The sequence below is a fragment of the Panthera uncia genome (genome assembly GCF_023721935.1).
Source record: "Panthera uncia isolate 11264 chromosome E2 unlocalized genomic scaffold, Puncia_PCG_1.0 HiC_scaffold_19, whole genome shotgun sequence".
Taxonomy (NCBI): Eukaryota; Metazoa; Chordata; class Mammalia; order Carnivora; family Felidae; genus Panthera; species Panthera uncia.
In genome coordinates, this window is record NW_026057588.1 from 21160337 (window position 1) to 21231179 (window position 70843).

General features: G+C 50.8%; 1 protein-coding gene across 2 annotated transcripts; it reads right to left on the reverse strand.

Moving 5' to 3' along the window:
• Positions 1–17156: 17156 nt before the first annotated feature.
• On the reverse strand, positions 17157–43140 carry VSTM2B (V-set and transmembrane domain containing 2B). Of its 2 annotated transcripts, XM_049621812.1 has the most exons (5): positions 43059–43140; positions 42320–42504; positions 41375–41404; positions 39545–40025; positions 17157–17808 (listed from the first exon to the last, which is right to left on the reverse strand). In XM_049621812.1, exons 1-5 carry the CDS (start codon positions 43138–43140, stop codon positions 17720–17722), a joined length of 867 nt encoding a protein of 288 aa, XP_049477769.1. In that variant the 3' UTR covers positions 17157–17719. The 2 variants fall into 2 exon arrangements, with proteins under 2 accessions (XP_049477769.1, XP_049477770.1); XM_049621813.1 differs by lacking the exon at positions 41375–41404.
• Between the last annotated feature and the right edge of the window lie 27703 nt (positions 43141–70843).

The following is a 70843-nucleotide window of genomic DNA, read 5'->3' on the forward strand; positions in this document are numbered from 1 at the left end:
GACACAAATTACTAAAGCTTACTCAAGAAAAAAGTAGATAATCCAAATAGCCCAATATCTATTAAAGAAATTAATACCTTCCTGGGGCACCTGGGTGGCTCAGTCTGTTAAGTGTCTGACTTCAGCTCAAATCTTGACCTCCCGGTTCATGGGTTCAAGGCCCGTGTTGGGCTCTGTGCTGACAGCTCTGAACCTGGAGCCTGCTTTGGATTCTGTGTCTCTTTCTCTCATTGCCTCTTCCCTGCTCATGTTCTGTCTCTCTCTCTCTTTCTCAAAAATAAAAATAAATAAAAATAAATACCTTCACAAAGGGGCACCAGGTTGGTTCATCAATAGAGCATGTGACTCTGATCTTGGGGTCATGAGTTCAAGCCCCACATTGGGTGGGGAGCATACTAAAACAAAAACAACAACAAAAAACAAACCAGCAAAAAACTTTCCTTAAAGTAAACTCCCCTGGTGGCTTTAGTGTAGAATTTCACCACTCATTTAGAGAAGAAATAATACCAATTCAATCCAAACCCTTCTAGAAAATTGAAGATGAGGGAACACTTCCTAATTCATTCTATGAGGCCAGCATTATCTTCAATTTCAAAACCAGAAAAAGACATTACAAGAAAAGAGGACTGAAAATTAAGATTTCTCATGAACATAGATGTGAATATTCTTAACAAAATTTTAGCAGATTGGTTTCAACCAAACATAAAGAATAAATCACAACCAAGTAGAGTTTATCCTAGGAATGCAAGAGTAGTTTAACATTTGAAAATAAATCAGTGTAGTTCATTTTTAACAGACTAAAATGTAATATCATATGATCATCTCAATGGACATAGAAAATGATTTGACAAAATCCAACATTCAAGCATGGTAAAAATTGTTAAAAAATCATAAAACTGGTAAAAATACATGGTGAACAGAAATAGAATACAATTTTGTCAACCTGATAAAGGGTTTCTGTGGAAAATCTGCTAATGGTGCAAGACAAAGTACTTTTCCATAAGATCAATAACAAGACAAGTATGTCCATTCTTAGCTCTTCCATTCACTTGTATGCTGGAGATGGTAGTTAGTGCAATAAGGCATGAAAAGAAAAACAAAGCAAAACAGCATACAATTAGTAAAGGAAGAAGCTAAACCATGTTGTTTTAAAGTGTTTTTTTTTTGAGGTTTATTTATTTTTGAAGGAGAGAGAGGCAGAGCATGAGTGGGGTAAGTGCAGAGAGAGAGGGAGACACAGAATCTGAAGCAGGCTCCAGGCTCTGAGCTGTCAGCACAGAGCCCAATGCGGGGCTCTAACCCACAGACCGTGAGATCATGACCCAAGCTGAAGTCAGATGCCCAACCTACTGAGCCACCCAGGCGCCCCAGAAGCTAAACCATATTAACTTGCTGATAGCATCTACCTATGTAGAAAATTATAAGGAATTTACAAAAAACAGCTACAGAAATTATAAGTGAGTTTAGTAAGGTTGCAATAAAAAGATCAATATGAATAAGCACATTGCATTTCTTCATACTAGCAATAATGAGAAATTTAAATTTAAAATAATGCAATTTATGATAGCATTAAGAGTTTGAAATATATACAGATAAATTTGGCAAAATATGTGCAAGTCCTGTAGATTGGAATCGATAAGTCACTGCTGAGAGAAATTAGAGACTCACATAAATGAGGAGACATATACCATTTTCATGGATCACAAGACTCAATATTGTTAAGATGTCAATGCTCTTCAACTTTATTTATAAATTTAACATAATCCCAGTCAAAATCCCAGAAGTTTTTTGTAGAGACTGACATGCTAATTAAAAAATTTATATGTAGGGACACCTGGGTGGCTCAGTTAGTTAAGAATCTGACTCTTGATTTCAGCTCAGGTCATGATCTCATGATTCATGGGATCGAGCTCCACATTGGACTCTGCAGTGATAGCACATTGGGAATCTCTCTCTCCTTCTCTCTCTGCTTCTCCCCAACTCATGTGCATGCTCCCTCTTTCTCTCAAAATAAATAAACATTAAAAAATTTATATATAAGTGCAAAGGTCCTAGGTTAGCTAAAATAATTTTGAAAAAAAAAAAAAGAACAAAGTTGGAAGACTTGCATTAACTGGACAGGGAGCAGGTAGGTGGCCAATTGTACTTGGGGTTTTATGGCCAGGCCTGATTTGGCAAATCTTACACTCACATCTCATTGCCAAGGTTGAGTCACTTTGTGTTACAGACTGGATGTTGGCCCACCCTGATCCTCTTGGGTCGCTTTCATTCATCACATGCACCTCTCCCCAAGCATCTGTGGGCTTTTGACTAATAAACCATACTTGCAGCCTTCTGAGGGATGTTCTTGAGCACCAGAGCCTCCTCTGAGCAGCCCGTAAACATGACTGTCTGCTGTTAGGGAAGAAATGCCCAGAATCCTTGCTTTGAGGCAGGTCAGACTCTGAGGTGTAATTTATGTTTCAGAGCTTCCCAAGGGATCAGGTTGAATCTGGAACTTCACTGAGAATCACACTCCTGATTGCCTTTTCCCTTCTCTGTCTTGCTTCCCCCCTACTCCCTTACTAGCTTCTTCAGCAGCACTTTTTCAACAAATCAATAGCACCCAAGAGAAGCAAGTGCTGGTGAGCATCTAGCTAGTTTCACAGGTCCTTATTGGCCCAACTTTCTCTTTTAGACACTTGGGTCTAGGCTTTCTTCTATGAAGAAAGCTCCCCCTTTTGTCTCCACCAATGAGTGGCTTTGTTGACATGTCTGCTTCCCTTCACTAGACTGGCTCTCCTGTGGTCAGAAGCTAAGCCATGTTCATCTGTGCATCCCCGGTGCTCATGCAGCCTGATGGCAGGCATACAGCAACTGCTGGATGATGTACTCTTCCTGAACTTCATGCTTCATGAGCTTCAGCTGCAAGGGTAGCATGAGGTATCATCCAAGGGTCTTTTTTCTCTGCTGTCTCCCTGATGTGAAGAGTTGAGATATCCAAGAAGGTAGCTAGAGAGGGAAGTTGGACCCTGGCTGCTATTCTCAGTCCAGTTTTCTGAACTCCGGGCTTTGCACAAAAGTTTAAATCATCGCTGCCCCCCTACCCCCCAGGCATTACAGCTCCCAAATTACACACTCTATTGCTCTGAAATTAAGCAATAATGCAATTAGAACTAATGCAGCAAAGATGATGATCTGTGGGGCTCGTTCATAAAAATGCTTCATTTAAATATTGAGCTCATTGCAGAGAAAGAATAAACAGACATATTTCTTCTCTTCTTTTTCTTCTTTTTTACATAAAAAGGAATTGGTCTCAAAACAATTGTGGATTTTATTAGTCATCATGTCTGTTCAGCCTGTAGCTTTCTGCCTTGAGATTCATCAGAGGGGTCTCTCCCTTGTGGTATCCACTTTGCTCATCTCTGCCATGCAGTGGGGGTGGCTCCGCAGACAGATCACGTCCTTGCAACTTGTGCGCCCCTCTGATGCTTTGCCATGTTGTTTCCTGGGGACCTGATGAGATGACAGTCACCTCTTACCTTCCACTCTTCCCTCTCCTGGGTCAGTGTGCAGTGTGGAGTGCAATGGAAGCAGGCCACTAAAGCAGAGCTCTATCCTTGGAGCACAGGATTTCCATGGCAGTGGTCCCAGGATGGGCTTCCCTGACATTTCTTTGCAATATGGGGACCGTCAGCCCTTGGAAACTCCAGAGTGACCTGGCTTCCTGGCTCCCTAAGCAGGTGCAGTGATCATAATACAGACAGCACAGTAAATGCTTCACAAAGCACAATGTCTCACATGGTGAGATGGTGACCTTCCCACCTTTTTGATTAAAAGAGTCTTTCCTATTTGAGATGGTAATAATAATGGTTTTCCTGATATTCTTGCTCACTAGAATTAGGTTCCCAAATTATTGTATTAGGTTGAACCACATGAAATTGAGAATATTCAGTTTTGATCTCTTTGACCTATAAAAATGGCACATTTTCTGTAATTTGATCATTTTAACCAATAAAAATGGCCATTTCAGATGGCTTAATCTAATAATTTTACTAATGCACAAGGAACCAACCATCTGGGACCCAGTGGTATGGTGGAAAGACCTTCATGCTAGAGTCTAGAGTTGAGGTTGGTTTCTACCTTTTCCAGCAACCTTGGTACTTGATCTCACCTAGATGAAGTTCAGCCCATCTGCAGAGTGGATCTTATAGTCAATGTCCTCCTGGTCTCCAGAGTCATGTGGAATTATGGGTATTAAATTCCCTCTTAAAGGGGTAAAGTGCCCTGCATGTGTCAGGTTAATGGCCTGCAGTTGGGATGATTCTTAAGTATAATGATCAAACCTTTGGCTTGGGCTTTCTGGGAACAAACTGTTCCTTCTAGGGACCAGCTCTGGAGACTGGAAAAGGTAATTTGTGAGATACTAAATGCTGTATGTGCCATAGTGGCACCTCATCAACAGAACAATTGGGTTAAAAGTGCAAAAATCAGTCTGTCAGTTACTTTGTCTCCAGGAGGTTATGCAACCAGTTTGGATCTTTTAAAAAAAAGAAAATGACTTTAAGAAAAAAAACCTTGAAACTCAGTTTTCTTTTCTCAGTGTGGCTTAGAGACCATGTTATATTATCAAATGTTTTGAAATTCTGAGTAAGAATAATATCAAAAAGGAAAAAAGTATCATTCTTCAAGAAGACATTTCTAACTTTTAAATCTCTTAAAGTGATTTTATTTAATATTCTACCTACAAAAATCTCTACTAACCATATTCTTGTAAAGGACTTGATACAGTAGTAAATGATATTCCTATTGTAGACCTAGAGGAATCACAAGATTCTCAAATGACCCTGGGACCTCCAAGACCATGTGGTTCAGTCCTAGTCACTCTTTGGAAATTGTGGATGTTGTTGGCTCTCTACCTATATCTGGTCACCCTTCTTACCTTAGTGTATTCCAGCTCCACTTCCAGCAGCCAGTACCTGCATCTCTCTGCCTCAGGACTCCTTTGCCACTGGTTACAGCAAGCCAAAAGCTCCTGGGAACCATCAGGCAGAGTTGGTGTATAAATGTCCCAACTTCCTCACCCCTGGTTGGGATGGCTCAGGTGTGACTTGCCATCTCCCAGAGTTCCCTGATGGGATGGTTTTCAATTACTTATGGTGGTAATGAGCCTGACAACATACACTTTATGAGCTATCTCACTCTCCCCTTCCCCTATAGATATCTCATGATCTCCCAAACAAACTACTTTTGCTCAAATCTTCATCTCAGGATCTGCATCTGGGGCAATCCATGACATTCAGTGATCTGGGTATGATCTTTAGTGATCTCATCATGTTAACCTGAAGTATAGGCTTATCCAGAACATGCTACTCCTTGGGCATATTGAATAAGTGGTTGGTGTGATATTATATATAATAATTGAAATTATAAGACCTTACACATGGTCCCCAGAGATTTAGTTGTTTTAGACAAATTGAAATTTGCTTCTTCTCTTAGCAACCCTCAACTTCCCCTTGGAAAGCAAGGTTGTCCCATCCTCAGTTTTTAGCTCGAGGGAGAGGTTATGACTCATACCCAGCCAATGAGAGTGCCACACCTGGCCACCGTGACTGGGTCTCAGGTTGGCACATAACCTAAGACAGACCACCGATAGGCAACCCCAGGACCTTTATGGAGAGAGGTAGTCTCCTTCCACTGGTTGCTGAACTAGAGGACGTAAACCAAGAGCCATGGGAGTCACCACGGAGAGAGGGGCCTGTCCAGGACCCACATCAGCCAGAAGGAAAGCAGATTTGGGAGATGGAGAGAGTTGATACCTGGTAATGATGTTTGCACACTTGATCCAGCCATGCTTGCACTTTTCATCACATGAGCTATTTTTCCTATTACTTGTTACAGTTGTGACCACACTGCTGAACTGGGGAGGAGGTTTCTTTGGAGGTGTACACAGTTTCCTTCCCAGAAATTGCTTTCCAAATGGGGACTGTGGGCTTTTCTCAAGTGTGGGAATTGACAAGAGAACTCCTGGTTCCAGGGTCAGGCACACGAGTAAGGGTAAACTCCATCAGGTCTGCAAGATCATTGTGGGTCCCAATTCTGGGTTTGGCTGTATTGGGAAACTGCCCTGAGTGGCCCTTTCCAGAAGAGAGGTGTGCAGGGTTTGGACAGAAAGGCAGGGGATCACGGTGATATGAGATACTGAGTAACAGGTGTTAAGGCTGTGCTGCCCCTGCGGTGCCATCCCTGAATCACAGTGCCATGTGACTCTCCCTGGTCATTTTGGAGCCTCACAGCATCCAGTTGGTAGGGTCTCCACTGAGGTTTAGTTGCTGCCCCAGGTGGACATGGCCCCACACCTCATGGTGTTTCTGCCTGAGACCGTGGTGATCTCCTGACTGGCTAGTAAGAAGTTGGGGCTATGAAGGACAACATGGCCACAACCATGAAAAGCGGTTGAAATAGAAGTGTCTGCTACTGGTGGCTGCTAAGTCCATGGACAGGGAAGGGTAGAACAGACACAGATGGAGACTAGAGGTTGGGAGTGGGAGCATAAGGCACAAGTGTGGTACTCTGTGGGCTGGGAGCCCTTCCAAGTGAGGGAAGAAGACACTGTAGCTGTAGGGAAATGAAATTTACAAGAGGAAGGGCACCCAGGAACACTCCAGGGACTGAGTAAAGGGGGCAGAAGAAGCAGACCACTTTGACTTAGCCAGTTGATGCCTCTGTGTCAAAATTGCTGTGATGAAATGTACAATCACTGTTTTTAATTAATCAGTGATGTCCCCATCACAATCACTGACAGATGATGGGAGGGTGAGGCTCAGGGCTGGGGTCTGATTTGATCTGATTTGATCATTACTTGGTGAAAGTAATTACTTGGCTGAAAGTTTAATGGCTTGGTTTGTAGGCTGTGCTAAATGTCCCTGTGTAAAAAAAAAGCCCATCAAAATGTCATTGACAACTCACTCCTTATCATATCCCAACCAGCAAGAAAGCTTCCTTGTAATCTTTGCTGTGTAGCAAAGTGGTTTCTCTTGTTGGTTGTGGGGAGGGATGGGCACTTAGTGAGACTGAAGAGGGTCCTCCTTTGTTGATACTGTAGTATCTGCTCCTCAAAGTATGGAGTGTGCACAGCAATGTCAACACCGCCTTGTTAGAAATACAGACTATCGGGCTTTACCCCGGATATGCACTTTAACAAGATCCTCCAGGGATTTGTATGCACAGAGAAGTGTGAGCAGCACTGATATCATGGACATCCATTATAGTATCTTCCCAGATCACAATGGCACCCTCTTCCCTTACCAGCAGGAGGAGGTGGTGCTGGAAGCTATATTGGATAACATAACCCCAGCTCCTTGTCACATTTGATTGGATTAGGGCTAATCATCTGACCCAAGCTGGGCCAATCACAGCCTTTCCCTGGGAATTTGGATTAGGACTAGTTTGTGTGTGTGTGTGTGTGTGTGTGTGTGTGTGTGTGTGAGAGAGAGAGAGAGAGAGAGAGACAGAGAGACAGAGAGACACTGAGACAGAGAGATACACACGGTCTCCCTGGGCAGCCATGTGTATAACTATATACTTGAGAGTGGGTCATCTTTTACCAGCTGCAGGGCCCTGAGCAAGGGGATGTGTTAGGCAATGGATAGCGATGGCTTTTATAGTCTTGTTTCAGCCTCATTCTGAAGCACAAGCTCAAATTCCACCCTTGGGTTCCATGAGGCTACATCCTGATAAATTCCCCTGGTCAGCCTAGCCTGGCTTGAGTTGGCTAACCATGTCAGCTGGGATTTATGGTGGCAGCAATGGAACCCTGACTCTGGCTATTTTCCATTGGAGAGAATCTCTTGGTTGTTGAAGGCTGTCAGGAGCTCATTGGAGGCTGGTGGTAACAAAGGAACTGGGTGGGTGGGTAGCAGAAGACACAGTCAAGGCTATGCAGCAAAGACAGTCCAGTAAACATAAGCAACTGTCACCAGGGAATGGCCTCAAGCTGTTCTCACCCTATGTGTCTCCCTCCAGGGGGCTCAGTGGCCCTCAGGCTGCCATGGGGGTGGGAAAGGGGCAGATTTGGCTGCTTTGGCTCTCTCATGGGTCTCTCATGGATCCACCTCCCACAGATCTGCACACACCCAGAGCATGGTAATTCCCCAAGGAAACACCCAGTTTATGCCCTTATAAAGGAAGAATGGTTGCTGGACAGCCCCACACTGCAAATCTCTGAGTCATAATCAAAGCCTGGGACAAGGACTTGAGTGGAGGCAATTTATTTGGGAGTGAGTCCAGAAAGAGAAATGGAGGGATCAGAAAATGAGCCTGGAAGAAGGAAAAGACAATAAAGGATGGAATAAAGGTCACTTCCATGGTCAATGGGGGCTAGGCTGTACACTACTAAGAAGCAGGCAGAATGCCTTTGAGAACCATCCACCAGAGAATGGAGAGGAGGGTATTCACCCATGGGATCCTTTGGGCACCACCCAACCCCACTGTGCTTCTACTGTGCCTGCTCCAGACTGAACAGTGGCTTAGTGGAAGCCCTGGGTGGAAAAGCAGAGGCCTCAGAGGGATCCTCGGCCAGCATCTGGAAGCATCCATCACAGCTGGCTAAAGTCAGAGAAGGGTGAGGGAAGGTCCTGCCTGGCATAAAAAGCATCTGCTCCAGTCACAACACACTGACAGGTCATGTTTAAGATGTGGGGACATACTAGATGCTCCAAAATTAGAATGATGGAATAATTACCTCAAAAAGGCATTTGTCAATGATCTGGTGGAAGTTTCCCTTTCAACCTTGACCAATGGCATGAACTGGGAAGTTGGGAACTTTATAGGCAAGGACAAAATCTCTGATCTTTTTCTCTGGTTTTACGGACTTGTTTCTACGACTTCTATTTTACATAAAATGTACATGGTAGCATGCCAAATGTCATACATCTCTTTAATAAATAAAAACCAATTGCTGAAATATTTCCTGCTTGATAGATCATTTTCTTAGCCCCTGCCTCATAAAATTTAGGGGGAGATGGCAAATTTCTCATTTATTTGACTGATTTCAGTTTTCTACATGGTCAACAAACACATCTTTTTGACCTGGGCCTGCCTATTCATTTGCAAAATCTCCACCGGGCCCATTTTCTGCTGTCCCGGGTAGTCTGTGCTCACGGAAGGCCAGGCTCAGGTGAAGGTAGGAGTGGAAGAGCTGACATTTCTTTAGTTTTATTTGACTGGGGTTTTCCTTGTTATTTTTGATTTGTGGTCTGCCTGGCTTCCCCCCACATCTGTCTCCGTTGTGACAGGTGTCCTCTGATGCATGCAGCACAGCACTGTCTCCCCAGCTGTGCCAGCCTGGAATGGCTCAGAACACACCACTGCCTGCATTTGACTCAACTCTTGGCATGTGCTGAGTGTCACGGCCCTGTCCAGAGATCTATCCATGTTGTGAGTGGGCTCTGGGACTCCCTCATGGGCTGCCTTTGGCTCAGCCGCCCCGAAACCCACTAGTTCTTGTTTCCACATCTCAACACATCTCAAAAAGAGGTGCAGTGAGGCCTCCACTTCTGGTGACAGCCGCTGCAAAGAAGCACTGAGTTTTGCTCAAATGACAGCAGCTTCAGTCATAGGGGAAATCCTGCTGTGTCTGTGTCTAATAGGAGTCTCTGAGCATCAGGGCGAGGGAGGGAGGGCTCTTAAGGCCCAGCTTAAATGCCGCTTCAATTCAATTCCATGAATGTTTGATGAGCCCCTGCTTCCCTTCCCCACACCCTGTCACAATTAATTATTTCTCCCCCTGGGTCCCTTTCTACCCCATTACTGTGCTTATCTTGGTCCAACTGGAATTCCAGTTAACCATGGATGGGTTTCCCCCTCCTGCTGGACCACCAGCTCCTGTAATGAAGTGGGGGAACCCTCCCTTACTCAGCTCTTTCTCCTATGCAGAGCTGTGGATGGAATAAACAACCAATGTGTGTTTGAATGAATAATAGTAGCTGATGTCCAGGCTCTGCAGACCTCATGGGTCCCTGGCCCCCAGGACACCCCATATCCCTAGCTTCCCCTTCCTCTGAGCCCTGATTGCCACGTCTCCTGTGCTTGGACCAAGCAGATTTCTCTTGTGGGGTGGTGGAGTGTGGTAGATCACCCACCTCAGACGAATCTCAAACTCTCACCCACGTGACCTGTTACACGTTCGGCCGCGAGGGAGCCAGATGTGCAAAGCACCATGTTCCCGGGGAGCCTCTTCATAGAGTAAATGTTCTTCTGAAAACCATTGGGAAGTTACATTTTTATACACTGAATCTTCCTTATTGTGTGTGAGAATTGTCTTTAATTAAAAATATTTTATTGCTTTTATTTTATTACAGAAGCAATGTTCATCACAGAAAAGTTGAACCTTATAGTCAGTCATTAAAGTACACACAGTCCCACCTGCCAGGGAGACATAAACTTTTAACACCATGGTGTGTAACCTTCCAAATCTGTGTGTGTGTGTGTGTGTGTGTGTGTGCGTGCACTTCTGTTTTCTGTGTAATAAAATTAGGATTCAAACCTTATTTTAAACATGCTGTAGGAGCTTGCTTTTGAAGGAGTTCTAAAGTAATTCCTTTTGGGAAATGAATAATTCCTCTGGGATTTATTGGTGCTACTGGCTCAGGTAAAGCCTAGAGGTCATAAACTGTTTATGGTTGGGGGTGTGTATGTCTGACAATCTTTGGAAATTTCTATTTCTGTCTTTGCCTCCATATCCATCCATCCATCCATCCATCCATCCGTCCATCCATCATCTATTAGCCTATCATATATTTTTTAATTGAGTGTTGAGAGATTGACATAAAGAGACAGGCAGGGAAGCCAGGGCTGGGTTGATTGAGTGCCCTCCACAGGGAGCCTCACATACTCAGTGCCACATATTTATGGCGTTCCCCAAAGACTGGATTACACCAGGAAAGATTAACATCCTTGCTGCACAAATTAAAAATACTCTATTATTTGCAGCGTGGAGTGGACTAGTTGAAGATCAGCATCTTCTCTTTGAACAACATAATTGAATGTCTCTCAGCCTGAACCCCTTGCTGTATTGATTTGAATTAATTATTTGTGCATTTGTAACCTGGTTTCCCCAGCCCAGGAGTGCACCACATCACAACACTGCATGGCTACCTCCTCCTCAGCTGTCACCGCTAGTCTGGAAGCCTTTGACAGTTCTAAGGACAATTAATCAGTCAAATGGAATCAGTTTTTGCTGATAAAGGAGAGCCCTCCCTGTAAAACTGACATTCCATTTTATGGGAATTAACGTTCTGAAAAGTGACTGTGGTCTGCTTTAGTTAAAAGCACCGGTTCATTAGGACACTGTTTGGAGAAGCTGTGGGAGGTGGTGGTTGGTGGGATCAAATTTTTAGCATTGAGGGGCTTAGAGCTGGGTCATTGGAGAGGAGCTCGAACAATAACAAGCTTTTAGGTATTTAGGGAGCAGGAATATGTTCAGCTGCAAACAGGGCATTAGTCAGTTATGTAGATAAGAGTACGTTAGTAGATTGTGCTATAGACATACTGCAGACCTCCAAAGCAAAATGGAAAATTTTGTATATAATAATTTACTACAAAAAAAAGCACAGAAAAAAATCAACATTTGCAAGGGAAAGAAAACTCAGGTTATCTGCAATCCAATTTAACTTCACTGTGTTCTTAAATCGAAAACTGGATACATGTTACACAAAAACATCAACCTGCTTTGGAAATGGAATTCTGGTTAACCCTAAAACTTCTTTTGCTTCAGCCCCCTTTGGGGATCATTCTGAATGGCTGCAGTCCCTTCTGGCGCTGCAAGGCTAGGAGAGTGAGCACATCTGTCAGAGGCTGCTGAGGGCAGAGGAAGGATGGAGACAGGAACAGGGCCTCCTGAGGGCACCTCATTTGTCCACCATGCTCACAGACCAGGCACCTGCATGAGGCAGGCTGGGTGAGGTGACAGAGAGTGGTAGGGATTGTTGGGAAGTGAGGAGCCTGTGCTCTTTCTCAGGCGACAGCTGCTTGACAATCATCAATTGTCACCACACAGGAATGTGAGCCCCATATTATGATTTTTTTTTTCAAGAGAAGCCAGAAATTCGGATTTTTACATGAGAGTCCCTGATATTGTAAAGTAATAATAAAAATCTTTGTGCAGGCCAAACAAAATATGTCTGTGAGCCAGATTAGCTCATGAGCCTTCAGTCTGCAACCTCTGGGTGGGAGATTGAGTTAGATGTGAATTTGTCTTGAAGGCTGGAGAAAGGGAAAGTTGAATTTTCCTTTTCTGACTTTGATATAAATCCCTGATGGGACTCAGTCTTTTCTTCTTTTGGTTTAAACCTCACCTGCACTGAATTGATTAATCATTGTCCTTGTTTATGGTAAGCACTCATCATTGATTCGAGTATAGCATCATTCATTCATTCATTCAAAATAGTGCAGTAAGTACCTGAACTCACCACTCCGTTTGAAAACTAAGCTCTTGATAATCCCCTACATCCACCTGCCAGCTCCTCCTTTACTCCATCTCTCTCTGCCTCTGACCAAAGTCACCATGGTTCTGTATCCATATTCATCACTCTTTTGCTTTCCTTTTTAGATAGTTTTATCTCATCTATAGGCTTTTTAAAAGAGTCTGTCCATCCATCCATCCTCTATCTATTGGTTTTAGTTGGGTTTTAGCTTTATAAAGAATATTATACTGTACACAATCTTTTGGGACTTAATTATTTCAACTAATTGATGCTAAGATGTAGTTCATTTGTTTTGACTTGTGTAGTATTCCATCCCGAGAATATTCTACAGTATATTCACCCATTCTCCTATCTATATGAACTTGCTTCCAGGTTATGTGAATGGAGGTGCCATTAACTTTTGTTTACATGTTCCCTGGGGCACATAAGCAAGGCTTTTGCCATGTAGGAGTGGAGTTGCTGGGCCACAGGGTATATGCACGTTCAATCTTGGGAGTCAGTGGCAAAGTGTTTCCAATGAAGACGCTCCCACAGTCAGTGCATGAGAAGTCATGTGACCCACATCCTAACACTTGGTATTGTCAGACTTTCAAATTGTTGTTAATTGAGTGGACATATTTATTGTGGACTTGATTTCCATTTCCGTTACCACTATTGAGGCTGAGCACCTTTTATATACTTACTGGCCATATTTTTTTGTGGTTCATGTCTTCTGTCCATTTTCCCATTGTATCATTTGTGCTTTTCTTACTGATTCTGGGAGTTCTTCATACATGCTTGATATTAATCTTTTTTTGGTTGCATTTTGTTAAGTCTCTTTTCACTTTTTTTTTTTTTGAGAGATAGAGAGTGCAAGTAGGGGAGAGGGGCAGAGGGAGAGAGAGAGAGAGAGAGAGAGAGAAGGAGAATCTTAAGCAGACTCCACGCTCAGTGTGGAGCCCGACACTAGGCCTGATCCCATGACCCTGGGATCATGACCTGACCCAAAGGATGGATGCTCAACTGACTGAGCCACCCAGGTGCCCCACTTTTAACTTTATTTACGGTGGCTTAAAATTTTTTTTTAATGTTTATTTACTTTTGAGAGAGAGAGAGAGGTGTGAACAGGCAGAGAGAGGGGGGCACAGAATCCAAAGCAGACTCCGGGATCTGAGCTGTCAGCACAGAGCCTGACACAGGGCTTGAACTCACAGACCTCTGAGATCATGACCTGAGCTGAAGTCAGACACTTAACTGACTGAGCCACCCAGGTGCCCCTATGGTGGCTTTTGATAAACAAGTACTTTTCATTATCCTTGGTCAAAATCATCCATCTGATCTCTATAGTTACCCCTTTATGGGGCTTATTTAAGAAATAACCTCAAAATCTAAAAGATATTATCCATATATTCTAAGACTACCACTTATTGACAACAGTATTACTTATCACTTGCCCTCTAAAAAATCAAGTTCAGGGAACAAATCTGATTTTTGTTGGGTGTCTGTTAGTTGGTAGCAATTTAGGCTTGGAGTGAAGTCATGTTTTCTGACTTGATATATATATTTAAAGATCCATGGCTCCCTGTCGTTTAAAAGGGGTCACTGATGGTGTTGTTTTCAGACTTTGCCTCATGTTGTGTCTGCAGACACAAAAAGGGATAGGTCCTTCATAAGTCATGGGTTTTCCATGTGTTTGAGGGCTCCTGGTAAGGGTTCTTCTTGACTGATGAAGGCAGAGATCTCTAAGGGGCAGCACCAATGAGCGCCCAGGGTGGCTGGAGTTCCCCGAAGTGCTGGGCCACTCCCCCTGCCTCACCACTCACTAGAAAGAAAGCAAAGCTCTTCTGAAGCAGTTGGCTGCTAAACACACTTGTGCACACAGGGGAGAGATGCACCAGGCCTCTTGCCACTTGTTATCTAGTAACAGCAGGGGGTGCACCCTCCCAGCCACTGGCAACATGGATGCTTGGTGTCATCCAACTGGGGGGTGAGCTTGCATGGGGGAAGCGGTGCAGAGATGTGCAGGGGTTATACCCTTGCCTGCCCGCGTCATAAGTCCCTTAGCTACGAGCTCAGCTCACACATGGCTCACTTTGTTATATTCCAACCACGGCCCCGTCTTGATCAGTCAGAGCTCTTTTTTTTCTTGGTGAGAGGCGTAGCTAGGCATGTGGGGTTGACCGGGAACTGAACTCAGAATGCCATGGCCTCTGGTCACATCGCCTCCTGTCAGTTCTCTGAGGATTCCTGTCCTTCCCTCAAGGCCTCACCTGGAAGAGCTGCCTGCTGCCTGGAGGAGAAATGTGGGACAGCACCACGAGGCGCTACCAGCGAGGGGCAGCCCTTATCACCACTGCAGAGTGCAGGCCACTCCCCTGGGTCTGGGGGGTGGGTGGCCCAGTCTCTCCAACGGGCCTGTTCCCCTTGCCCCCTCACGGCCCCTCCACCCCCTCACTCAGTCTCCCCCTGGGGTGGAGCTTTGCCTTGCTGTTACTTCCTTCCTCTCCCTTCTTGCCTCCTCACCCTTATTTTGGTGTTATTTGCACTGATGATCCACACTTCTGCAACCCCTTCTAGCCAAGGGGCTGGTCTTCACAGCCTGGGGCCAGAGTTCCTGAATCCCCCACAGTCTCTTCTTCTCAAGTTAAAATATTTGTCTTTGTCTTCATACCCGAGCCCCTGTCTGCCGTGGACTGGGACTGAAATCCTGAGGAAAAGGTGGTTTGGGTGGTGAGTCCACTGTCTCAGTGTCCGTTTTTTGTGGGAGCTGTTCCTCCTGGCTTGTAGATATCCCCTAAAACTCAGTGCAGCCTGCCCATTCTTTGTCCCGTGTTGGGACATGACATGAAGGACCTCAGAGGGCATGTGCAAGTGTCCCCCATCTATCTGCTTTGTGGGTGCACAGGTGCACACTCCACTTCTCCTTGCTTTGAGTCCAGGGCACCGAGCCAGCTGGGATATGGTCCAAGGGAGTCCACTGTCAGAGTGATTTGCTTTCGCCCCTCATGGACCCCAGTTCCTCCTTGGCTTTGGTGTGACTTCCACGCCTCTGTTGGGGGGTGTTAAGCCCAGCCTCACCTGTGACTTCCTTCCTGGAAATCGTCGGTCCTGAGGAGGAGACATAAGGGCTTGTTTCTCTGAGTGTGAGCTGCTGCCTCTCTGTGCAGGGTCAGGGTGGCCCAGTTCCCCAAAGCACCTCTGTTCCTCTTTCCCATATGTCTCACACCAGGGCCAGTTGCTTCCGGGCAGAAACCTGGCTGCTGGCATCTGTGCTTGCAGAGGGTCTGGTTCTGGGGATGGGAGATGGCTCCCATCTGCTGGTCCCCGGAGTGATCTGGCACAATGTTAGCCGGTCACTGACACACCGTTTCCATTCAACCTGGCGTCCGGCAGGTGCCTGTTTCTTTGCAAGCACACGGGGCCTGTATTTAACATGACATTAGCCTGCTGCAGTATTGAGTTAACTATAAAAGAGATGATCCTCTGGACAGAATCACTATCCACCAGACAAAATGATTACATTTACAGCTCAATTGGTGCCGATCAATATAAATGAAATGTGAACAACTTAATGTATCCACCAGAAACAGCAGGCCTGAGGTGGTCTCCTCACGTGCATTGCGCTCCACACTGGGCGGTGGGGGGTGGGGGAGTGTCTCTGCACTCGAGTGGTCATCCAAAGCACTTTTGTTTTCTCTCACCCCTCAAGTAAGCAGGCAGTACTTTGCCGAATCAGTCGAGGTAGGCTGGATGATGCTGCACTAATGAGCCAAAGCTCAGGGGTTTGAAACAGCACAGGTTGGTTCGCCTTCGTGCTGCATTTCCAGTGCTGGCCAGCAGAGGGAGCTCTGTCTACTACAGAAGCTCAGGACCTAGGCTGGTATTTTCGTCTTGAAAATTGCAGATGGTCCTATCAGAGGGAGAGAGGGCTTTGAAGGGTCTTGCACTAGCAGTCAGATGCCTGGGTCTGGAAGTCAGGCACATCCCTTCTGCTCATCACTCACTGGCCAGAGCTGGGTACACGGCTCCACCTGCCACAGAATGTGGGAAGATGAGCAACATCAAGGACAAACACACTTGTGTAAAAACTGGCTGGATGAACAAATCCAATGGGTCCTGGCAGTTTAATGCGATCCTATCATGGAAGGAATAACAGCCCCCGAGTCACGTCTATTTCTTTAAGATCTGTGTCGCCTGCCCATACACATGTATTTCAGAGGTTCAAAGCCATCTCTTCATGCATGAAGAGAGGGTGTGAGCTGTTTCACCTCCCCAAATTTCCTCCTCAAACTAGCAGTGAATCCAGTAACCGTGAGTATACCTGGCTGTGTCATTGTCATCTCCACGTGGGCAAATGCATTGCACAATTACTTTAAACCAAGAGGGAAAAAGTGGTTCTTGATTTATATCACACCCCTTCCCAGCGACCTTCTTTCCTTCCAAACCCAGGCTGGAGGTTCCTCTGACTTCTGGCTTCATGAGGTCCCCTGTCCCTAGTGGAGGCTGGGAAAGCATTCCCGTCTGCTCTGTGCGGCCTTGGCCAGGTGCCCGGGGCTGTCCTCCAGCCTGGGCTGTATCCAGCCAAGGGTGCAGCTGGCGTCAAAGAACAGGAGGTCATGGCATCCGGGCTTAACATTCATACATGCCTGCAGAGAGGTTATTTCAAAGTTGTTTTTTATTCAACTGTTATTCAGCAATATACAATACAGTTTATAAACAAGTGTCTGACCTTGTTTCCAATCTTTATTTAAAAATAAATATTATTGACAGTGAATTTTAATTATGATAAGATGTATCCTTTTTTAATCAAAATGTCTCAAAAGAAATAATTTACTTTAATAAAAAAAAGGAAAGCCCCTAAAGAAAAAAGTAAATAAAAAAATCCCTAAACACAATAATCTACTAAAAATATTTTGCTTTGTCAGAAAGGCTTTGACCCAACATTTTTACATAGTATCCTAAAGATAACTGCTCAACAGTTCGTGCAAAATGAACACTTGGAGGAAAAGTTTAGAAAAGAAAAATACATTGAAGTAGCGAAATCACTGATCCCATGCATACCGCATGGTCCAAATTCCATCTTATTTGGAAACTAGATGCATTATTTTAGGTGTTCTACATTTGTGTAACTTCCCCAAAAATAGGATTTATTTATTTTCCACATGGACTTGGTCATGCTTCTCAGTCTCTCTGTGTCCATCTGGTGACGCGAGCCTCACGCCGGGTCTGGGCAGGCCGTGTGGGCGGGCTGAGGTGCGGGGGGATGGCTGTGCGTGTCAGTGCCCCACCAGCAGGCGAAGGAGCTTATGCAGAGCCAGCAGGAGCAGGGACAAGAGTGGGTCTGTGGCGGAGCTACGGCCAGTGCCTGCAGGGGGCGAGAAAATGGGCACGGTCAATGCCGGATTCACGAGAACCTAGTGGCCATGGGCAAACCCGGGAGAATGAGACTTCCTCCAACTTGGACATCTTGACCTCAGTACTCAGCTGGTGCCTAGTGGCACTTCTGCACAACGATGAAGCATTTTGCTGTTTGTTATTTACAGACCACACGTTTTAGGAGCCTACTGTGGTCAGACACCAGGTACCCCTAGCCTAAAGCCGTGTGTGCTAGATCACAATTGCAATTCTAAAGTCCCAGTTGTTATTTGAGCTGAATAAGAAGGCAATATGCCAATCACCACCCCCCTACTCTCCCCAGAACTATACTGGAAAGTGCCTTCCGCATCAAAGGCCCAGCTTCCCCTCTCCTCCAAGGATACTCCGTGATTGCACACAACTCCAAACCTTCCAACCCCTGCCTGAACTACACAGCTTAGTATTCACAGATGCCGTCTTAGGCATCCTGATATTTCTGTGAGTCTTGTTTTCATGCCCTGTTGGTCTATCCTACCTTAGGGTCAAAGTGGGGAACTCAGAAATCATTGGTTGATGGAGGTGAGGGGTTCCTGGTTCCTAGGTTTCTGGAGGAGTGACCCTTGCACTGTTCTAGTGAGGTCACTTCCATTTGCTTAACTTGGGCCCCTGGCCCACCACTGGAACTGTAACGTGTGCCTTCATCCTGCCTCCCCTGGGCTGCCTGCCTGGTTTCTTGCCCATCTGTCATTGGGGTCTGCGTCTAGTGGAAGACCTTCGGTGCAACTGGAGGAAAGCCTACCCGTGAATCACAGGCTTTTCCCTGGAAGGTGGGATGCTCCAGGGGTCCTGAGAGGAGCCAGGGAAGAAGTGTTACCCAAACCGTGGGGATGACGTCACTGCCACTGCCACCCTGCTTAGGGTCAGACTGCATTAACGTAAACAGTTTCTAGCCTTACCCTGCTCACTTGTACCATCTGGAGGCCTCTCTCCTCCCTTCACTTCAGCCAGCCAGCTGGGCTGGAGCTCTGTGCCTGGATGGAGAGAGGCAGGAGGCCCTTCCGTGTGTCAAGCAGATGGTACAGAGGCCGTGGCCACCTCTGCTTATCTGCCCACGGGCGCTGCAGCCAGGCAGGCCGGGTTTCTGGCTTTCCTGACCAGGCTGGGCCTGAACCCATGACCTCCCCCTCTCTCCAGTTGGAAGAGCCATTAATCTTCTATCTAAGGTGTTTCCCCCAATCCCAAATCCATCTTGTTCTGGCAATAACTGTGTCCTGGGCCTTAGTGTCCCTTTGTGAAAGGACAGGGTAGGATAATGATCCAGGGGCCATTCCTGCTGGAGACTCCGAGATTCTATGTGCCCATTTTGGGAAACACAGGCTGGGTTCAAACATCTGAATGAAAAGGGGGTGGGAGCTATCTGCAGTGCACATCTCGCCCACCATTACTTGTTTCCATGCATGATCTGAGACCCTGTGGAGAAGCACAAGGACAGGACAAATCCAGGTGTGCTAACCTTCCTCTTCAGACACTAATTTTTTACACAGTTGTCCCTCCTGGCCCTGCTTGCAGCCTGGCAGGAACTGACATTCTGCCCCTTGCCATCCATCCGTGGAAAGGACCAGGGTGTGGTCATCACTCCCAAGACTCGGGTCCTCCTCCTCTGCTGCTTTCACTGCCACACATCACTGGGAAGAATGAGGGTGGACGTGGTGACGGGTGTGTTGATGGATGGCCAGGTGCCTGGGCTCAGGTACACGGAAACCAGCAGTGCTGCTGGCAGAACGCTGCCTCCTGGCCACACAGGGCTTGTGTGCCCAGACTGGGCCCATTGGCCTTCAGATCTCCTGGCTCAGAACTTCACGCTCCTGCAAACCCAACACGCAGGCAGGTGCAGGCAGGATAGAAACAGCCACACGAGGCCCTGGAAAGCAGATGTCTGTGTGCAGTAAAACACGGAGCCTCAAGACACGCGGGGGCAGGACGAACGGCAATTGGGCTCTCGAGCTGGGCAAGGGAAGTGTTGCCTGTGGAACTGGGGACAGAGGAGATGTGAGGAGACATTTTAATTTGCCTCCAGAGACTGCTGACTGGCCTTTCCCGCTGTCACAATATCACCTACTCACATTGAAAAGTTTTAAAATTGCACAAGACTTTCCAAAGACCCCGGGTTAAAACAAGCAGCCTGCCACTCTGTTTTGGGCCAGAGTGGGAGCAGCAGGGGCCAGCGGCTGAAGTGGTGGCTCCTGGAGACCAGAGCCTGTGGAGGGCAGACACCAGAGTCTGTGGTGTCTCTGCTGGTGGATGCCTGTGGGGGCTCAGCCAGGGTTTGGCTCCTGGGTGGCACCTCATCTACTCCCTGGCCCAGTGTCACCACAAAGGGGGCCAAGGGAGGTGGTCAGGGGCAGCAGGCTGGCACCTGGGAGAGAGGCTTTCAAGCAAGCCAGCTGTGTGACCTGGGGCAACACCCTTTACCTCTCTAGGCATTGTGCCACCCACTCTATAGAATGGGGATGCGCATATGCATGGCTCTGTAAAATTAACATGTGCTTGGCATGTCTTTCCAGGTTGGGGTCCAGATCAAGCAAGATCACAGTGGTAGATTGCAAAAATGGCCACAATCTCCTTCCCCCCTCACCTCTTAGATCCCAGCATCCACACCCTGTGATAGTGCGTCCCCCCCACCCCTCTGAGATGCTGGGCTTGGTCACATGACTTGCTTTGGCCAGTGAATATTATCAAATGTGAAGTAAGCAAAGCCTTAAAAAAGTGCTTGTCTAGGGGTGCCTGGGTGGCTTAGTCGGTGAGCGTCTGACTTTGCTCAGGTCATGATCTCACAGTTGGTGAGTTCAAGCCCTGCGATGGGCTCTGTGCTGACAGCTCGGAGCCTGGAGCCCCCTTCGGATTCTGTGTCTCCCTCTCTCTGCCCCTTCCCCACTTATGCTCTGTCTCTGTCTCTCAGAAATGAATAAACGTTAAAAAAAAATTTTTTTTAAGTGCTTGTCCACTGAGGCTTGCCCTTCCTCTGTGCCTCTTGTAACCCACTGCCTATGAACAAGACTGGGCCAGCCTGCTGCAGGATAAAAGCCATGACACGTCCCAGCTGGACTCCCTCTAGCCCAATCAGTCCTCAGCTGAAAGGGCAGCTGTCCACGTGAGCAGGAATGAGTCCACAAGAGACTGGCAGAGGAGTTTCCCGACTGATCCACAGGATCATGAGCTAAATAAATTGTTCTCGTGTCATACCAAAGCCACCGAATTTGAGCGTCTTCTGTTACACAATTACGTAAACAGAGTCAGCTGCTCTGAAAATAGATACAATTGAGAAGGGTAACATAACTACCTCTCTGAAAAGCGTTGGAGAAAATATAATATGGGGGGTTGTCCTTCCCTCAAGAGGAAAGTTTTCCAAGATCGACAACTGTTTAGGACATGGCTGCCGGTCTCCCTTCACCGCCCCCAGCGTCTGCTGCCTCAGTCCCTGTCTTTGCTTTCCTGGAGTGGAGTGAGGCAGGACTTCCCGCTATTGTCTGGGGCTCACCTGGACCCTCCAGGGCCAGGAGGATGCCTTTGGCTCAGCTGAGGTAGGAGCTCCTATCTTGGCCTCTGCAGTGTGGGGATGGCTCTGTTCCTATGAGGCTGCTGTGTCTGGATGCTAACAGTCTCTGTATCTATTTCCTCCCTTCCTAAGAGCACCAGGAATAGCACTGGAACATGCAGAAGTTTATTTGTCATGATTAAGCTGGAAAATCAGGCTGCTTGAAATCAGGCTGGAAAATCAGAGGTGAGGGAAGCCCTCTGATGGAATAGTGGCTGATTCATTCTTTGATTTAACAAGGATCATCATTTTGCTAATCATTCTTAAAGAAATCAAAGCTGCTTTGGCTCTGCGAATATTAGCTTTTATCATTGAAATGGTGAACAGGATAAGACACCTGCTGGAGCCATTTAAGAGGCTCCCAAAGAAAACAGTGGGGGCACTCAGCCCTCATGGGCACCGCAAAGGCACCAGCCAAGCTGCTTCTGACTGGGAAATCCCACTTTTCCATTTACACGGCAATGGCAGAATGCCAAAAGCCCTGTCAGAGAACAACACAGAAGCTTTGAGGCCTGGTGATAAAAGTGAAGGAGGAGGTTTTGCTTGGGTCATCCTCTGGGACCCTTGCCTGCACTGGCTGGAGGCTAAGCCCATGAGTCAGGTTCCTGGTGGGGCAGTGCCTGCAGGGGAAGCAGCTGCCCACTCCCACTCTGTCTCAGACTCCCACAGGCGTGGGTGCACTGAGGGGACCGCCCCTGCTCCGTGGGCATCAGGAGCATGGTGAGCTGCTCCCCAGCTGACCAGTGGGGACACTAGCCAGGGAAGCCACTGTCTTTCCTCCATGTGCCCTGCTTGTCCTTCCCAGGGTCACAGATGGTTCCCTGGCTTCGGGGGTGACGTCTGCCCTGCTGTGGTCTGTAGCCCCTGTCATGCTGGCTGCGGGCAGGAGGGAGCTAGGGGCCTGCTGACGATCTGCTTGCTGTACTGGAGGGGTTGCCTGGGTCAGAGCTTTGCAAACAGTGCCCCTCGGAGTCCAGGGTTGTTCAGGGGCTGTTTTTGTGTTTGTTTATGCTATAGCTTGAAAACTAAAATTTGGTTCAAGTTTGTAAAGAGTAAATAAAATTCAGATACATTGGAGGCCTAGCTCTACCTACAGAAACAGATCCTGGGCTAAGTTGGAGGTTCACTCTGGCCACAGCGTGATGCCTGGCCTTTCCCCGTCCAGAATTGCACTAGAACATTCAGAAGCTGACTACAGCAGCCAGAGAACTAGTCCAGTCTCTGTGGACAGAGCCATCCCACCAGTAAGCATGGGTATCCTGACATAAAGACTGTGATGGGGATCTTGGGGACAGTCCCCTCCATGTCACACAGAGCAAGGCCACATGAATATTCTGCATTTCATGCTGTCACAACACATCTCTTAAATATAGGCTTCTAGGCTAGAAAAGGTAGGAAGTCAAGTGAGTGCCCTGGACAAGACCCCTGTCAAGGCCAATGCTCAGTGCTGGGCCTTTGCCCTTTTGCTCTGCCTCAAAGTGAGAGAAGACGGCTGGCCCCCAAGAGGCAGCAACCTTCATGGGCTGGCCTCGGACATGCGCTTAGACATGGGATGGAGGCCTGTCTGGACTGGTCCTCGCTCCCATTCCCATCAGTGCCCTGCCCATCCTGGACCCACAGCAGAGGGCCAGCCCCCAGTCGAAGGAGAGGACACCCTCTTAGAGCAACCCAGTGCCAGGGTGCAAGAGGCTTCTCTCTGGGTTTAGAGGGGTTTGTGGAGTCAAGCAGAGAGGGCATGTAGGAGTCACCCTGGCCATGGTGGAGATGCCCGTGATCTGGAAGCACCAGGCCAGAGCTGAGGGCAGGGTCGGGGGCACTTCTGGGGGCTGGCCTCTCCCTCTTCTTCACCCTACCCCCTTCTCCAGCCCTGCCTCACTGGCTACAAATCACCATCTCCTGCAGAGCCCAGGGGCAACAGCAAGGAAAAGGGGAGGAAAGGAAAATGGCCACTGGAGGCTCAGTCTTGTCTGCAGAGGGGTCTGACTTGGTACACACAGTTTCAAACATTACAAATTGGGGCGCTTGGGTGGCTCAATCGGTTAAGCGTCGGACTTCGGCTCAGATCATGATCTCATGGGCTCAGATCTCCCTTCATGGGCTCAAGCCCTGCATTGGGTTCTGTGCTGACAGCTCGGAGCCTGGAGCCTGCTTTGGATTCTGTCTCCATCTCTCTCTGCCCCTCCCCTGCTCACGCTCTGTCTCTCTCTCTTTCAAAAATAATAAACATTAAAAATTTTTTTAAATAAAAATTATGAATTATAGGGGCACATGGGTGGCTCAGTGGGTTAAGTGTCCGACTCTTGATTTCAGCTCAGGTCATGATCTCACGGTTTGTGAGTTTGATCCCCGCATCAGGCTCTGCGCTGACAGTGTGGAGCCTGCTTGGGATTCTCTCTCTCCCTATCTTTCTGCCCCTAGCCTCTTTCTCTCTCTCTCAAAATAAATAAACAAAAACTTAAAAAATTATAAATTATAATCCAACATGTAAAACTCAGAGACTTTTACCTGAAAGCACAGATTCAGGTAACCCTGGGCACGGTTTCCTCCAAGATACATGACCAGTAGCGGGCTCCTCTTCTGGCAGGAATCTGCTGCTCCTTGCTTGCTCCTGACCCCCAAATGGGCCCAGGGTGGCTGCTAGTTCCCTTCTTGGCCCTCAAACAGTTGGGGCTTCCTTTGTCCAGCCAGTCTCATTCCTCTCCACCACCCTGCCTGGCGCTCGGTGGGGCCTGAGTTTGCAGCCTCTGAGCCTCTGCTGTAGCATCCAGGAGGCCTGGCCAGGGTCCCGTCTTGGTTCGTACAGCACTGTGTGAAGCTGGCTCTCCCTGCTCTGACGCTCCTGGCTTCCCCATGGCCGCTGCGCCCACCTCCCCATGGCTCTCTACCTCCCCTGGATGCCGTGGCGAGCAGGCCAGGCAGCCCGGCCACAGCTGAGCGGGAAGATGCTGCCTTGCAAGGAGGCTGCTTCCCTTGTTGACGTTTTAATTAAAGCCTCTTCATGGATATTTATTCAAAGGGAGTCAGCAAGGAATAACCGGGCACTAACAGAATTGGACAGAATTAATTTCTGCCATAAAATTAATGTGTGCTGGTAACTAGGGCAAAAACTAGGCGCAACCAGTGCCGTTGGGCTTTAAAGGAAACAGAGACGTTTGGAAGGAGAGCTGAGTGTGGATGAAGAGATGTAGGAGAGCAGATGGGACGTGGGTCCGTTGGTTCCGTGTTGATCCACCCTGCTGTCCTGGCCTGCCCAGGTCCTGGGTTCGAACACAAGCTGTCCTCCGGTAGCCTCAGTGTCTAGGCAGTGGGGGGAGCCTAGGCACTCCCTGGGGTGAAGGGGGGCAGGGGCAGGTGTGGGACACTCATTTTAGCCTTGCTTGCTGTGCCTTCTCTTCCTTGCCATGGCCCGAGTGACCTCCTAAAGCATCTTCTTGTCTCCACAACACCCACTGCTCACCCCCCCTCCTTCAGACACACCCGAGAACTCTCCCTGAGGTGCATAACCCCGATGCGGCCCCTCTACCCACAGGAGAAAGAGCCTCCGGCTCAGTGCCACAGCTAGGACTTCTCTGTGACACTCCCAAACAACCTCGCCTTTGCTGTGCCCGGCCAGCTGACCTGCACTCCAGTCCACTGTTCCTGGTGAGTGCCTACAGCAGACTCTGGGCTCACCTGCAGAACCTCCTTGTCCTTTGTCTAGTTCTGACCTCTGCCTCAAGCCTGGAACAAGCACTACCTCCTCCAGGAAGCCCTCCCTGAGCACCTAGGCACAGAGGGCTTGGGACAAATGTCTGTGCTATTCATGTGGCCCTTTGTCTTCTCCCCTTCTCCCCCCACTCCCATAAATGCCTTTCTTACAACATGTCCTACCCCTCCACCTTTCTGGAAGCCCAAGCACCAGAGGGCTGGCCTCAGACCTCCTCCTCTCCTCTGCCCCCAGCAAGCAGCCCCACCCCCAGCAGGGAATGGATCTGATGCTGGAGCAGATGACCAGCAGTGGGGAGTGCATGGCAGGGGGCAGACCCAGCCAGGCTCAAGCAGATAGAGGTGATCAGCTTCAGGATGACTACAGCGAAGCTGGCTAGCTCTTGTTCACACAGGCACTGTCACAGGTATATTACATCAAATACAATCCTCATAACTGTAGGAGTCACTCTTTTATTCCTACTCTACAGGTGAGGAAACTGAGGTCCAGAGATGTGAAGCAAAATACTCAAGGCCTAGGGTTGCCAGAGAAAATACAGGACACCAGTTCAATTTGAATTTCAGGTAAACCATGGATAATTTTAAGTACATGTATATCTCAAATACTGCACGGGTCCTACTTAACCTAAAATGCTATCTCTTGTTTATCTGAAATGCAAATTGAACTGGGGGTCCTATATTTTTATTTGCTAAACCTGGCCCTACCAAGGCCACACTAAGAGAAATGGCAGAGCCCGGACTTGAACTCAGACAGTGTGTCTGCCGTCCACACACCTACCCACCACATACGCCACCTCTCGGGACCAAAGAGCCAGACCCTTTCCCCGATGCCTTGGCTTGACCCCAGCCCTAGGCTGCTTCCAAGGGAGACCTCATGGGGGATGAGATGTTTTTCTGTATTTTAACCTTCGTAATAGCTTTTTAATGCAGCCAACTTTGTTGTGAATGCCTTTCCAGCTTCTATTTCTTTTGAAATTAGATCTTGCCTCAAATTATCCTTTAATGGTGTTGCTTAATGAAAATGGTAAACAGGTCTTTCTGTGTGGTCAGGAGGCTGGCATTGGTAGGGCTAGGGGTAGCCCAGACCACAGTAAGCATCAGGGTTCTCCCCATGCGGGGGTGGTGGGGGGCCTCTCTCAGTGCTGGGTCCAGGTCTCAGGGGGATCCCCCACTGCCCATCCAGATTCTCTGAGCTCTGAGACTGCAGGATGCTAACAGGCACATGATTCTGGGTTCTCGGTGCCAAGAAAATTCTCTCCCTTCACCCTCTCAGTGGACTTAGGAGGTAGAAACCACTCCCCTCTCACAGGCAAGACCCAGAGAAGTTAAGTGGCTTCCCTAAAGTTGCACAGCTAGTAGGCAGTACAGATACAGAAGTTAATCTGCAGTGACTCCCTGGTACCTGTGAATCGAACCTAGATTCCTTAGCCTGCTCGAGGCTCTTCCTGACCCCAACCCAGGGTCATTTCTGCCTCCCCTGCTTCCACGATGCTTCAGATGCCCTCAGCCCCAGTACACTGGGATGCTGCATGGAAGCCACTCATGCTGTCCACTTCACTAGTCAGCCCTATCCTGTCTCCTCTGGCTGCCCACAGCCAACCCACCCTTCCCTGCCAGCCCAGCCCAGAGCCACTTACAAGGTGGCTTCCAAAACAGTTCTCACTCTGTGCACTTCTCCGCCCTGGCCCACCTTTGCTGGTCCTTTTACCCTCCCTTCACATCAGCTCTCTCATGACAGGGCCACGTTCTTGACCCACATCCACTAGCTCTAAGCAGACAGGTCCCTACCCAGAAAGAGGCCACAGTGCCCTTTGCAAACACAAAAACACATCATGTGTAAACACACGATGCCCCCCAATCCCCCAGGGGCTCCATCCCAGGTTGAAGACTTAACTCCTGGCCCCACCCCAGACCACCTTGCAACTTCACCCCTCCCTTACAGCCCACCATCATCCGTGCTGCTCACCCCGTGTCACCTGTCTGCCTCCTCTGCACCCCCAGGCCTCCCTCAGACACTGCATCCCCCAGACTCCAGCTGGAGGCTCCCTGCATCCTATGGGCTTTACAGCAAGTTCTGATCCTTCCCAGCTGTGTTTGGTGGCCATGGAAGGTCTACCTTTTGACTCCTCTCTCCCACCACGCTGTGCGCGTCCCACACATAAAATATTCATCAAATGAATGAATGGGAGTCCTTCTTAGGTGTCCCCAGCTAGTCTAAGCAGCCACGATGCACCAGACATCCACCAGATGCTTCATGCTTGGAATCTCATTTTTCATCTTCAAATACAAGGTGGTGTTGGAGGCCCATCGCTATCACCCTGATCTGACCTTTCAACTGCCCGAGACTGTGTGCACACATCTCTTTGTCCAACTTTTCCTCAAACTAGTTTCACCATTTCACATTCATTTTCCCTGTATTCCGATTTCTTCATTAAAAAATTTCTGTTCTATTAGGTCACATGCAGCTTTGAAAGCCACTTCAAATTCTTTTCTTAGAAGGTGGCATACACACACACATACACACACACACACACATAAACATATTTGTATACTCTATATAATTTATATACTTACGTATATATATATATATATATGTATATATATATATTTGGACTATATCAGTTGCTTTCAAATCTTCTAAAGCAGTGGAACCTCCATTTTAAGCTAATTGCTGCATGGAAGCCTGATATTTCAAATCATTAGAAAAACAGAACAGCTCTGTTTGAAGCTGGGGGTAGGGCTGGGGCTCAGGGTTCCAAGGAACACTGTTTGGGAACCATTCACCAGAGGCTCAGGTCTGAAACTCACAGACCTGTGGATGCTGGGGTACTAGTGTGCCCATTACACAGATAGGGAATGGGCTTCAAATGAGTGGACCTGCCCCTCTTTGGGGGCATTCTGGCCTTTTTAAATCCCTCATGTCCCCTCCATAGCCTTCATGTCCCTTGACACAGAGTCTGCCTCACATCCCCTGGCTCACGCAAATGTTGGGCACTCACTCAATGCTGGTTCAGTGAAGGCTGTTCAGTGTGTGGGTCCTTGCCTCAGCCTTCTCACCCTGCTCCATGGAGGTGGGCCTGGCCAAGATGAGGAGGAGTGACAGACAGGAGCCCTGAGGGCCAGGGAGGAAGGCCTGGAGGCCCCTGAGTCTGGCACGGCTGGGACACAATAGCAATCCTTTCCTCTAGGCTCTGCCTCCATGGTGCCTAGATATTTCTTTCTGTTTCATGCTGAGGACTTTTCTTTAGAACACGATTTAACTGAAAAGGTTAACACATTTTAATTGCCCAGGGATAGTGCTCTGAAAATTCTAGAACATGTGCTCATTAAATAAAATTAGCACAGAGGAGCTGCCCAGGATATGTCACGCATTAAAATATGACTCTGTAGACTAGCATGCATTATGAATTATTGCCTTGTGTATTTTTTGTTACATTAGTCTTTAATGCGAATACAGTTATTCATCTGCCCACCTGGAGATTTGATTTTTTAGATGCTTGAAAAAATGTATCCACGGTAACTTTTACATGGACAATATTCAGCAAGTCTTGGTCAGGCTGCATTCACCAGAGAAACCAGAGTTCAGCATATGGAAAGGCCCCTGCTCATGTCCTTCACTGGGAGTGATGCTGGTGCCTTGTAAAGGCTGAGGTGTTGGGGGAGCTGGAGCAGGCTGGGGACTAGCTGTGTCTACTCACCCCACCCATCTTACTATGGTCTGGGGACTGCAGAGAGAAGCAAGGGCTGGCATGGAATTCTGGGCCTAGTCAGTTTGTGCCATGCCACCACCTGGGACCTTTCTCCCCGTGGCCTCTATCCTAGAAGATATGGACTGAGTATGCAGTGTAACATGTGGGGAATGCCAACACTGGGCATGTCTGCAGCCCCAAGCCCATTCATCCTGCAATACCCAACTTGTCTCCCACATGGACCCATCTTCCCATTCCTGTTTCAACCACGTATCCACTCTTCCTTCCATCCCCCCACTCACCCATTCACTCACCCATTCACATTCTTCCTTCCACCCATCCACACCTCATTTACCCTTCCATCTACCCATCCACCCACTCATCCACCTACCCATCCATCCACCCACTGATCCCTCCATCCACACCTCCACTCATCCACCCATCCTTCCATCCTTCCATCGACCCACCCATCCACTCATCCTTCCTTCCATCCATCCATCCATCCACCCACCCACCTATCCATTCATCCATCCACTGATCCCTCCATCCACCCACACCTTCACTCATCCTTACATCCAATCTTACATCCGGTCATCCTTCCATCCACCCACCCAAACCTCCACTCATCCTTCCATCCATCCATATATCCACTCATCCTTCTATCCATCCCATCTACTCATTCTTCTATCCATTCTCACATCCATAAATCCTTCTATCCATTCATCCACATGTCCACGTGTCCTTCCCTCCATCCACCCATCCACACGTTCACTCATCCTTCCTTCCACTCATCCCCTACACTCTCATCCATCCATTCACATCTTTCCCTTAACTCAGACACCAGCTACTTGTTTATCTACCTATCCGCCTATCTATCCAAACAGGTAGTCCAAAACCTGTCATCTCTTAGCAGGATCACTGCCTCTACAGTGGTTTCTTCACATCCACTCTGTCCCCACTTCTCTAATCTTCACACTGCAGCCAGAATATCAGTTCCAAAAACATCATGCCCTGCCACCCACTTGTTCCCCATGCTGTTGCCTTAGGACAAAGCCAAAGCTCCCATCTCTATCATAAGGCCTTATGGAGTTTGAGCTCTGAACTACTCTTTACTTAAATTTCCCAACCCTCTTGCACTGTTGGTGGGAATGCAAACTGGTGCAGCCGCTCTGGAAAACAGTGTGGAGGTTTCTCAAAAAAATTAAAAATAGATCTACCCTATGACCCAGCAATAGCACTGCTAAGAATTTACCCAAGGAATACAGAAATGCTGATGCATAGGGGCAGTTGTACCCCAATGTTTATAGCAGCACTTCCAACAATAGCCAAATTATGGAAAGAACCTAAATGTCCATCAACTGATGAATGGATAAAGATGTGGTTTATATATACAATGGAATACTACTTGGCAATGAGAAAGAATGAAATATGGCCTTTTGTAGCAACGTGGATGGAACTGGAGAGTGTTATGCTAAGTGAAATAAGTCAGGCAGAGAAAGACAGATACCATATGTTTTCACTCATATGTGGATCCTGAGAAACCCAACAGAAGACCAGGGGGGAGGGGAAGGGAGAAAAAAAAAGTTACAGAGAGGGAAGGAGGCAAACCACAAGAGACTCTTAAATGCTGAGATTAAACTGAGGGTCAATGGGGGGTGGGGGGAGGGGAAAGTGGGTGATGGGCATTGAGAAGAGCACCTGTTGGGATGAGTACTGGGTGTTGTATGGAAACCAATTTGACAATAAATTTCATATAAAAATAAAATCTTGCTTAAGGCATTAAAAAAATAAATTTCCCTCTGTTCCTTTTCTTGCTTTGCTGCCCCAACCATACTAACTTTTTGTCAGGCCTTTGTACTCCCCTGCTCCCTCCTGCCACAGGATCTTTGCACATGCCACCCCCTCTTCCTGGAAGGCTCTACCCACTCCCTTTACACTCTCTCTTTACTCTTAACCATCTTTCAGATTATGGCTCAAGTGTCACTCCCTCAAGGACCCTTCCCTGAGTCAAGTCCCCCTATTCTTAGCTCCTTAGAGACCCATGGGTCTCTCCTTTAGAGTAACCAGCCATGGGTATAAATTTCCACTTGCCATGTGACTATTTGATCAATGTCTGTTTCTCCTTCTATCAGACTCTGAGGACCTTGTAGGTCTTATTCACATTGTGTCATCCATGCCTAGTTCCTGCACATAAAAGATGCCCAATTTGACATTTGTTGAATGAATGAATGAATGAATGAATGAACTAGTGCCAGGCCCAATGAACATGGAGTAGGGAGGATACAGATATGAGAAGGAACTGGGCCTGTCTCCCCGGGGCATCAGTCTGGATGGGGTAATCAGCTAGGCACTGACTCCATGACAGGGAAGGAAATGTTGGGGGCCCTGAGACAGCAGTGGAGCCCTTCTGGGTACTCAGGGTGGATGAGACCCCTTTGGCTGCAGGGTCAGCAAAGCCTTCCTCCCTTCTGTGAAGTGATCTCCACTGGTGCCACCTTTTCTGAGTCCTTCTTATGCCCCAGCTAAGCCCTGAATTCATTCTCAGAGCACTTCTTGCTTATTCTGACTGCCATGGTGAGACTGTGAGCTTCTTCCTGAGGTGGGGGCTGAGTCTACCTAATGCTCTGGGAAGACCTCTGCCCCTTGGCTCTGGCCATACCAGATATAGTTGGCCAAGAACCCCCACCCTAGCTCAGAATGAGCCATGACAGCTCTCCCTCCCCCGGGTTTATAAAAGATCCTTCATCTGGGCCAAGTGGCATTTGTATGAGAATCAATTGTAATAAAAGTTGCTATAAGGGGACTAATGTTGCAGCTGGGCTTTCCTGGCTTAAGGAAAACTGACATCCTCCTGAGGAGAGCTGATGGCAGGGGGCCAGGGATCAGCAGAGTAAGGGGCTCTCTGTCTCTGGCGACAGCCAGTAAGAGTGAGTGGGCCTCCTTTCTGGTGAACCTGTGTAGGCTCCCTGTGCTGGTGGGAGGCAGGCTCACGTGGGGCAGGCCAGGAGCGGTCCTGGTCTTCTGGCCCTGCAAGCAGCCTGCTATACTCCCAGCACCTCCTTCTGGTGGTCTTTGTCCTACCTTCTCCTCACTGATCCTTGAGTACCCCTTTGTTGGCAGGCAGCAGGCACTGTGAGCCACAGGGAGGGCATTTGGGTAGGGTGTGAATAGGAAAAACAAATGCAAGCCCTCGCATGGAAGAACCCAGGCATGCCCAAGCCTATGACAGTGGCCCCAATCCCCATCACTTCATAGGCCCATCCCTGTGAGGCACTGGGCTTGCCCACAAAACCTCCTCTACCTCTACTGGTAAGAGTCCCAGTGAGGAGGACATGGGGCACCTCCTCTCCAGCCCAGGCCTGCTTTGGAGGCTCTTTGGCTAGCTGACTGCCACTGAGGGAGTTGTTCCTTCTGTTCCCTTCTCCTGTGGAGAGGCTCTCGTCCTGTGCTGCAAACACCAGCCTCTCCTCAGAACTTGGCTTTCTAGCCACTAAAGGGCCCCCCTCTTCCCATCACAATGGCCTCCCTGCTGCCAACAACCTATAGAACAGTGAAGCAAGACCAGGCATAACACAGGTGCACAATGAGGCCTACAGGCAGGTGTGCAAATGTGGTGGTGTAACTTCGGGGCTGGACGTGAGAAGCCATGATGAACCTGTCCTTGCTCACCAAGGAGCTCCGAACTCATGGAAAATAGCCACAGCCAGGCAAGGACGAGGACGTGGCATCCTCCCCATTTCCTACCCTCCCCCCTCAAAGTGGCACAGAGAGAGAAGGACAAAAATAGCAACCTGCTGAGCCATTTGCAATCTGAAGGCACTCTCTGTTCTGAAGCTAGTTCATCAGCTTCCTTCCATCACCTTTAGCTCCATGATGCTCACAGAATGTGCAGAGGGAGAAATGTCTCGGAGTGAGGTCTCAGATAGGAGCACCATGAAATGATCCTGGACAGTCAATTCCATTCTTGCAAATAATGCAGAGAACAAGAAGCAACATCTATTGAGCATTTTCTAGGTGCTAGGTCTCCTGAAGCTCAACTCTTTCTGTGGATTATCTCCTCTGATGCTGTCACTTGTTCTCTGGCATGGGTATGGGTGCCATCCAGATGAGAACAGATACAGAAATCACATGTGGGGTGCGTGGATCAGGATTTGAATGCAAGTGGTTGGACTCATGCAGAGAATGGGAAGCACAGGACTTACAAAGGTTAAGAAGGATAAGGCACATACTTTGATATCTGGGCGGTCAGAGCTCTATAGGGCCCAGAAGTAGGGAGAATGTTATGTCACCCAACCCTGGCTTAATTATGAACCAGGTAGCTGAACAGTGAGGAGCATTTGAAATGTCAGGAGGAAGAAAGAAATGTCTGGAAAAGGTGGTGAGGATAACTTCCTCCTGAATTGTTCTCAACCTCTTTCTGGTTTATACTTTGTCTCTTCCACCATAACCTGTCTCTCAGGTTGCTCCTGAGAGAACTGACCTCACCCAGGCCCCTCCCCTTGGGCTCATCCCTTAATGGGCACTGGGTGTCCAGCAGGTGCACTCAGGAGGTGCCCTGTGTACAGGTGGCCTCCACAGACACTAGTGGTCTGTTCCCCATGGCAGCCCTTCTGGCAAGGTGGTCACTTCTGAGCCGGACAGAACAGAGCCCCCAGGGGTAGCTAAGTGTGGGTGGATTATAAGTGGGGAGAAAGCTTTTGTAATGTCCACTTTGGCTCTATTTTGTATAGACAGAGCTCCCCCCTCCCCTCAACATTCCACTTGAACCATAAACACCAGAAGCCAGTTCAAAGTAGCTTTGATGTTTCAGCCCAGGGGGCTGGTAATGCAGAACAGAACAACCAATAATTTCTAGAAACGGCCTCCCCTGGGATTGCCAACACAGGACTTCACAAGACCTGCATCTCAAGGGCCATCTCATGGAGGGTACAGGTCTCACCGGCTACTGAGGGGCTGCTGCTGAGCCCCTCCAGCGGCCGCTTCCATGACTCACTGCACAATAGCAGCTAGCCTGAGCCCAGAGCAGGACAAATTGGATAAGTTATCTTAGTATTTATAGTACACCTTCCCCAAGAGCACCAAAGCCACTGACAAGCAGGTTAATTTCCCCAGAAGCCCCACCCCAGGGAAGGAGTTTGTCACCCTTTAAGAACAGGTAGGGATCAGCAGTTACAGGCGCTGGGCCTGTTTGCTGGTCGTCTTAAACTTTCCTGCAGCCCTTACATAAGACAAAGGGAAGCTTCTCACGCTTCGGGTATGAGTTTCTGAGAGATGCCTGGTGATAGTCAGCAAAGCATGGGGGAATAGAAAAGATAATACTTTTTTTTCTCCTGTGCTGCAAAGATGTGCTAAAACCAAGCTGCCTTCTCCCATAAAGCTCAGGGGTTTAGACCACAGCCAAGCCCTTGCCTTGGTCCACATGGGGCAGAACTAATCAATATCGTATTACAAAAGCACTTGACCTCATTTATCCCCACAGATGCTTGGGGAATCCTTAATATTCAGAGCTCTAAAAATGTGCGCCTGGCGTATTTAATGAGAAGCTCCGTGGTGGGTTTGGCTCCCAGTGACATTTAGAAAGGCCGGCTCTCGGCTTTTCTCATGGGGGCTGCCACTCCAGCTGGGGAAAGGGTCTGGGCCCTGGGGACAGACTGTGAGATGAAGTGAGGCAGGTGGAGTTATGGAGAATGGCAAAAAGGAGGGAAATCTGTGATATGTGCGTGTGGCACATAATCAGTGCTCAGTAAAAGGTAAGTATTATTTATCACCATTAAATCCACAGTGTAGCCATTTTACCCTCAATTTGGGGTCTCTCTTCTAAGGAGAGAATAGCCACGCAGTGAGCTGGCTAACGACTGGACAAATGACATTCCATTTGGTGTGACTTTCTCTATTTGTGTGGTACAGGACAGGGAGGGAGGTGAGGCCTCCAGAAGCTTCCGCAGGGCTGACCTAAGCAGGAGGACAAAGCCCCACGTGCCCCTTCGAGTCAGAAATCGCACACTGTCTACAGGAAGCCTCCTCTGATTGCCTTAGCTAGAGTAGGGCTAGCCCCTCCTGGGACTCCCACTGACACAGACAGCTTTATCCTGGACATACATGGGCGCCCTTGCCAATCTTGAGCTGGGCCCATGGCTGGCCTTGCCAGTTCCCACTCATGGCAATCACATGACAGGCTGATGAGGGAGTGGACGCCATGCAGCCAATAATCACACACATTTGCTGCTGTCAGGGATGATGCAGGCATCTCTCGCCAGCTGTGAGGCTCAGCCATTTTCTTTGTGAAATCCTTTAATTTTCTCTTTCAGGATACCCAGGGAGCCTCTCCCTCTCTTCTCTGGGACAAATTGTGCCAGATTTATTTTCTCTTTAATTATGATCCTCGTGTCACATCGGAGCTTGAGGGAAGAGTGGATTGTTTATTTAAGCCAATTGTTTTTGGGTCCTCGTGGGTCCAGGGAGATGGGAACACTGGGTGACTGCCGCCTGGCCCTGCTGGCCTAGTTGGAGACTTTCCCAGCTCTGTGGAGATTGTCACAGGTCATGCTGGCACCATTTCCGCCAGCTTTGTCAGCCACGGGGCATGGGTTGAGAGTGAATGCCTTCACCTTGTCCACAGCCCCCTTCAGTCATGGTTTACGGTTGCCATGGAGACACCCAAGGATGCTCCCCTTGATGGCTCCCAGCAGTAAGAGCCTCTTTAAAGCCAGCACACCCATGGCCTTGGCTGTCTTTCTCTCATTAGGAAATGAAATATTGAGAGCCAGTTCTCCGTGTGGGCACCAGGCAGGAGTTTGCCACATCAGCCGGTTCTCTGTAGGGGCCAGGGCACCTCTCCTTGGAGCTGGAGCCTTGAGGCTAATTAGAGGTTCACATACCACAAGATCTGAGCCCCAGGTCCTTGCAGAGGGGATCCTCTTGCGAACATGCAAGCCATTCAGTTGCTAACTGTATTCTTCTGAGGCCACACTTAGCTTCACTGTGGTGCCTTTCCGGATTAGAAGGGTTTGTCTGGAAGGTACTCTGTTTTGTTTTCTCTCTTTCTCTCTCCCTCTCTTTTTTTCTAGAAATGGCAATCAGCAACAAAGTGTTCATATAAAATAGGTCAGTGTTCAGATTAATCAGGAGCCAGATTTATGAGAACGTGGCTAGGAAGGGGCCTGGTCTCCTGTGCCAGCTCTGCTGTGCTAATCCAGCCCATGTTATTTTTAAGCACAAATATCAAAACGTCTCTTGACAAATGAGACGTGAAATGAATGAGTTTTTGCACATAAACTTTTAGTACAAATATGTATTTGGCTGTGTTGGGTGCAAGTGGGGCACAGGAAGGGTTTCCTGGCCTGGCTGTGCAGAAGCTGAAGGGTGAGGGATTCAGGTCAGTACCCACCCCGCCGACCCCACCCCTTCTCTGTCATCACCAAAGTAGCTTGCTTGAATAACAGAGTACCACAGTACTGTCTGGGACTTCTTCTGACTTTCTTCCATGAGTAATCACTTTACTGGTGACCGTCTGGGGAGGTGGATTGGGACCACCACTGAGGCTGCCATTCTGAAACAGCCAGAGTGAGCACTTGACCCGGCCTGGGATGACCTTTGGGTTTGTCTTGGAGCTAGGGTGGAACCTATCTTCCGCTCTCTGAGAGTCAGGTTATTCCCTCTGTTCCTCCCCCCCCCCCCCCCAATCCACCTTTCTCCACTCTGCTCTGAGCCTCTGGGCACTGGTCCGTATAGGCTGCATCAGCCAGCACCCTTGCCTCTGCTTTAGGGGGGTTTGGCCAGTAGGAGGCCCTGACGGGAACTGGAGGGCAGGAGGAAGTTGAGGTCCTTGCTGGGCCATCGTACCAAGGCCACAGCTCCTGTCAGGCAGGTCACTCCATCTGGCGCGCCCCTCTGGGTTATACGAATCACTCCCGCTTTGCCATTAGAGGTGCTAATGGCTCCCACTGCCACTAGCCCTGGGGACTGGCACTCACCCTTCTCTGGCTGCCCTAACCCTGTCCACACCTTCAAACACTACTCTCATCGCCTCTCCCCCGTGACCCTGTTTGAATGTGCCATTTGCTTAGCCAAGCACCCTGACTGATAGACTCTGTCAACAGAGTCTATCACCTTGCTTGTGAACCAGGTGGCAGCGGTCCTGCCTGGTCCCCTGCCCTCTAGGCTGCTAAGAACTGAGCAGGGAAGGCCAAGCCTGAGGTTGCTGTCTCAAGCTCCCTCTCCGGCTCATGCTGCTGGCAGCTCTGGGTGATTGGCTGGCCTGCTGCACCCCAGGGAGGCTCAGCAGGACTACACATGGCTCAACAACACAGCCTTGCAGAAAGGTTATTAATGCCTGCCACCAAAAGGTAGTCTTCAGACTTTGCCCCATCGACAGCCCCAGCCTGGGTGGCTTCGGGTGGTGGGCAGGATGGGACATTTAAGACAGCATGGGTCCCTCCTTGGGATCAAGGTAATTCAGGTATGTTTGTGGGTTAGAAGTCAGCTAACCCATTTCTCCATGCGCATATCTCCAGAGGTGCCCACTGCACCGCGACTCTCCCAAGACCTTCACCTGGAGACAGGAAGATGTAGGCTTTCTGGTCTTTTGGCAGAAGGCCCACCTTCTGGCTTTCTGAATGGGAGTTGGAAAGAAACCTGGGGTTCTTTCTGAGATGTGTCTACATGGTTCCTGGCCTATTCAGGAGCTGGCAACAGTTTTGGGGTGACAGAGACATTAGGGGCCACCATACCCCCAACCTGGTGGCACTTCCCTGCCAGGGCCTGATGGGAGCCTTCCCTGCCTTGATGGGAGCCCAGCTGGCTGTGCTTTTTGGAGGGAAATGCACACTACAAGCCACTCCATGGGAGGGCAGAGGAACCCCAGCCTGGGCTGCTGCCCTGATCTGTGTGGGCATTAAAATACTGCCCTGTGACTGGCAGATGCCCAAGGCCCCACCTGCTGGGAGGTCCTGGACACTGTGCCATCAGAACTGAACTGATGTGAGGACCCCCAGATCTCCCAGAAAGAAGGGTACTTACTATCTGTGCCACCCTCCACAGACAGGTTCCCTGTTGGGATGAGTTGCCCTAGAGCCCCCTTGTGGCCAGCCCAGAGACTGAATATCTGACTAGCAATGCGGGGCATAGTCCGATCAGCCTTGGTTCTGCTCAAGGTGTCAAGGTTCTGGCCAGGCGGACAGGGAGATTCAAGCAGGAATGAGCCCATAGCCTTGGTCTCATTAACACCTTTTGTGAGCACTACCAAGTTTATTCTCAAAGATCTCTTTCATATAATACTTCCTTGACCAAAGCCTTGACCAAAGTCTCTGTTGGATCTGCTGGGCATTCAAGGCCCTCAGCAGCTTGGCCTCCAACTGCCCACCACTCAGCCTTATCTCCCCCATCCCCTCCTCTCTGGCCAGAGCAGGTAATGACCAAGGTGATGACAACAAACATTTACATAGAAATCTCCATACTGAGCTCCCTCTGAGATCAGGGAATACCATTCTATCTTACAGATGAAGAAATATGTTCAGACATGTTAAGCCACTTGCTTAAGTCATACAGCTAGTAAGCCGTGGAAGCACAACTCACATCTGGGCTTCTGCTTTCCAAATCCTTTGCTTTGCCACTCCACTCATGGTCTGTAGAACATCCCATAAGAGTGAAGCAGAGGTGCTTTTTTTTTTTTTTTTAATCATGCAATTAAGCCAATTGTAAGTCAGTAACTACTTTTCCAGCACACCTACTGTGTGCTAAAGAGAGATGGCTAAGTCCCCCCAGGATTTATGCTCTCCTTCTACCCAGAAGAGAGGAGGTCAAAAACAGCTCCTAAGCTAACCTTGCATCTATGGGGCACCAAGTGGCTTAGTTCTGGCCAAAAGGTGAGGGTGAAGGTAATATATACCACTTCTAGTCCTGGGCCTTAAAAACCTGCCTTGCCAGTCTCTACAGCAGATTTTCTCTGAGAGAATTAACCCCTACCAAAGTGATTTCAGTGGCTATTTTCTCAATCTTCCAAGAATGATACACACTCTGCCCCAGAGCTGCCTGCCCTGGCAGTCAGTATGTTTTCCTGCTCTCTGACTCCCCTCTGCCTGCCCACCTTCCATCTCCCCCAGCCCTTTTGGCTCTTGAGGAAAGCAGGCCTTAACATGTGGGTGCTCTCCTAGCAATGACAAAGCTCTATCCTTACTTCCCCATCCCCCAAGAGGGCCCAAAGGGGACTATTTATAGCACAGGTCCTGTGCCTAGAACCATTCTGGACTTAACCAAAGAGAGCAGAGGCTACTCAGCCAGGCCCAACCACACAGCCTTGGACAAATTCTGTCTGTTCCATCAGTCAATCAGCATCCAGACTCACCATGCCTGAGTGGTAACCACCTCCTTCCACTCCTGGATGCTAGTGCCCCACCCTCTAGACTCTAAGGACCCCAGGAGAAAAAGGTCCAGTTCTCCAAACTCATCATGAGAGGGGTCCTCACACTGGAGCCGCTTGCCTACTCTTACCCAGAATTTGGGGCAAGGCCGCCCCTCCCCCCTTCCTAAATACAAGTCTTGAAAGCTTCGAAGCAACCAGCAATAAACAGGAAACAACAAGAAGAGAACCCAAGCCAGGCTGCAGAAAACTTGCCCCAGGCGCACGCACCCACGTGAACTACCACCACTAGGCAAACGCCAAGTGCCAGAGCAGGGCTGCCTCTCTGGCCAGAGCCACTCAGGACCCTGTCCCCGCAGCCCCCGTTCGAGCGCGCCCCCCTCTCTGCACACGCTCTTACCTGAGCCGTGCCTCTGGCGCAGAAGGACCGCCTGGCCCAGTGGCGGTGACGCTGACGAAGCAGCGGCCGCAGCTGCGACAGTGGTGGCGGCTGCGTGGGCCGCGGAGGCAGCGGCCGCCTCTGGGACTCCGGGACCTGGGGCGGCAGGAGGACTCCCCGGAGGCGGGCTTTTGTTGCCGTGGCCGGGGTCGGAGGTGGCTCGGCCTGCGGCGCCGGTGGCACCCAAGTTGTTGGCGTTGGCAGCGCTGGCGGGGCCGTGGCGACGCGGACCGCTGCTCTGAATGTGGGACACGGCCTCGGCGGCCTGCATGTTGGGCGGCGCGAAGCGCGAGAGCACGCGCAGCAGCGCCTGGGCCTTGTGCTCCTGCGTGTCGTCGTCGCTGTAGTCGGACACGCGGCATTCGTACACGCCCTCGTCCTGCCGCCGCACAGCTGACAACCGCAGCCTGTGCGAGATGTCATTGCCCTGGACGCGCACGGTCTGCAAGACAGCAGGGGCTGGGGTCAGAAGGCCGGGATGGACAGGTCCGCGACGCGCTCTCCCTGCCGGCAAAGTGCACCTGCGCCCAGCTCTGCCATTGCGCCCCCATGCCACAGCACCCCAACACCTCTGGACGCAGGTTTGCCTGTCGCGACCCGGTTTTCCTTTCATTCCGTGGCTCCCCAGTGGCCTGGGGCTCCCAATCCTGATTGGATCTTGGATGGTCCTACCCATTGCATCGTGTCCCCATCATCTTAACCGAATTCATCACGTTGCATCCTCCTGCCAAACTATGCTTCTGACCTTCAGAGCTGCAGAACCTACCCGTCCTTCCTCCCTCCTGCATCTTGGAGAAGTCTCAGGCTCGGCCTCCTGTGGCTAACCACCCTCTTTGCTGCATGGCCTTAAGCCCAGCCCTCCACATCTACTCACACCAATGTTCCTTTACTCTGGATTTCGGAGGGCCTGGGTAGTGCCGGAAGGACAGCCACTCTGCTCTCAGTACACATAAAAACTTGCCCCCCCCCCCCAGCCCTTTACAGCTAACTCTCCACCCTCCCAAGGAGGCGACGCTGAGGTTGCTGTTGGGCCCCCAGAGCTTTGCTACTTCGCAGTCTGCTTTTCAGCGCGGCAGCCTGAAGCTCCCGACCAAGCTCTCCTCCCCAGCGTCCTGGAGGAGACATGGGCAAGCAACCGCTCTGGGGCCCTCACCTCGGAACCTAGAGCTCTATGAGGCCCTGGTGGTCTCCAGGCCCCGATACTTCCATGCTCCAGCTGGGGAAGCGTAGACGCGTCTCCTCCCAAGCCCCACGACCCCAGCGCCTCTCAACTTCGCCAACCCCCGCCCCACACCTTCTTCCACAAGGAGCCCACTGCGCCGGGCACGGGACCCGGACCCCAGGCAGAGGAGAGGGCTGGGGCGGAAGGCGCCATCTGGGCGCCGGGTGTGTGTATGTGTGTGGAGGAGGGGTGGGCCCACAGTCGGAGCACAGGTCGCTGCTAGCGCAAGGAGCAGCGCGCTCCAGTTGCTGGGAGACATGCCAGCAGAACAGAGGCAAGCGGATGCGCAGGGGCCTGAACGCGCCGGCCGGCCGAAGGAGAGTTTTACAGGTGAGCGCCGAACGGAGAAAGGAGATTCAGGCCTGGGACCCTTGATTTACACAAAAGCGAACCCGATTCCGCTAGCGGCGACAGATGGCCCCCCGACCTGCCAAGCAGCCGACTGTGCAGGGCTGCGAGTAAGGCCCTACACCACGGCGGCCGCTGAGCCTTTCTAAAAGGGAGGAAGATGTGGGGCGCGAAGCGGCCAGAAGGGGTCTCCCGCGGCCCGCGCTGGGCTCCACACTTACGCTGATTTTAGTTGCATCCTTATTTGTTACCTAAAATGCAAAGAGGGAGAGAGACACATTAGGCTCTCGGCCTTCAGGCTCCGGGGAACTCAGATACGCCTCGGCAAGGGGACTCTCTGCGGGCGGGCTAGGATTCGAAACCGCTCGGGAAGTGGCCGGGGCTGAGGGCACGAAGGACATCAGGATCTCCTGGAGTTTTACCCTGAAGGAAGCATGGTGCCTGACCCAGGAGGGGCTGCCCTAGCACACCTGCTGGCCAAAGAGGAAAGGCTGGATTGCCAGCAGGGTGGGAAGAAAGGCTCATCACCCTCCCTGGAGCATCCTCATTCCCTGCAGTGTTTCCCTAAACCCCGTGGAAAGCTGGATGGAGGGGCCGGTGTATCTGGACGGGACGCAGAGGGAGACGTGAGCAATAACTCTGGGTGGGACCTTGGGTAGAGGGCAGCTGTGTGTATGTGTGTGTGTGTTCGAGTGTACGTAAGAGACTGGTTTAAGAGGCCTACTGACAGTGGGAGCCTTCCCTCCGATCCTGAGGTGCACTGCGGGCCTCTGGAACCCAGCCAAGAGGAGCTTAACTCCTTGGCCCTGTGCCCCGGGGACCTCGGAGTAGCAGAGGGCCGGGAAAGCCTGGCCCTACCAAGTGGTGTTCCTTCAGGACCCAGCACCCATCTGACTCCGGTGCCCGCAGCCAGCAAGCAAGAGCAGTCGAACTGGATGAGGTGTTGCTTTTTAGCGGCAGGCTGCAGTTCGGGAGGTTTTAAGGGAAAGGAGAAGGATTACCAGGATTTGTGGGTAACGATTGCTGCTGTTGAAGATACTGTGGGGATGGGGAAGGTGGGAGATGGGCTGCTCCACCAGTGCGCGCCCTGCCTTTTCTGCCAGGATTACCCCAGCCGCCCCGGCCTGAGCCGAGAGAGCGCCAGCGCCGCGTGGGCGGCGGGTTACCTTGCTCCGGGCGCCGGGCACGCTGAGCGCCAGCTCGTGCAGCAGCTCCCGGGGCGGCTCCTTGAGGTACCACCACTGAATCTCCAGCGAATACGAGGTGGCTCCGCTAGCCCGGAACGCGCAGGGCATTTCGATGTCGTCTCCCTCCCGTACTGTCACATCTTTGGGGACTTCGGTAAATGTAGCTGGGGGCGGGGGAAGAGAGAGGCGTGACCAGCTGTGGGGCGGGGGCCTGGGGCAACCCTAAGCGAGACGGTGCGTCCCCGGCTCGCCGGCCTTGTGCTTGCCACCCCCAAGCCACAAGCGTGGCCCAGGCTCTAGCAAAGTTCGGTCGAGCAGCTGCCGGGCCCTAGCAGAGACCAGCTACCGCTGCAGGCTGCTTCCCTCAGGATCGGGCGGGGCAGCAGGGGCGGCTTACGCTTCTACCCGGCGCCCAGCCGCACTGCCGGAGCCAGGCTGGGGCGCGCCGACTCCCGCTCCCCGCGAGCCGCCTCTCCGCAGCCCGAGCACGGGTCCGGCTCCGAATGACCCCGGCTCGAGCGCCGCAGCTGCGGCGACCCTTCGCCGCTCTCCTCCCCCTGCCCCTCTGGGCCCGGGCTGAACACCGGGATTGTTGGAGACCGTGAAGCCGTCCCCTTCTCTTCTTCCTCCTGCTCCTTGGCGACCGGGACAGGCTGGCTCTGGCGGCCCCAGCAAGGATCCCCTGAGCCCCCCGCGGCAGCAAAGTTCCCGCGCTCACCGTCGGCCACGAAGAGCAGCAGGGCGTGCAGCAGCAGCGGCGGCAGGTATCCGAGGGCGCCGAGCCGGTTCCGCTGTTCCATCTCCCGCGGGGGGCGCGGCGGCGGCGGGGGCCCGGGCGCGGAGAGGCGGCGGTGGTGGCAGCGTGGGCTCGGATCCGGCTCCAGCTCGGGCTAGGACGCCTCCGAGCCTGCCATGGCCCCGCGCGGCGCCCCCTCCCCCGGCCGCCGGCGGCCGCCAATCAGCCCAGCTCCCTCGCCGGCTTGCCCGGCGCGGCTCCGGCGGGGGGCGCTGCGCGGGGGGCTCAGGACGCGAGGTCCCGCCGGGAGGCTACTGGTGATCTGTCCGTGCCTCCTTCTACCCCGCTGTCCACAGGACGATGGGGAACCGCAATTCAGTCTCTGCCCGGCGGGCCGGACAGAGGCTGGGCCGCCCCGGGACCCATCCCTTGCCAAGGGAGTGCGCGCCTCAGAGCTGCGAGCTTCTGCTTCCCAGTCTCCTTATGGTTTGGCTCCCGACTGCCACCTCCTCTGGCTCCCGCCGAGCTCTCCCGCCGCCGCCCCCGCTGGTCCCTCCGCGGCTCTTTCCGCAAGGCGAGTGGGCGCTCAGCCGCGGCGCGCAGACCTGGCGTCCGACCCAGTGCAGCGCGGGGAGAGCGGGTCCGGCGTGGCGGACCCAGAGCCGAAGAGAGGCGGGGAGAGGGGGAAGGGAAGGGGAAAGGGAGGAGGCGGTCAGTGGCTGGGCGCGGAGCCGCCTCCACCGCTGCATCACCCCCGCTCTTCTCTCCCCTTCCACAGCCGGCACCGCCCCCGGACCAGAGCGCGCCCCCCCTCCAGGGGGTCGCTTGGAGGGCCCACAGTCTCTGTGGTTGGAGCGCAGCCCCGCCCAGCACCCGCTTTGGCTGGGGGTCCTCCCACCCAAACTCTCCCTGGCTTCTTCCCAATCTCCCTCTCCCGAGACGGCCGCTTATCCTGCGTGCCCCGCGGCCCTCTCCGCAGACCCCCGCCCTCAACTGCTTACCCCAGTTTGGGCAAAGAGCTGCACCGCTCTTTGTCCCAGGCCCAGGCCATGGCTGGTGGGTGGGCGCCAGGGGCCGGGGAGAAGGGCGGAGCGCTGTGCTGGGCTGGGGACGAGGCCGGGTGACGGAGGCGACGCCAGGAGTCTGCAGTGTGCGAGCGAGAAGTGAGCGCAGAGCGCCCGGCGAGCAGGTGCCTGTGGCGCGGAGAGCGCACGAGCAAGCCAGCGAGCAGCGGCCGTGAGTGACGGCAGAGGCGGCGGGGGTGGGGTGGGGTGGGGAGCGCCCAGCACGACTCAGGGCCCCGGAGGTTTCCAAGCGGGGGTGGGGTTCCTGCACCTCAGTCGTTGGCCCCTGCGTCCCCACTCGTTCCTCGCCGGTCGCAGCTCTCGCTTTACCGGGTGCAAGGAGGGGGGGATCCCCAGGCAGCTAGAGGCAAAGGTCGGGTCCATCGCTGCTTTCCGGAACCCATCCCCCGCCCCTGCGTCCCTGGCATCCCTGTACTTCTCCGGGCCCTCACCAGGAGCCTGCCCCTCCCCAGCTCTCTGCGGGAGTGCAGTCTGGCCCCTAAAGGGAAACGTGGGGCGGGCTTGTGGCTCTGATGGGCACACAGTTGTAGGGGCAAGTTCCACAGCTCGGCTCAGGTCTCTCTTGCTTCCTGTCTCATGGGAAACCCAAATGGTCGATTTCAGTGTATCTCCCTACCCTCCTGGCCCTAACCTCTCAGCTCTGTCCTGCTGTTGGGGTGAGAGAGCACCCCCGCGCCCCTGCCGTTCAGGCGTCTGCTTTCCCTGCTCACTGGCTTCCTGGAGGCACCACCAGAGGGTTCTCCCAGAGCCAGGGAGAAGGAAACCCAGAGAGCAGACACATCACAGCATCAGAGCTGGTCCATGCTGCCCAGGGGCACGCCCTCAGTAGAGAAGTAGCTTTAGGCCCTTCCTGAGCTTTGCTCTTACCTGTACGATGCCCTGGAGAGCGTCCCTTTGCCCTTCCTGGGCCTGTGTGTCAGTATCCTCATCTGTGACCAAGGAGTCATTTCCACATCCTCAGGCTACTGCTGCTCAGCTATGGAGCCCTTGTTTGCCAAGGTCTGTGGCTGGGAAGGGAAGAATGTCTAGGGCCTTCCTCTTCTTTCTATAGTTTCTTTCTGGGGAACTCAACCCAAAGAGGCAGTTGCCAGGTGCTGCCTCCATTTTTTTCCCCCGTAGGACCAGGAACTTTTCCTTAGCAACCTCACCTTCCTTTACACACTGCTTTGGGTTGCTGAATGTGAGACCCTGCAGACCCCACTGCTGTCCTCAGCATCTGAAGGGAGGGGGCAGACTTGCACTGTGCTATACAGATTCAGGACCTTGATGGGATTCTAGGAAAGCAGATTCTTTTGGGGACTGATACCAAGCAGAGTTCTGATGTCAAGAGAACTGATGGCCCACTGTGCAGTGGCTTGCCTGGAGGGGCAATCTCCTGGCCTGATACCAGGTGCAAGCAGAGATGGATGGCCAGTATCAGGGATATACAGGGGAGAATTTCTGCAGCTAGAGGGAGTCACACCTATGTTATCAGTAAGATTTGCGAGTCTTCTGAACCTGTACCACCACGTGGGGTAACGTGTATCTTGCCTATTGTGTGAGTTGGTGTTATTATTAACAAGAATAATAGCTATACTCCTTCATACGCTTTTCATGTATCGGGCACTGGGTATATACTTTCCACACATTAGTTCTCAACCTGACAGTCAAGCCATTCTCCTCAAACAGAAATCAGATCACTCTTTCTCTGCTCAAAACCCTACAGTGGCTCCTTTTTCATTCAGGATAAACACCAGCGGCATTGTAATGGCTGGCAAGGTCAAACCAGCTGCCTTCCCCTTCTGCCCTGCCACGATGTCCTCATCTTATGTTTTCTGTCCTTTCCCTGATGATGCTCCCTAGCCACACTGGCTTCCTTCCTACAGCACAACATACTTCTACAGTGCAACAGTGCTTCTACCCCGGGGCCTTTGCACTAGCTATATCATTTGACTGGGATGCTCCTTCCCCGGACACCTGGCTCACACACTGTGTCATGTTCTGGTTTTTGTTAAGAAGCCGCCTTCTCAATGAGGCTCCCTGGGACCACCATATTTCGAGTGCAATCTGCACACCCCTTTCCCCAGCACTCTGCTTACCCTGCTCTCCTTTTTTTCTCCTTTCCTTAGTACTAACCGCCTTCCAGCATATGGTACAGCATCCTTATTTACTGTATTTCTTGTTTGTGGCCTGTAGACTCTACTCGGATGGGGGCTCTTTGACTGCTTTGTTCACTGATGCATCTGTGGCATCTAGACAGGGTCTGGCATAGAATAGAAACTCAGTAAAAAACTGTGGAGTGAGTGAATGAGCTCATTTAATCCCTGTAACAACCCTATGAGGTAGGCACTGCGATTTAGCCGCATTTTAGAGATACTGTAGCTGAAACTCAGAGAGCTTAAGGAACTAGCTCCAGGTCACACAGTTAGTAAGTGGCAGAGTAAAGCTTCAGCTCAGATCTATCTCAGTCTGGGGTCCTAATTCTTAATCAAAACACTGAAATTTCCCCTATTCCAGGTAAGACTCTGGTCTCTCAGTACCTGAAGTTGGTACGGAGAGCGGGGACCCTCTGCCCTTGATTAATGGCAGCCTGAACTTGTCTCACAGCTTCTTCCCTGCTTGTTACAAGGTGCACAGCAGTCCCGTGTCCGGAGAGACTGTTTGCTCTCCCGTCCCCGCTGGCGGACTGCGAGGGCAGCAGCTGTGCCCTTCTTTTCTGGGTCTCTAACTCCCAGTGGGGCCAGCCCTTGCTTAGGCTCAGTAAATGTTGCAACTAAGAGTGCTGTTGGTTGTGGTGGGAAGGTTGTTGTTTGCATCTTCCCCCCCTTCTGCAGGGGAGTCGGCTCCTTCTCGCCACATCTGCAGTGACCTGTGGGATGTGGTCTCAGTCGGAGGCTCTAAAGAAGGCATCTGTGACGGGGCATGTGTGTTGCTCCTCTTGCTCCCTTCTCAAAAGGAAACTTCTCTCTGGGGACACAGTCACTCACCCCACTCACCCCTGCCAACTGCCAGTCCCTTGGGCTCCCACAAAGATGCCCTGTTTGGAGGAAATGTTGGTCATATGAAATGAGGCTGGTTTCCCACTGATGGACTTTTGAGAGACTTTTCAGAACTGTTGTGTCTCTGAAGCTGTTGTTGTCTACTCATCAACAGCTCATCAGTAGGTAGTGACAGGCACCCTTTAGACTACAAGGTTTTTCTTTCCCTTTCTCCCTCCACAGGCTCCAAAATGCCTGCAGGATCATTGTGTAGAGGGGCCTGGAGGTGAACCCTCCTGTAACGTGACCAGTAGGCCCTCAGTGTACCTGCTCCACCGATGGGGCTGTGCATGGGCGCTTGCCCGTGTCTGCCTCGCTCTGTCCTGCCCATTGTCATTTTGTGCTGCTGTGATCCGGCTGCCAGTTGGGGTATGCTGTGCTTGTCAATACCATTTTGTGGATGGATTCACTAGACTCTCAAAGGCACTTCAAAAAGTGTTATTTAAAAAGACTGCCCAGCCTTTCGTGAAAGTACCCTTAAATTACAGCCCTTAAGTGAATGTGTTTCCTGCAACTCACTTTCAAAATTTATTTATTTTAATGCTCAGGTCCTCTTGGAGTTTTGGTTTCGATATTCTTGTCTCGGTTGACCTTTCCTGTCCTCCCCGTGCCTCGTACAGCAACATTGATTTTGGGTAATGTATTTTGATTTTAAGATGCAACCCATCCATAAACTTTTCTATCAATAATCCCGGCACACTCTGTGTACCCGACAGCTTAAAGGAAAATACCAGATTTATGGGGGCTTTTATTTTTGGCCAGTTTAGTCATTCACTGGCCTCACTGTCAAGGGATAAGGGCCTGAAGTCCAGCCCCAGGAATGCTGCCATCCAAGGGCAAATGTCAGGTCAGCTGCTCCAGATGGTGGAGGATGGCCCTCTCTGCCTGGATGATGGGGAGGAACTGATGACTGAGTGCCCCTAAGACACGGGGAAGGCAAGCGGAAAAGCTCACAGTCTGGGTTTCTGTTGTCGTCTTCTACCCCCACATGGAGATAAGAGAGCATCCTCTGCTCACACCGGGCCTTGGGGCCATCAGTGAGGTGGGTCCGCCCTTGCCCTGTCCCTGCCCGTGCGCGCTCTGAGAAGCAGGCCTGGCTTGCAGTCCCAGGTCTGGGCTGTCATTGCTGTGTCGGTGTCACTGCTCAGGGTCCCCTGTGCCTGGGGCTGTTTGTTTGCTTGTCAGAAACAGGATTGATTGAGCTTGTGGATTGCCTGGAGAGATGGAATGAGAGGAGAAACTCCAGGCAGAGCCTGCCTGCTTCACCTCAGACTTACCCAGCCATCATGTCCTGAGAGCCCAGTATTCATTTATCCAGCACATACCTGTGGGTATGGACTTTACAGTTTGCAGGGTGCTGGGGACCCCGCGGCATTCTGCCTGCACGGAACCTGCATTTCAGCCCAGAAGGGGGTAGAGGCACACCTGCGAAGAAGAAACAAAACCGAAGCCTGATCATCTCAGTGGAGTGTAACACGTAACCTGCAGCCCACTCGCGCACACACGGACATACCTAGTGGGAGTCTTGGTGGACACAGGAAGACCTGAAGTGGACAGACAGGCAGAGACCTGGGAGAGGCAGAGTGCTTCAGGCAGAATGACGTGGCAAGGGTGAAGGCCAAGAGCAGGGCAAAGTGGGGAGTTGGAGAATAGAAGGTGGCAGAGCCTCATAAGTGAAGGGTGCACAGTTGGGACAGGGAGGCAGGTGAGGGCACATGTGGCCTTCCAGGCACAGGAAGGATTTCTGTGCCTAGAACAATGGGGCTCAGAGATTAACAGGACATGGCTCTGGTCATGGGCTTAGAGCCTAACAGGGAAGCAAATAGTGGGAGCTGGGTCCCCTCTGGCAAGACTTCATGGATGTGTGGCCTTTTTGTTCAGGAATGTGCGCAGAGAGGAGTTTGACTGGCTTCAGTGGGGGTGTGGGTAGGGTGTGTCAGCATCCCAGATGAGTAGCAGCCTCTGCAGGGGTGTGGAGGTGGGAGATCTGGGGAGTTGGTGCGGCAATGAGAAGAGTCCTGTGTGACGAGACCATTGACTAGCATTGAAGGTAGCAAGGAGGAGGTCTGACTGAGGGCAGCGTGAGGTAGTGGTGGGAGCAGAGAAGCTGGCAATCTGGGGAAAGGATAGGATGGGGCGTCTGGGTGGGGGGTGGGGGGTGGGGGCAGGAGCTAGGTGTTGTCACAGACCTCTCCTTATTTGGATGTAGCTCCAAGCAGTGGCCTTGTGATGAGACCTCACCTCCCTCTCTTTTGTCATCTCCCCACTTTCTTTGCATTTGAGAGCTGGCTCTGACAAACAGCACACTTGGCATGAGGAAGGTGTGAAAGTTTTAGGGTGAGCCCCACAGTGTTTGAGTCCCGGGGGAAAAATGCCTTGTCCCATCCTCCCTGGCCTGTCTGAGGTGCCTTGGACACTGGGGTTTGGTTGGGAAAGCCCCCAAACCTCAGTTTCCCCAACTGCAAAATGTGATTTTAATTCCCACCCTACCTCCTTTCTCTTCTGTACCGCCCATGAACATGCCCAAAGGTGCTGGGCCAGGCTTGGCAGGAACAGCAGCTGGGCAGGCTCTGGGGGCTTCAGACACCGTCTCTGATGAGCAAGATCCTGCCTCCTGGCCTAGGTTATTGATGGCTCAATGAAAAATTAAGTCAAAAGCAGATTAGAACAAAGCAGAGCAAGGTGGGGTCCAGGGTTATGGAATCAGATGGGCTTCGGTTCAGATCCTGGTCTTGCCTTGGCCTCTTGGAACCTCACTTTTCTTATCTGTAAAGAGGGTATCCCAGCTGACAGCAGGGGTGGGGGGGAAGCAGGAGCATTGATTTTTGAGATAAAGTGTTTGCAGCAGCTGGTTTAGCACCTGAGGTGTAGCACCACCACCAGCAGAGATCCACACGCTAAAGTGCACGTCTTGCTGGCTTTTGTGTTGTGAGGAATGTAGGGCGGGAGACTTCAGGGAACTGCCTGGCCATCCTTGAGCCCGGGTGCTTGGGCAGGGTGGTACAGACGGGGCGGGGGGAGGTGACCAGTGGAGCTGAGTGTCCACTAATGGATCTTATTACAGCCTGTCTCTGTGTTATTTATTTAATCATTTGCCAAAGTAAATCTTACAGACCCATGAAGAGTTTATTTTTTTTAATTTTTAATATTCCCAATGCACTTGGGGTTTTATTTCCCACTAGATCTATTAGTTTAATTTAGTAGAGGACAGACTGTATACTTAACCAAAAATTGCTTTGACATTATGGAGAATTAAGAGGCCGGGGCCAGATGGATCTGAGCAGATCGATCTGTTTGAGATAAAACCCTGTTAGTTCCCTATGTGCTTTCTTCACCTTAATGGTGAGGATGTTGATTAGAAAACACAGAGCTGGCTAATAATGGCCAGGGGTCGGACAGAGGGTCAGGGCTCCGGCTCCGATGCTTTCTCCAGACCCACAGTAAGGTCTCCCCTGTGGCGAGATGTTGTTTGATGGTTCCAGTGGAGATGTTTTTGGGGGCCAGGGGAGCCTATGGCAGCCCCCCTGTGTCTGTGATTGACCAGCCTTCTGAGGAGTTGGCCTCATGGTCAGGGAATGAAGGCCCTGGGGTGGTGCTGTTGGGGCAGCGATGGAGTGGTTGAAGCCTGGTGTGTCGTAGTTGAGTCTCCCTGCCACGCTGAGCTGAGTCTCACCTCCCCATCAGAGGGCACCGCGATCCTTACCTCCCAGGGCTCTTGTGGGGTTCAAAAGAGCTGATGCCCACCAAGTAGCTTTGTGAGTTGTCATGGGCATCACTCATGCTGATGATTGTGGTCCTGTGTCCTCTGCATTTCTGGGCCCCAGGAGCAGCTCAGGAAATTCCTGTCAGGCTGACCAACGGCTCTATTTCCAGGGCCCTAAGGTTTTGGCATCTTTCCAGGCTACCACCTAGAAACTTCTGAGCAAAGCATCCCCGTGGGGGACTTGGGGTCATCAGGAGGTACTGCAGTCCTCAGGCAGCTACCCCCATGCCCAGGTGGTGCCTGACATGTGGATGGCTCTGAAGGGTGAGGAAGCAGAATGGGCGCTCTGTCCCTACCACCATCCTGAGCCACAGTGGGACCTACAGGTCTGGGGAAGGCTCACCTCCAGCCCCTTCTGGGAGCCCCAGGGCTGGACTGAGGCTGCTTCCTGCAATCCCACTTTGGAGCCCTGTGGTCTTGGTACACCAGCCCTGCTCCAGCCCAGGGTCTGCCCACCTGCCTGTCCACCTGCTCTTCTGACTGATTCCAGCTGCCAGACTTTTCCTCCAGGAAGCCTTCCTCATGATGTCCTTCACCTGCCTGCGCTCAGAGCACCCCTTATGACCGGGTTAAGCTCTCACTTCAGGAAGGCTCAGCCCTGCTGTCACCTCACAGGCCAACTCCTGTGAGGTACTGGAGGCTACTGGGGCTCTGTGTTGAGAAGTACTCTGAGGCCACATCTGGGCTCATCAGGAAAGCTTGCTGTCATGGATAAGTGACATCTGCCATTGCCATGGGTGAGGGAGGAGGAGATGGCAGGATTTGCCACCTCTGGAGGGGCTTCCTGGGCTCCCTGAGCTCTGGACAGGGCCTCCTTGTCCCTCCTGCTTTCCCTGTGAGGCCAGCACACATAGGTCTGTGCTTAGAGTTGGCAGAGTTTGGGAGCAAACATGAGGGCCCTCGGGTCCCCCCCTCCTTGTCCACACAGAGTGGCAGACACAGGTGCCTGCTTCTGGTAGCACCTTGTTTCAGCCTGCCTCCCTGCTCCTGCCCCAGTTGGGTTACCTGCAGGAAAAGAACACTGGCCTGTATCTTCCTGGACTTTGCCCGGCATGTGGCAGGTGCTCAACGTGCGCTGGATGGCAGGGGGATGAGGCACAGCTCCTGGCAGATTTCTCAAAGGAATGTCTGTCTTTCCTGGTTTCATCCTGGACAGCAGCCCCTCCTCACTGTTAGGCTCCAGTAGGTACAGGACCAGGGTCAGGGGAACAGGCTCAAGCTCCGAGTTTAACATCATCTTTGGCTTCAGAGCCACAGAGCATCTGGTCTGGATGGCCCTGGAGGTCAGCCGTCCCTTGCTGGGGTGCACCTGGGCAAATGTGTGGGTCCAGAAGAGATGGGACCACCAGGCAGGGGCCCCCACCCTGGCCTGAGCATACTGGACCCTGGCCTTCTAGGCTCCTGGTCCCTCGGTGCTGATGCCTGGGTCTGGGAGAGTCTCCTCTGCACCGCCGTGACCTTCACGCCTGACTTGCCCCTTTAGAGTTCCTCCCGCCCGTAGACTGGCAGCTGCCAGAGCTGCTCGGTTTGTGAAATGTCAGTGGTTTAATATCAATTCTGGAGATTTTATTGCCTTTCCCCCCTGTTTTCCAATGGGATTTTGATCCAATCAAGGCCGATCCAGAGTGACGGCAGATTTGTGTTCCCGTCCGAAGTTGACAAAAGGTCACTCTGCCTGGGGAGCCAGGGGCTGCCTTGGCTTTGCATGCATGTGATTGCTCTCTCGTCCTCTGGGCTCTGGAGTCAGGCCACGGCTTTCCTCCAGGAGAGCTGTTTCAGGTGGGTATGGTTCCTGCTCCCCCCAGGGCCTGTTGACTGGACCCAGGCACCTGGGGATTTAAACTCGGGCAGTAGCCAGCCACAAAATGCCTTCGTTTTGTTTACAAAATGTCTTTGATGCTTCAGACCTAAATTAATTTTTCACAGTAATGTTTCGAAATGTCATTTTTCCCTTTCCAAGGGTGGAAAAATGCTGTTGAATAAGTTTCTCTGTTTGGGAAGAGGTGTGAGGCTGGGGAGAGACCAGGCCCCCAGCCACACTGGCCTGTGCCCTGTTCCTCCTCTCTCTGCTAAGCTCCCTGCTGTCCCCAGAGAACAGGACACCAGTCCTGCTCATTTCAGGTCAGGGAGCTGGCAAGGGTGCAGAACGGGTGTGAATTTTTGTCAAGTTCTGATCTTGCTCTGTGGCACTTTAGAGAAGTGGCATTCAGAGTTTCAACCCAGCCTGGCAAGCCTTTTGAGAGTGCCTGGTGGGTGTGTGGCTCACAGTGGGCTCTGCAGGTGGGTCAGGAAGGGCAAGCCTGGACAAGGAAGAGGAGACTCTGGTGGGCTCCGTGCTTGTGGAGCTCCCGGTGGGGGTCCTTGAGAGCACTGGCCCCACAGGATGGCAGCACTGTGGCCTGTGCCCAGGCATAGCTCCTGGAACCCCCAGCTGGGGACAGGTGGGAGGAGACCATGGTGGCCAAGTTGAGGGGAAGGAGGGGCAGTGGGCGGTACATTTGTGCAAGGTGACAGAGCTTAGGGTGACAGCTGGGGTGCTTCATGGTGAGAGTGGCAGAGTGCACGTGGAGTAAACCAAAGGGGCATGGCTCTCCACACTCCTGCATCCCCATCTCTGGACAGGGGAGGGGCTGGGAGGGTGGCACCCTTGGGGCCTGCCGTCAGGCATTGCCATCCTCTGTCACTGTGTGGTTTGCACACACGTCCTGCAGCAAGCAGCCTGTCCCCTCAAAGACTATCTGGTGTAGGCACACTCTCCAAATGAGCCCAGCCTTCTACCGAATCCCTTTTTCCAGGACCTGGGGTCCCAGGGGTGTGACCTCAGGGCAAAGGAGGTGGGCACCTGCAGTGTTTATGTGCACTGACAACACATTTGCAGGGAGGATGTGTGTGTGTGTGTGTGTGTGTGTCCACACATGCACAAGTGTACCTACTACAGATGGTGTAGCTCTCATATGCGTGCAGATGGCATGCCTGTGCCCAGACAGCATGCCCTCCGTGTGTGTGTGTGTGTGTGTGTGTGTGCGGAGACAGCATTTGCTTGCAGGGACAACTGGTGTGGCAGACAGCATAGATGTGTGTAAATGGTGTGCATATGCCCAGTGTGTGCACAAATGGTGTGTATGCATGTGGAGTGTGTGTGTGCAGGCTGGTGTGTCACACACGAAGGCTGGGTGGCAAGTTGCAGCCAGGTGGCTGTCTGGGCCTCCTGCTTGCCTCCTGTGGGCATGAAATGGGAAGCAGGAGACCCAGATTTTCCCACCCTCTTCAATGTCTCCTTCTCCCCTTTCCTCTCCCCCTCCTCCTCCATCCTCCTTCGTCCTCCTCCCTCCCCCTTCCTCCTTCCTCTCCCCCATCCCTCCGTCCTCCTCCCTCTCCCCATCCCTCCCTCCACTCCTCCTCCCTCCTCCTCCCTCTCCCCATCCCTCCTTCTACTCCTCGTCCCTCCTCCTCCCTCTCCCCCACCCTTCCCTTCTGCCTGGCTGCTCTCGGTGGGCGAGTGGATGGGGACTCTGGGCAGGCTGCAGTCCAATACCTCTCTTCAAGGTGCGAGGTCTGAGGCTATCCGGGGCCCAGGCAGAACTGCAAAGGACAAAGGGACTGGTGGGGATCACTGGGGAGGGGGGAGGACTGGGGCAACTGGTGCTCTCATGCCCCACTTAGAGGTGGCCCGATGCTCCAGTGTTTCTAGTGAAGGTGGAAATCCAGGTTTCTATGCAGAATCTAATTTTTAAATGTTGGTTCTACCACAAAAATAAACCTCCGGGATCTGCAGCCTACACTCTGGCCCAGGGGTCCTGTTTGCCTCGTGGGTTTAGCATGCTGGGGCCTCCGGGCCTCACCTCTTACCAGCCCCAGCCCAGCTGCAGCTGTCCTGGCAGGAGTCTGGTGGAGCCCTCTCCCTCTCCCAGCCAAGCCTTATCTGAAGCCCGTGGAGACATGGACAGAGGATTGGGCAGCTCCCTTGTGCACCCTTTAGGGATACTTGTGAGACTAGAGCTTCCTATGAGATATGGCCCTGTGGAGTTTTCAGACTCACCTGAGTTTTCCATCCATTTCAAGTTTGGGTGAGGATGCTGTTCCTGAATCTGGCTCCTCCACCCCCACCCCCACCCCCACCCCAGTCCTAGATCTCTCACCTGCACTGGCTTTGGAGGGCTGGGGCCTGGTGCTGGTGCCAGCCAGGATCCACACCCTGTCACCCTCACAGCCTCCTTGTGTCTAGAGTTCCTCTCCCTTTTACAGGTGAGGAGGCTGGGCTCACACACAGGAAGAAGGTGCTGGGCCATAGGTCCTGCCTTGCCTGCTTTGTCCCTCCCTTCTGGGCTTAAGAGCCCCAGGCTGGGGAGAATGAGGGCTTGTGTCATTCCAGGCCTTCTTGCAGAGGCTGACAGAGACCACCACCTACCTTTCTCTCCCCTTCCTCTGGGGCAGGTCTGTGTCTGTGTCCTCACTGTCCAGTCCTCCTCAGGCTGGACCAGCACTCCATGCCTTTACTGCAATAGCTCCCAGTGAGATACCTCAGTGCCTCAATGTTCTCAAGTGTAAGGGACACTTTTTAGCCCATATCTTGACCTTCTACACATTCTCTTCTTCCTGAAGCTCTAGCCTTGGCTTTTGTGACCGCAGCTCTTGGTTTCCCTCTTCCTGCACTGGCTGTCTTACCTGTCTACTGGCTGTGTTACCTGTCTTATAGGGGGCTGGCTGTCTTTGCCGAGCCACCGGGCATTGGAGGCCTGGCAGCTTGGGCCCAGGCCCTCTTCTCTGCCTCCACAGATGGAGGTGGTCCTCTGTCTGTGTGCACTTCCGCATACATGTCACAAGGGAACCTGACCAGCCTGACTCTCTCCAAAGCCTGGTCCTCTATGAACCTGGTAGTTATCTCTGGCTTAGTAACTAGCCTGACCCTCCCTATAGCCTGGCAGGAGGGGTTTCAATACCTTTCTCTCCGCTGCTCCCAGGGTGGGAGCAGCTTGTGATTTGACCTTTGGGATATCTCTCAGATTTATCCATTTCTCTTCATCTCATGAACCACCATCCCGACCTGGCCCCTGCCACCTCTTCCTGGATGATGCCGAGTTGTCCCATGGCCCCAGCACCTAGCACTTGCCTCCCACTTGGGAGAAGCCCTGTGAAAAGTTACTGGGGCTGTGTGCTGGAGGGCAGTCCTTCTGGTGTTCCCCTGGGGGTCTGTGGTTGCTGACCTCCGTCAGATGTGTCATCACTCAAGAACAAGAGTGACGTCCAGTGGGCTTTACTCTCTGCATAATCTTCATTGCCCTGCATTGTGTATCTACCCAGCGCCCAGCAGAGAGTAACCTGCAGTAAGCATTTCTTGAACAAACAAATGAGTGAAGGCATAAATGTGTTTACGCCCCAGGAGAGAGTTACTAGTGTCATTCCCATCTTGCAGATGAAAGTCTGAGCTCTGGAGTAGTTTAGTGATACAGTCAGAGGACACAGTCCTGGTTCTAGGTGGAGCCAGGGTTCCACCAGCCAGCAGAGGCCGCCAGGACTCGTCACTCGGTTGGGGGTGGGGGGTGCTCAGTCCCTCCCACCTTCCTTCCCTGTCGGGGGATCTCCCCTTGTAGCATCTCAAATTGGGAGCTGTGTAGACACAGCTACTGGGTTAGTCAGTGCAGACTCTAGTGAGCAACTGGGTAATTATTTCCAAAAATATTGACTTGTAATGTGAAGCAAGCTCTTCTCCATGCCACCCGTCAGCAGAAAATTGCCTTTGGTATTAACATTTCAAGAACCGCATAATGTGAATTGATGTAAATGCATAATTAGATATAATAGCCTGGGAAAATTCACTCTTATTTATAAAATTGGGCTTGTTAAATTAAAATGGGAGCTAACGATTTCCATCTCACTCTTAAAACATGTCCAAGGCTTTGTCGCCTTGCTTTGCACAAGCCCTCTATCAGTAGGTGCCTGGGTATATCGACAGCTTTAGGGAGACTCTGGAGAGGGGACACCCTCTGAGGAGGCAGGGACACCACCTGTCCAAAAGGTGGCTCCCTAGTATCATAAACGGGCCTCTCAAAAACATTTTAATCAACATGCAACAAATGACAATCCCTGAGGAAAGATGGCTGGGTGACAATTTCCTCAGCCCTCATTCTTCTTGTAGAATGGGGAGCCAGCCCCCCTGCTGCACCCCAAATCTGAGGCTATTGTGAGGGGTGGGGACAATGCTGTGTGCAGGCACAGTGGAGTGCAGGAATGTGCTCTACAAATGCTAAGAATGTGCAGAGGGCAGCGAGGAAAGAAGACCTCATCATTGTCATCACTATCAATACTTTTTCATTCATTCAACAAGCACCCATTAAGCATTCTACCCATGCCAGATCCTGTGCTTGGTATGGGGTGTACAGAGTTGGAGAAGATATGATTTCTGATCTTTTGGAGCTCACCATTTATCTGGGAAGACAGGAATTTAAACATGTCTTCATTTTGGTTGCAAGTGACAGAAAAACAATTCACACTACCTGAAACAAACAAAAAAGAGGTCTGTTGATTCACAGAAATGGAATAGATTTCAGGCAGAGCTTCATCCAGGAACTCTTGTTCTGTTTCTCTCCCTAGGCTCTTTCTCTGCATGTTAACCTCATTCTCTCTACTCTTTAAGTTTCCACCCCCCAGTCCCCACATTGTGGAGGAAGGTGATACTGGCTTGCTGTTCACATTTATAGTTAATAGTTAATTTTTTCTAAAAGTTTATTTACTTATTTTGAGAGAGAGAGAGAGAGAGAGAGAGAGCAAGTGGTGGAGGGGAAGATAGAAAGGGAGTGAGAGAATCCAAAGCAGGCTCCCCACTGTTAGTGTTCAGAACCAGATGCAGGGCTCAAACTCTACCTTCTGAGCCAACAGGGCCATGAATAGCTGATCTTTAAGGGAAAAGCCTACAGCTCTTTCCAAATGGAGATAACTCCTCCCCCCACACCCTATTCTTCTGGAGTGAGTGGGGCGACCATTCCCTGCTTCAGAGATGTAAATGTGACCCAGATCTTGCCAGTCAGAGCACTCTGAGCCCTGTCCATGGTAATAGACTCAGAGATCCACAGGGCCCTGGCTGGACGTCATGTCTATGTCATAATGAGGAGTCTGGCCACAGCCATCAGGAAGGCAGCACTCCCTGGTCACCACAGTGCTGGGCTGTGAGGATGGCCAGAGCCACCTTTGCATCCTTGGGGGAGAAGCCAGAGCTGACCCATAGAAAGATCATCTTATGATGTTATTGATGTCCCTGGTTCAGCCATGCCTGGAGAGAGGTGCACCCCCATAGTCCTCACTTCCCTAGCCAGTACCTTCCCATTTTGTTTTCATATCCAGGACCCCAGTGTCTGTCCATTAAGACTGGAAGAGTGCTGGGAGTATCTGTCCCGGTCTTTATCCCTGACTAAAAATCACTCTCTGAATAGTGGTCCATAGCTGGTTTTTATAAGGCTCAGCCCCCTTCTAGAAGCTCTCCCTGAAGTGCTCATGGTTTCTTCTTCCAACCCTGTTGGCACATTGTGTGTCCCTCTTCTGTGACACGGACTGTGACCTCCTGGGAGGGTAGGTCCCAGTGCTCTGCCACTGAGCCTTGGAGGACCTGGAACTCATGAAGGTCATCCAGACTGTCTACATCCAGACCTGGAACCTGCAGTGAAATCCAGGGGAACAGGCCCCTCCCTGGGCTGCCCTGGGGAGTGTGTGTGTGTGTGTGTGTGTGTGTGTGGAGACTGGTGTAGAAATATTCCTTATTCCTAAAGAATGAAGTGTTTGATAAAACCCAGGGAAGAGGAAACATAAAAACAGACCTGACTTTGGATATTTTTAGTGAATTTTCACAACGAGGGCTCTGAAGGCCCTCATGTTCTGTGATGGAGCATTTGGGCTCTGGGGGCACGGTCTGTCTTAACCTTGCTATCAGCACCTCTTGGGTGCCTTCCTGGGGTCTTGGGTTTTGCACGTGTGAGTGATTGCCCACAACATTCCCTGGACCATGCTGGTCTACCTGCCAAGCAGATGCAGGGTCCTACAGCAGAGCCATTCAGACCCTTCATGTGTCCTGTGTCCTGCTTCCTCTCCAAGCAGAGAGACCAGCCTTCGTAGGAAATAGTCCTTCCCCTTCCTTGAATCTGCTCTTTTGCAAGGATCATGGGAGAAACACTCCAATTCCCTCTTTACAGTGAAGAAGCTGGGGCCAGAGTGGGAAGGGGCAGGCCCAGGGGCACATGGGGGTCAGGACCACAGGCCAGGCCTCGGGCTTCAGCCATGGCCAAACCTAGGAAGCTGATTTAGGACCTGATGCTGAGTTCCCCTTCCTGGCCCCACCTGGCCCACTCTGGGGCACAGTGGGGACCCTGAGGAGGGGTGTTTACAGCCCTGCCCAGGCATCCCCTGGCCCCTTTCCTCCTCCTCCTCCTTCCCCTCCCCCAGGGGACACAGGTTCCCTTTTCATGTGGGAAGAAAGCTGCCCGCTTGTCTCCAGGAACAGCTGGGCCTTGTCCCCTCAGCTGTGGCTCAGCGCCTGGCGCGGGCCACACAATCCCTGCTGTGTACTGGGGAACCAGGGGCCAACGGAAGCAGCTTGGCCCTGTCCCAGGAGCCGCAGGGAGCACTGGATCTATGAGGCTGGAGGCGGGCCCGGGAGAGCATGGAGGCAGGCCCGGGGGAGCCTGGATCTCCAGGGCATCTGCCTTCTCCCACAGCCCCACCTAGGGGACCCGCATGGGCAGATGGGGAGGCTCTGGGCCTCCTGAAAGGGATGCTGAAGTCCTGTTCCTTTCTCACTGGCCTCCTTGCTCTTAGGGGATGTAAGCAGCTGATGAAAGCAGCTATGGATTTGCTCCCCTTTCTGTCCCCTCCTCTGAGCTCAAGGCCCCCGGTGGGCTGGGAGCTCCTCCGCAGGGCAGAAAGGAGAACAGTGAGAAACAGCTGAGTCAGGGGCAGGTTCCCAGCCTGGCCCTCAGGGGTGGCATTTATTTCTGCCCACTCCACCCTCAGCTCCAAGGGGCTGGGCAGCCCCTCACACTGTGCAGTAGTCAAGGACAGAAGCTTTCATATTTCCCGCCACCCTGCCTGCCTCATCTCCCTCTGCAATGTGGGGCTCCTTGGGTGGCCCCAGCTCCAACCACAGCTTCCCCACTACTAACCATAGCCTCATGGATGGAGGGTTTGTCTCAGGATGCACCTTGCTCTTATACCAAGTGCTCTGCAAGCACCACCTCACTCACATCAAGGGGAAGCATGTGCTATATGGTCCTCATTTTGCAGGTGCAGAAACCAAGAGTCAGGATGGTCAGGGAGCTTGCCCAAGGCCACACAGCTGGCCAACCTAGATCTTTCTCCATCCAAAGCCTGTGCTCAGAACCAACAGGCTCCATGGCTTCTCTAGTGCTTTGACTCTGGCTGCTGTTTCTTTTGCTTGGAAAACTGTTCTTTCTTCAGATGACAACCATTTATTGAGTTCTTACTCTGCACTTGTTCATGGTCTTACATTCTAGAAGGCGAGTCAGATAACAAACACGTGACTAAGAAAGAAGAGAAATAGAGCAGGCAGTGCTCACTGCTCTGCAAAGAATTTAAAAAGAGGGGCATGCCTCGGCATGACAGGGTGTGCCCTTCAGCAGGGCAGTCAGTGAAGGCTGCTCCAAGGACCAGGGATTTGGAGGACAGATGGGGACAAGCCATGTAGAAGCCAGAGAAAAATCATGCTGTGCAGAGAGAAGAGCTGGCAAAGGCCCTGGGGTCGGGGAGGGTGTGGAGTGTCAGAGCAATGGCGGGCGTGCTGTGGGTCTGGAGCTGCAAGAACGGGCGTGGAAGGTGGCACATGAACACTCCCAGGAATGAGGGAGAGTCACCATGTGGCTCATGTCACTAGACTCTATTGTCCTTTCTGGGAGTTGGGTCCATCACAAGCCCCTTGCTATCCAGGTATCCAAGCGGGAGATGAGTCCCGACAGTAGGTAGATATCTCTACTCAGGTAGTCGAGGGACTGACATAGGAAGAAGAATTGACATGAACTATATGGCCTCTGAGAGTGGAATCCATCCTCCTGTGGGAGATGGGTTTTAGGTGTGTTTAGCAGTCACAGATATTCAGGGGTTAGAAGAGTCACCCTGAGGGGTCGTGAGCAGCCTGTCACTGGTGGAGTCCCAGGGGAGCTCTGCTTGGAGTTGGAATCTGGTGGAACAGCCAGCCCTTGGTGGTGGACCTGGGGTCTTGAGTACCAAAGGGCTGCGACTAGCCCATACAGGGGTCTTCCTTAGAGGTCTCTGTAGTGCTGAGTGTGGGAGGACGTCGATATTGGAGAGACAGTGCACACTTCCTCCAGCCACTGGCCTTCGGGTGGCTTGGGTCAGACTGCAGACTTCTCTCTGAGCTCTGGGCTGGAATGTGCCTGGTGCTTGATAAATTTTGTCACTTGATTGATTTCATCCTGGTCCCGGAGGGAAGTGAAGGGAAGATTTCTTGATTTGAGAAGACCAAATTAGGAACAGATGTCTTTTCTAGCTATTAATAGGCGGTTGGGGAACAATGGGGCTTATTTTTAAAGGAGCCCACAGCGTGCCGGTTGCTGCTGTCCATTTGAATGTTTTGTGTTGGAGCGATTCATAATTGTGGCAGTGGAGAGTCATTTGCGGGGAATGACAGAGCTTTCCTCCCACCCCCTGATACTCGATTCAGGTCATGAGCCAGAGGGTCTAAATTTAAGTTCTTCCCCAAACTGTTCTGCTCCCTAGTAAGGGCCCAGAACACCGCATGGTTCTGATAAATGGGTACAGCACAGAATGGTTTTCCAGAGGAGGGGGCGGGAGGCACAAAACGTGTACCGGTTGGCCCGACTCACCTTTTTATTCTTCAATAAAGAAGTCTGGAGTTTGGCTTTAGGCAAATGAATATAAACCACCGTGGCAGCTATTAGTAGCATTATTCACACAATCACAATTGTTGAAAATTAAAATTGTCCATTACTCTGTGTGCGCGTGCTTTCTCTGCCGATTGCAATTTCAAAACTAACATCACTTAGCTCATTGAAAATAATACTAGTGGGGAAAATGGTTTTTCTTTTTAAAAAAAAATTCCTTAATATATTTTGCTGTAATGTATTCCTGTGAAGAAAGTAAAGTTAATCATGATGCAGACAGTAGAATTATCTGACTTGATTTAACACGGCAGATTGAGTCTGTGTCCCGGTTCTGCGGCAGACACAGACCCGGGAGGGAGATTGTACTCTGGGGCGGTGCTACTTCTTGGGCACGAAGCTTCATGCGCTCACAGGGGGGCAGGAGAGTGTCTGGCGGGAGACACCCAGCACCCCTTGGTGGCTTCTGGTCATTTCTGAATGAGGCTTGGGCTTGTCCATTGGGACCAAGCCCTGCTGGGGGTCCTCCTTCTCTGGTCACTTGGGGCTGCTCACCGCCCCATGGAAGTACCTGCTTGGAGAGTGTAGCAACTGCCATTGGTGTGCCCGTGTCCCCAGGTCACTCACTGTGGCCCCACACCAGCAGCATCTTACTGTTTGTAACTGCAACTCTGCCTGTGTGTCCCTCTGGCCATGGAACATGTGCTGCTACACATCTGGGAGCTGACACCCCAGGAGCAGCTTTCAGCAGTGATGTCCACGCCTTTCCACCTTTTGGGTGGGGCAACTCTGAGGTCTGCAGTGCCCCAGGGGTGCCCGCAGGTCGCTCCTAGCAGTAACCTGCTTACTGCCACATCCTGCACTGTTCCCTCCCAGTCCCCTAATAGAACTCCTGGAGCTTAAAGTCTATCTCAGGGTCTGCTCCCTGGGGTGGTCAGAGTAGCAGAGAGGATGCAGGATGGCTCAAAGGGCAAGGTCAGGGGGCCTGACTAGGGCCTGGTTGCAGCACACCCTGCTTCTGCTTGACTGTGCGCCAAGACTGGGCAGTGCCCGCTGACCGATGCACCGATGACCTGCAGGCTTCTTCTGCTGCCCCCACTCATCACGGCGCACTGCTCTAGCCGCCAGTTTCATAAGCTGAAGCCTTACCTTCAGGATATGGGGTCCTTAAGAGGTAATAAGGTTAACTGAGGTCTTAAGAGTGGAGTCCTAATCTGATGGGACTGGTGTCCTTATAAGAAGAGGAAGACCAATCTTCCCTGCCCCCATCCCCATGCACAGAATAAAGGCCATGTGAGCACACAGAGAGAAGGTGGCCACCTGCAAGCCCAGAAAAGAGGCCTCAGCCTGGAACCTACCTTGCTGGCACCTTGATCTTGGACATCTGGCTTCCAGAACTGTCGAAAAATAAATGTCTGGTGTCTAAGTCACCGAATCTCTGGTATTTTGTTATGGCAGCCTTAGGGGACAAGTACACACACTCATTGAGGCGACTGTGTATTTCTCTGAGGCCGAAGCTTTAAGGGCCATGATCAGAGCACATCTCTCTGGAGAGGGGAGCCTCTGCACCATCACCCCCTCTCCACTGCTTGCCAGCTTCCCTGTGGTTTGGGATGAAGCCAGGAAAGGGCTCTATATAGGTAATAGAAGGTATATAGTCCTCATACAGGCTTAGGTCTTGCCAGTATAGGAGCCCTAGGTGAAGAGGGTTTCTAAGTGTTCCTGGCCCGGGCATCCTTCGCTTTGCTGAAATGCTACCTTTGCCTCTTCTGGAACCTCAGTATCCTTCCTCTTTGGGGCATGTTGTCCCTTGCTCAACCATGTGACTCTGAGGGAGGGTGAGGCTGCTGCCAGGGCAGGGTGTGTGATCCAGGCCACCAAATCAGTGGAGCCAATGGAGTGGCCCTACTTCCCATGCCCACTTCCTTCCCCAGGAAGCCAGGAACTTGTGAGCCCTGGTGCTGTGGCTGCCAGCATCCAGCTATTATAAGGAAGTGTGTCTGATGGGATGCTGCTCACTGGAGATGAGAGAAGGAGAGAGAGTCATGACAACCCCAGTTGTCTGCTGATCCCCTGGACTCCACCCTTCCTGGGGTTTGGCTCCTGAGCCCATTAACTCCCCCAGGCCCTTCCTGATCCATCTTGGGTTGTTTCTGCCTCTTGTCACCAAGCGTTCTGTCATACCCACAGCAAGTCATGTTTGTCCAGTCACAGGGGCCCCTCGCTCGTTATGAACTTAATAACTGACTGCAGTGGCCATGTGCGTCGTCCTCTGGAAGATCTGCTCTGATTCCACCATCCAGTGAAAGTCACTTACCACTGAGTTTCTCTGACTGTGGCAGTCCCCAAGCCAACCAAGCAAGAGGCTGAGGTGGTCCTCAGGAAGCCAGGCTGCAGAGGGAATGAACAGGACATTAGATGTGGCCCCTTCAGTCACTTTGGGGCACAGGGTTAGAGGAAATGGGGTCATGGGGAGACCTCGGCTAACTCTCCCCGGCACCCGTGCAGCATCATCCAGGAGAGGAGACCCTGACCTGAGCAGAGGGAGGAGGTGGGATGGTGGGGTGAGTGCCCTGTTTGCTGGGCCAGCAAACATTAATGATGCCTAGGGCAGCTGGGGTGCACAGAGCTGCATGCGGTGTGGCCCGCTACGATGATCCATGGCAGTGACAGGCAGTGATAAGGACAAGCCTTGGGCTGGACTTCAGATTTCAAGCCTGCCCGTTTCTCCCCATCCTCACACATCTGGTCATCAGACCTTGCATCATGGGCACGGGGCCACCATGGAGGCAAGATGTACACAAGTCGCCGTGATGCCAGGTGGGAAGGGAAGCTACTCTAAAGGCTCTCAAGTCTTCAGGGACTCCAGGGCTGGCGTGGCCACATTCGCAAGGAATCGCAAATGCCTATATGCAAGGACCATGTAGGGCTCAGCTACATGGCCAGCTGATGGCTGACTCAGTGTCACAGTGTGTCCTACAGCTTGGACTTCTGGAGCCACCTTGGCCCCTTCCTCAAGCCCACATTGTTTGGGAGTCTGCCTGGTGAGTCTCTGAAGCCTTCTTCCCAACCACGCCCTCTGCCTGACTTCCCAGAGAGGGCTTCCGATTGTGTGCCTGCTGAAGGCTTCTCAATGATCAGCCTCACTGGTTGACTTGTTTCCGAGCTTCACATCGCTTGTGAGGAAGTCCCTCTTGCTATCCGACCACATACCATTCTGCTGCAAAGTGTGATGATTGTGTTATAACTTGTTTTGGGGTTGAGGGTTTTAAAGAAGGAAGAATCATTCAGAAATGGCCCAATCTCATTAACTTTATCTTTTAACAGCCAAAGTATTTCTCTGGACCAAAAAGGAATCCTTTTACTTCCCATCTTTCTCTGTCTTGGGTGGGGGCTCTGGCTCCTAACTCTGCTTGCGTCAGGCCTCTCTAATGTCTGGAATCTCGAGTAGTTTCCTGGAGACAGATGGCATTGATTTTTGCATTTGTTCCACCATGCCTGTCTCTCACAAAATATTAACATCAGCTTTTGACATGGAGCTCCTGGAAACATCAGAAACAACTTGATCTGTGACTTTATAAAATATTGGTAACACATTAGACATGGGGCAAGTTTCAGAGAAGGCACTATTTTTCAAGCAATTGGAGAATTTTGGAGAATACCCAAATTATTGCTCTTTTTCGCATATAATCTTCTTGCCTCTTCTTGCACCTGATATTTTGACAATTGGGCTGTGTTTCAGTAACTTCAGCATAGGAGGCAAGGATTGACCAGCTTCTGTGTACCGGCACAGGGAGGAACTCTGGGCCAGGGGTCCACAGTGGGGGCTCTCTGTGACTTCCGGTAAGTCGCTTCCCCTCTTTGGACCTCAGTTTCTCCATTGCTGACATCGGGAGCATGCTCCCTTTCCTTTCTACATCCCAGATGCCTAGATATATTCACTTACTGATTTTTAAAGGGAGAGTTGGCATACTTGCTTGCTCTCTGTTTCTCTGTTGGACATAGAAAGTCTCTGGACTTATTTGACCTTGAGCATCTGAGTGGCACTCTTTATCATGCAAACAGAGAATGAGGGAGGTCCCATGGCCCTGCAGAAGGGGACCCCCAAGACCTCCTGTTTTGTCCTCGCAGAGCTCCAGGGCTGGTTGCTGGGGAAGATGGGGCTTATTTGCTTAGACCCCCAGTCCCTAGTCCCCTGGAGGGTCACACCCAGGTCTTGGCTATAGCAATGAGTTCTAGATTCCAGTAAAATGGATTGTGACATTCATCTCCACATGAGGACTCTATGGGAAAGCCCATTTCTGAAGTGGACAGTTAGGGACCAGCTTGAATTCAGTCACTTCAGGAACTCAAGAGAGGAGAGGGAGCTTCCTCTCTTGGATTCCTGTCCCCAAGACTCTTCTCTGTGCTACCTTATGTTAGTTCTTCTGCTCAGGAGAACCTGAAAATGCCATGCCTGGTGCAGACACTTGAAGAAATTGGCTTGGACAGGAGACATTTAGCGCCAGTTACAAGGTCAGGCAATTCTAACTGACAGAGATTGCACAAGGTGGTCTGATGTCCCGAATGCCCAGCTCCTGCCCAGATGGCCTCTTCTTTCTCTGGTTTAGCATGATCTGAAAGAATGTGAGCACCACAGAGCAGGGAGCCTGCCTGCCTTAAGTTCCTAGGGCCCCCAGAGCCAAGAATAATGCCAGGCACACAGAATATACTTCTTTCAGTCACTCACTCATTTGTTCATTCAGTTCTGAACACTGGGCCAGGCTGGAATCTGGGCCTTTCAGAGATGGGCCACATTCAGGTTGGCTGGGGAGAGGTAGGCCCCTATGACAAGCCAAGGGAAGCTGGGAATGAGCCAGGAATTCCAGTGTGGGCCCTGTCAGGCTCACGGTTGGGGATGTGCTGGCTGGTGCCTCTCACCTGCACCCCACCTTGTTTTCTGGGGCCCTTGGAAACCTCGAGCTCCTAAGTCACTGTCCTCATCAATGGCAGCCTTTGGGGCTGACCATACACAGCTCTCCCACAGGACCACTTTCCTTGAGGAAGTCAGCTTGGATTTTTATCAAAGTTCCTATATGTATTTTTGTCCTTTTAAATTCTTATTTAAATTCTGGTTAGTTAACATACAGTGCAATATTAGTTTAGGAGTAGAATTCAGTGATTCATCACTTACATATAACACCCAGTGCTCATCATAACAAATACCTTGAAATCACCCGTTTAGCCCATCCCCCACCTGCCTCCCTCCATCAACCCTCAGTTTGTTCTCTATCCTTAAAAGCCTCTTATGGTTTGTTTCCCTCTCTCTCTGCTTTTCCCCCTTCCCATATGTTCATATGTTTTGTTTGTTAAATTCCACATATAAGTGAAATCATATGGTATTTGTCTTTCTCTGACTGACTTATTTCACTTAGCAAAATACACTCTAGCTCCATCCATGTCATTGCAAATGACAAGATTTCATTCGTTTTGATGGCTGAGTAATATTTTATTATATATAATATCTTCTTTATCCATTCATCAGTCGACGGAAATTTGGACTGTTTTCATAATTCAGCTACTCTTAATAATGTTGCTGCAAACATTGGGGTGCATGTGCCCCTTTGAATCCGTATTTTTGTGTCTTTTGGGCAAATACCTATAGTGCAATGCTGGATCGTAGGGTAGTTCTATTTTTAATCAAAGTTCCCTTTAAGCTGATGCTTGATCTAAACTTCTGTTCTCTACTCCAGAATTTTCCTTCCTGGAAATTAGCGGGAGAGCTGCAGCCCTCCTGTGTAGGTCTTTGGAAGCAGATGTAGACCTGGGTGAGGAGAGCAGCTGGGGCAGATTCTCTGAAGCACAAGGCTGGTGAATGGATGGACATGTGTCTTGGTCACATGGGAACCGTTGTGTGCAGCATGCGGTTCTGCCTCTGGGTTGGCTCAGTGGGCTCTGCCACTTGCCAACCGCTTTACTTGACAATTAGCCTTGGGAATAGGATGTGCAACTGAGACTTAATCAGGAGTATTAGCAGGAGCTTAGCAGGTAAACATTTATAGGACAAAGGAAATCCCAAATTGCACCTAGAAGGGCCTTTGGAGGGTGCTTTGTTGGAATGTTTGTAGTTGCAGGTGATAGAAGACAATTATATACCTGGATTAGGCAAAGAAGGCAGTTTATTGACTCAGTACTATAAGACTCAGGCTTCAGGCATAGCTTGATCCAGGGCTTCAACCTCTCTCTATTTCCATGTGTTTGCTTTTCTTTGAGATTAATCCCCTCACAGTCTCTCCCACGTGGATGCCCTTGCTGTCTATAGGTTGTCATCTGAACAGGTTAGCAGCCCAGGCAAAAAGAGAGCCCTCACCATCCCCAGTGGTTCTAGCAAAAGTCTTAGGAGTGAGTGCCATCAACCAATCTGAGTCATGTTTTTGTATCTGAATATTTCTTTCCTCCCCTCTTCCCTCCCTCACTCTCTTTCTTTGTCTTTCTTCCCTTTAGGAATGATGAATTTATTGAATTTATTAAAAATGTGTTATCATAAACACTTCAAGCAAAAATAAAAAAATTAGGTGGTGGTCATTCCATATATCTCTTTAAGAATATATACAGATACATAAATAGAATCAGTTTGATAAAATGGGATTATTTCACACACCTCTTCAAAAATAAAGTTGTCAAGTTTTGCTTGAATTTAACAGTAACAGAGCAATGTGTCTTCACCTTGGAAAAACCTTCTTCTTCTCCTTCTTCTTCTCCTTCTTCTTCTTTTTAAAGGGAGAGAGAAATGGCACGCACACACAAGCATGCATGAGACTTGGGGAAGGGCAAAGGGAGAGAGAGACAGAGACAGAGACAGAGACAGAGAATCTTAGGCAGGCTCCAAGCTCAGCCTGATGCAAAACTCTATCCCATGACTCTGGGATCATGATGTGGGTTGAGTCTCAAGAGTCAGACACTCAACCAACTGAGCCACCCAGGTGCTCCAGAAAAAATGTCATCCTTAAAGAGTCCCTAAGATTAAGAAAAAAGATTGTGAGAAACAATGTGAATTGAGAGTCATTTTAAGGATGTTTCAATTCCAGACCATTTCACCTGGCTCCATACTCTGAAAGATGAAGAAACTAGCAGGGCTTCCTTCTTTTTTTTTTTTTTTTTTTTATGATTCTTTGTTTATTTTTGTTCATCAGATTATTCTTTTACCTTGTCTAAGTTTATAATGCTTGGGTTCTCTTCTACAGGGTTTCTTTTTTCTGTATTTTATTGTATTCAGTGGTTGTCATTTTTTCATGACTTTTCCATTTCAAAGTTTTTCTATTTTGATGTTCTGTTTTATTGTGGAATAGCTATTTTTCAACAATCATGGTTCTGTGTTGTCTGATTTCTTCATACTAGAGAATGCTTGTCTCCTGATTTTTAGATTTCAAGGACAGCTGAGATGTACATAGTTTTGCCTTTAAAAAACAGCTTTTCACCAGGCTTTGCTTTAGAGACTTCTAGGTTTGAGGATTCCATACCTCTCCATTTTTTTCCCTAAACGCTATCATTTTGCCAATTTTCTTTACCTTTTGATATACTTTGCCTGGATTTAACTACCAATTAGATTTTTATTATTTAAATTTTTATTTATTTTTTATGTTTATTTATTTTTGAGAGAGAGGAAGAAACAGAGTGTGAGTGGGGGAGGGGCAGAGAGGGAGACACTGAATCTGAAGCAGGCTCCAGGCTCTGAGCTGTCAGCACAGAGCCCAATATGGGGCTCAAACTCACGAACATGAGATCATGACCCAAGCCTAAGTCAGATGCTCAACTGAGTCACTCAGGCATCCCGGAATACCTTCCTTCTTTCATTTTTTGCCCTTATACTCAAGCTATTCAGCAAGTGGGTAAAAATATAGAAAAGTTTCTAAGCTTATTTTGCAAGGTGAGTCTATGCCAGGCATCAACATGAGACAAAGGAAGCCAAAGAAGACTGTGGAAGAACCTTGTTTAGAAACAAAAGTTACCTATAAAATATCAGTACATCAAATGAAGCATGAGATCATAAGAGATACACAGTGTGCTCAAATATAGCTTATTGCAGCAACAAAGGACGATTCAACATTGGGAAATATACTAATGTAATTACTCCTCTGACAGATTAAATCATGTGAGTCTCTTAATAGAGGCTGAAGCAGCATTTGATGCAATGCAATACCCATTCCTGATGAAAAAGAAAAGATGATTAGCCATCTTAGAAAACATCATACTTACTGTCCATTTGAGAGGGAGCCTTGGTAAGTCATGGTGGCTGTAAGAGCAATTCGAAGGGTCACCACCGAATTCCAGTTTGCCCGGGATGCAGGGATTCCTGGGATGTGGGACTTTTAGTGCTAAAACTGGCAAAGCTTGGGATGATGGTCCCCATATATGGAAGGTGTGGGTAGCAGCTTGGGCAACAGAAGAATAAAAGAATCATTAAGCTGTTCTGTAGAAGAAAATGAAACTTTTTTTTTTCATTCCAGAGAGGGAGGGGAGATAAGAGAAAGAGGGGCAGGGAACGAGGGGGAAGAGGCAGGAGGGTGCTAAGGTGGTATTGTGTGGGCGAGGGGCACTCTGAGGTGTGGGCTAGGGACATTTTAGGAACAGGATGTCTGATGCTGATGCAAAGCTGTGTTTTCATGATGGAAGTCTCAGAACACTGTTTCCATCTCTTCCCTGTGGTGGGTGCTGTGGGTGTCCCAGCCAGAGCTGGTTATGGGGCTTCTGCCCCCCTTGCTGGAGAACTGACCCGAGCTGATTACATCCCCTGATCCCCACAGCCACCAGCTGGCTGAGTACACCAGATACACAAAACATCGCTCCCTCCCTGTGCTGCTGGGGAACCTAACCTAAACCTACCACATTTTCGGGAGGATGTGCAAGTTGAGGATGGCTGGCTGTCCACCTTAGTCAATACAATAGGAGCAGAGACTGTGCAGGGGAGCAGAACCCTGGGGCAGAGGCGACCGCAGGGATCTGCAGAGATCTTGGGGAGGTTTCTTCATGAGTGGGGAGTTTGGATCAGTCTTATCTAGACCTC

Bases quoted from the DNA above. Each gene is read 5' to 3' on its own strand.
- VSTM2B (XM_049621812.1), bottom strand. From the start codon at position 43,140: ATGGAACAGCGGAACCGGCTCGGCGCCCTCGGATACCTGCCGCCGCTG. The intron at 42,505-43,058 runs GTGAGCGCGGGA...CCCCGCCCCCAG, and splicing joins GCTGCTCTTCGTGGCCGACG to CTACATTTACCGAAGTCCCC. The intron at 17,809-39,544 runs GTAAGAGCGTGT...CGCCCCCTGCAG, and splicing joins GCGCCAGAGGCACGGCTCAG to GCACTGGCCGTAGCTCCGCC.